Source organism: Phragmites australis, chromosome 6 (assembly GCF_958298935.1).
Source record: "Phragmites australis chromosome 6, lpPhrAust1.1, whole genome shotgun sequence".
NCBI lineage: Eukaryota > Viridiplantae > Streptophyta > Magnoliopsida > Poales > Poaceae > Phragmites > Phragmites australis.
This window is the reverse complement of record NC_084926.1, coordinates 9,335,339-9,407,427: the sequence shown is the minus strand read 5'-3', so window position 1 is coordinate 9,407,427 and position 72,089 is coordinate 9,335,339. Positions and strand designations below refer to the sequence as shown.

The following is a 72,089-nucleotide window of genomic DNA, read 5'->3' as shown; positions in this document are numbered from 1 at the left end:
CAAGGAAAATATCTCCACAATAAGCCTATCACATAGGCATCACTTAGCTCCCAAGACGTTCCCAGCGGGAGCCCTAACTTGTCTCAGCTTTAAGAGGTTTTCTTTTGTTATTAGACATATGGTAACTCTTTCCATCCCGATAACCCACACATCACCAAAGCTCCATATTTTACACGGTTCACAAAAAATTAATTATGGTAAGTATGAAATAACAGTGAATACACAACCTAAGCATACTAGTAACAAGGGATTCGTCTTAGCGTAATTAATATTGTCGAGATAGTAATTATAGGGTTATCAAGGTTATATTCAGAATGATAACAATCATGTTGGCTAATCTGCAATAGAACATAACTAGATCAACAATATGCCGATAAATAATACTCATGTAATTATTTGGTGGAAAAAGGGCTGCTACGGTTATGGTGATAACACTGGGTACAATATGATCAATGAGGGAAAACGGATTAAGACTTGCCTCCGTGAAGTCCTCGAGGGGTTCTGCTCGAAGTCTTGCGCTCCTGACTCCTCTTCCTCGAACGCTCCAGTCTCTTAAAGCGCATCATACAACAAATAAAATAAATACACATAATCACAAAAGTTTAGATAAAAAAATTATGAAACCAAGAGAAACAGATATGTCTTGAATTTAGATGAATATTAGTAATAGAATTATCGAAATCGGAGTTGAAACAGATGAGAAACGAGCTTTTAAAAATTAAATTTGAGAAAAAAAAATACTATTCATAGTTGGAGAGGAGAGGGCAAGGAAGTCGTTAGCGCATTGAATGCGGAAAACGGTGACTTTAGGACAACACGATGAGAGGGAGAAGAGAGCGGGGTGACATGGGTCCTGCGCATCACTGAGGGATAGGAGAGCAGGTAAGCGTGTGGCTAGCGAGCTGACGTGTGTGGCGTTGAGCCAGGGTGGTGCATCATAGCCCAGGTGCGCGGAAGAGTGGAGAGGGGGGTGACGTCGGGCCGACTGGGCCATGTGATTGGACTGCACCGAAGAGAAAGAGGAGACGCGACCCGAGAAGAAATAAAAGAAAAGGAATTGATTGGGATAAATTTGAATAGATTTATTTGAATTTGGATTTGGATGTGAAGCACTGACTTTTGGGATGTATTTGAATTCAAAATATTTGAATTAATTTGGATTTCACTGAATTAAATCTAAGAAATAGATTTGAATTTGAGAGATATTCAAATTCAAATCTTCACTCAAAGAGCTATAAAAACAATTAAATCAAAGTGCATATAATAATCTTTTTGTAGAGTTTAATTTAGAAATTAATTTGGTACTCTTTGGAATACTTAGCCAAAATAATAAATTTAAATATACACATACATGTGTGTATATATATTCAAATATATATTATCTTGTTTTTATGTTGTTTTATATAATTACATTTTTTAATGAGTAAATTTCTATAATCTAAATACTAAAACTTGGAATGTTACAGATACCACATTGTGGTATCAAATAATATTGTAACTTGAGATTGAAAATTGCTACAAGATACTTGAGCTGTACATATTTTTTCATGAAGATGAGACTATGAGCAGTCGGCTAGTGCGACTATTAATCATATCAAATAATGGTAATCAAATCAAAACACAAATTAGCCGTTGGTATAACTCACCACCGATCAAACCCTGGCTCGTGGCCACGTAAAGGTCATATAGTGGACTCCAAGCTCAAATTGTGTCCCATCACAAGCAGCATGCTTCAGATAGCCTTTCTTTAAATCAATGATGATATCCTGGGACCCCATAGGTTCCCAGGATATTCATATTTGGACTTTTTACTGTTTATCGAGGTTGGCTAGAGTTGAGAGCGACGTTGGCCGATAGGGAAAACACAGAGAGATGGTCTGCAGAGTTTTGGGGTGCTGAGAGTGAGCATGGGGTGCAAGGGAGGGATCTCTGTGCTCGACTTGGCTGGTGAGGTGCCATTAGCGGTCGACGACGGGGGCAGAGGCTGGTGGCCATGGTGGCTCGACGACGGCTCGGGAAAGAGGGGGAGGGGTTAGGCAGAGGGGAGAGGGAGGTGAAGGGTGGTCAGGTGAAGCTCACCACGGGGCCTAATTGGCTAGCGGCGGTCTTTGGTGATAGATCGATAGCGGTTGTTGTCAGAGGGAAAAATAGTTAGAGACTGGGGGGGGGGGGGAGAGGAAGAAGACCACCTTTGGTTCGGTTTGGCTTCGGTGGAGTGAGGCAGGAGTTCATGCAAGACCTTTTATAGGCAAGAGGGATAGCCACGACAATAGTCAGCAATCATGACGGATGTCTCGCTGTGGCATACGGCGAGGCTGCCGTCAACTTGCACCGGTGGTTGAGGTGTCATTGAGTGCGCGTGCAAGCATATAGAAAGCGAGAGAGAAGCGGAAGGGGAGGCAAGACGAAGGACATTACGTGGCTCGATCTGCGCAGGCACTGTACACTTGTCGGCAACTCCTGTGCGTGGCGACCTCGCAGAGAGAGGAGGGGAGATAGGGCGGCGGAGGCGGCACGACGATTTGCCACGACAATAGGCGTTATCAGGAACTCGGGCGCGCAGAGACAGGGGAAGGAGAAGAAGGGGGGTAGCGTTGGGTTGGGCCAGTTAGGCCAAAGAGCGGAAAGGGGGAGAAGGCTCAGCACAGGAAGAAAGAAAGAGGTGAATCAAGCTTTGGCCTACAACTGTTCAAAGGAGGAAAACTTGAATTCGATCTTTGAGTTTGTTTTGCGACTTGTTTTCTTTTAATTTATAGAGGTGTTACAATAAATAAGGGACAAGAGTACAATCAAATAAAAATCAACCGAAAACAGTCATATATCAGGAGATGTCTCCAAACCTGTCCGTCCAAACGTACAAAATTGCCTGAATGGTGATGGCAGTCAACGTCTGGGAATCGGTCCAGAGTTTGACCGGGAGTAGTCTCAAGGAATGGATCTCCTCGAGAGCCCACCGTTTGGGGACGAAATGGGGTTTCTTTTCGCTGGCCCTTCTTGACTCTATCAAACAGACGTGGCTGACAACTTTGGCTGGCAGAAGAAAAGGAGGCGTCGGATTCTAGATACGAGGACTGGCCGGTTGACTCGAACAGACGAAGGAAAGGATTCGATCAAGAGCGCACGACAGTTGGCCGACGATCTACTCCGTGTCAGTGTTTCGGGGGTTGAAATCTCGAAATGACGAGGACGCTCACACGAACACGGAACGCGTCGTCCGCCTTGTGCCGCGCTCCTTGCGGAGGTTAGGGATGGTAATGAATCCGATGGGTATGGCCCTGGACGGATTTTACGTGCGGTGGGGGTGGATGCGGGTGTAAATCTGTGTTCATGGATTTGACGGGTCAAGATTTGATATTGTGCGAGTTGAGGACAGGTTTAAATTTTGATTTGTGGGTGTCCACCAGAAACCCAAAACAAAACAGTCAATCCACTCTAAATATCAACCAAACGGCTCATTCTCCACTCAATCCGACTGCGAGCACCACCCATACCATCCAATCGGACTATCACGCTCCCTCCTGGCTCTCTCTCCTTTATTTCATCCTCACTCCCTCCCTAGCTCTCTCTCCTCGCTTGCTCCCCCTCCCATTTTCCCTCAGTCGAGCCGCACGTCAAGTCAAGTAGAACATCGCTGCCCACTAGATCCAACATGCCGCCACGAAAATCTATCATGCCTTTCCCAGATCCCATGCACTTGAGCCCCAAGAAACAGGGGCAAAGTTGCATTAAGCGTCTTCGAGCTCATCTCACCTTGTTCCCCACCGAGCCGAGCACGCTGTCACCATCTTCCCCAAGTCCGATGGCTTCCCCATCACCTCACCAATGCACCATCACCTCCAAGCTCTCTCTGTCCAATTCCTCACCGCCATCGGCCGTGTCACCCCTCCGTCGGTCCGCCCTTCCGTATCACCCCTTTGCTCTTCCGCGCTCGACGCCGCCACATCCTCTGTGCCCGGTTGCACCGGCCCTGGCGCCACCCTCCACCCTTTCGCCCCTCCATCCGGCAGCGCTGCCACTGCCCGGTCGCCCTTCCGCCCCCTCCACTATTCGTCCGTCCCCTCAGCTCCTCCTCTGATAAGACCCGATGGGTCACCACCAGGTTCGGATGCGGGGGTATGATTCAATCCAATTAGCAATTCAGGTGCAGATCGGATTTTAACTTTTAGGTTTTATGGCGGATGAGTTTTGGCTAAACCCGCACCTGATTCGATTCGTTGCCATCCCTACTGCAGGTGCGGTACCGTGTCTATGCTTCGGTCGGACCAAGTTACGTGCAGTGCACACGGCGAGGACGGGGCCAACGGCAACAGTAGCCTTAGCTTGTGCACGCCCGGCCGGCCAAAACCGGCGTAGGGGCAAGCAAAACGCTGTGCGCGCGGCGCTTCCGGGTCGCACACTTGCACGCGCACATCGTCGCGTGTGACCGAACCAAGGGCACCGCGCCGTGGCACCGCGCCCTACACCTCGCGTTGTAACTGATGTGCCGGACGTGCGCAGGCGCCAGGGGGTTGCTGTGCGGCATGTTCGTGCTAGCGCGAGCGCCAGGGCGATGACGCCGCCTGGCGAACTTGTGATCGTACCGGCCGGTGCACTTGGTCGGTACACGGCCAGGTTGCAACCAATCCAATCAAAACAGGCCGAAACGTGAGGCCGGCCCACGAGAGCCCAAAAACCCCTTTCCTCCTTCCATCTTTGACCCGATCCCCTTGTCAATGTCGTGTTTCCTTCCCCATGAGCTGATGCGCCCTCCCTCTCTCGCTCATCTCCTGCTCTTCCCCTCTCGCTCTTTCTTCTCTTCCGCCGTCTCACCCCGTCCCTCTCGTCGCCTCGTTAATTGATTTTTCGCCCCCATCTTTGAACCAACAGCAGCTCCCACCCCACCGATCGATCCCGCCCCTATAAATCCCGCCACCGCAACGCAGCCGCCGCAGCAGATCGCACGCACCCACACAGCTCGCTGCTCCCGTGTTCTGTTCTCCCGTCGGCCGGGGCGGAAGGGGTCGCGAGACAGGACGAGAGGAGGCAATTGGGGATTATTCAGGGGCCCGGGGATGGCGAAGCTGTACGTGCAGGCGTTCCCGTCCACGGATCTGAACAAGAACACGGAGTGGTTCATGTACCCGGGCGTGTGGACCACCTACATCCTCATCCTCTTCTTCTCCTGGCTCCTCGTCCTCTCCGTCTTCGGATGCACCCCCGGCACGGCGTGGACCGTCGTCAACCTCTTCCACTTCGCGGTAACCGCCCTCTTCCCGTCGCTTCCTCGCCTTCCGCCTCTGTGTGCGCGTGCGGGTTCCCCGTTTGCTGCTAAAATCGTGGCGGGTGGGGTGACTTCGTGGATCTGAACTCCTCGAGAGGCTGTGACGGATGCCTCGGTCGGCTCAGCTGTGGCTTGCGTGGAAGGCGTTAGTGCGGCCGTCCCTTGTAGCTGATGTGTGTACGGTATTTGCTGATGTATGCCCCTTTAAGCTAGTTTCGTGGTCCCTAGATTGACTAATGGATGGATGAGGACGTCAACATACATGAGTGTAGTTTAGGTGCATCCACCTGGCGGAATTGCGTCAAACAGTTGTGTGTATAGGTGAACATCGGTGTACCTCTGGCATCAAGTTATGTAGGTTTGGTTAGTTGCTTATGTGAATTTCAGGGCGATCCGGCATGCAAATTTAGTTATGTTTAGAGTGGTGAGCCTGCAGTCAAAAGCGGAAACCAAAATTTTTGTTGCCATTAATTGTGTGAACGGCTTTGGTGGTATCCCAAACCTGCTCATGGTCAATATCTGGTCCAAATTGGTTTTTAAAATGTGGTTGCCTCAGATGATTAATTTCTCATATAAAGTTAATTTAGATTAAATTGCAATTTGATCTCATTGGGACTCTACTTCGTTAGCCTACAGGTGTTTTAAATGCTCCATATCTTCATATAAAGTAAAGCAATGGGCTTGTATTAGGTACTCTTTATTAGTGGGTACAGGGTTTGGTCTCTTGAATTTTGCTGCACTATCTGTTAAACTTTTCTCTATGTGACTTCCTCAAATAACACTTGCTGCCTGGAATGTTTTCCCATTGGATCCTATTTTTCAGATCACATACCACTTTTTCCATTGGAAGAAAGGAACACCTTTTGCTGATGACCAGGGAATGTACAATAGATTGACTTGGTGGGAACAAATGGACAATGGAAAACAGCTTACTCGTAACAGGAAGTTTCTCATCGTCGTTCCTGTAGTGTTGTAAGTACTTTCTGTTATATTCTTCCATTTGATTGTCATTCTTTATGGGTATGTTTAGGAGAAATACTATGTATAGATACACCCAAAATATTTGTTGATGTGGATCACAATATCACTATAGATATTTGAACCTGCTAAATGCCGATTCCTATACGATAAGATTTTCTTTCATGAATAATGAATGGCAAGTTTCATTTCTTTCAAGTGTACTAAATAATGCATAGGCCTTCTGTTTTTTTGTAGTCTAATCTATGTTCATTTTTTTCACTATTTCACATATATTGAATTGCTTGTACACTTCTGTGATGTAGTTGTTCTCATGATGATTAACTTAATAATAGGAGTATTCCATAATCCCTTTTAGCATATTGATGTGAGGCAGTTGAGCTTGTACTTTAGTGCTGAATAAATATGCTCTCTTTTAGTGCATTACATGCTTTTTTGGCCTGTAATTACTGCACTTGTATGCTATTTCTCAATCTATTCTATGATTGGTCGATTGCTACTATTATTTCACGGAAACTGTAATATGTTTGGACCCATACAAAAAAAAAGCATCTTCTGTTGAATTTATAATGATATCTTATATTTCAGATATGTAATTGATTCCAATATTGTGGGAAATGTCACTGTATTGCTTTGTAGATCTACTGCCATTGGGGCCATTTCTTTTGCACATATCCATCTTTTAATTAACAAAATCTGTTACCAAGAGGCATGTAGGGAGTTTTACAGCCCTGATAAGTAGAATGTCTTGCCATCCTTGTGTAGGTACGACAGTAGAAAAAAGGTAGTCAGCCACCCCACATAGTAGTGAATATATGGGCTAGCTGACCGGTTATATGGAAAGTAGGAGGGCACCAGTTCTCTCAGGTGGCCTACTAGACTTGTTTTAAGAGCATTAGTGTAGAAATAAATGGATGGGAAAATTTGCTGAGTGTAAGGTATGACCTGTTTACAGATGTAACTGATATCGTAGTTTTAAAGCCATGAAATGAAAACGTGACCGCCAACTTGATCCTCTCCGGAATGATCTTGTCAAAGAAAAATTGAGATATCTTTGCCCTTTGGAGGGCAAAATATGCTTTATAGAGCTTTCTTTAGTGTCAGGATGAATTCCTGTGACAATATTGAGCTTACCTTTTTGTTCTCGGTAGCTTTGTATGATAACTTCAGCTGAGATCTTGTGAATTCTCTTTTGCATTACTGCGGCTACATGATGTTTTGGACAAGGTCCGGTCAAACTTGTGAAACTTTGACCATCAATAGTATTTAGTTTCAAAACATGAAAACTATATGTGTGGATTTGTCTTTAAAAGTACTTTCATAATATCATAAACTTATTGGATTATATAAATATATTCTAGTTAAAAATAGTGGTCAAAGATACGCATCGAAGACAGTGCTATCAAGTATTTTTTACTGGAGGGAGTATTTCACAAAAAAGGCTAAGTGCAATTTGTCCCCTTAATGGTCTCAGTTGTTTGACACAAGTACGCTATTGAGTCATGATTTACGCACACAGCATGGAAGGCTGGAAGTTTCATTGCCTTTTGCTCAATGCTCACAGATGACAATCATGATTTCCACACCTATTTGATGGCACTATGTACTTTTAGGGAATATTGCCCCTGCTTGCTGTTAAGAGGAAAATGACCATCTTAAATGAATTAGGAGCTAAGATTAAATGATAATGGAAGAGTGTAAGCAGTCAAACGTTGACTTTGTGTAGCAGCCATACTTTCTGTTGAAGGCCCAGTTGGCGATTTCGTTTCTTTTTTTAAATTTACTCCTTCGACTGATCTTCTCTGTTGTATCAGTCTTCCGTTCGATTTGGGAAAAGTTGCCTTTTGATTCTAATAATGGTTCTAAGCTGGTTTCGTAAGTTTTTTTTTTACGCGAGTTGGCTCCGTGAGTTGCTGCTATGTCAATTCTACCTGCCTTTTTCAATTATAGTTTTAACTTCTAGAAGAGCCAGCCAGTACTCTGGGACATCTCACTGGACCTACAGCATCAATGCACCCATCTTTTCTTTCACTGTCAAGAAAGTAACAAACTGCACTGATAAAAATTTATGTGTAGCATTAGCATCAAGTGGTAGTTGGCCATCTTAGAATAAGCATTATGATTAATGAAATGACTTGGGAGATAAAACCTTGATTATTGCCATGTGGGTGGTGGGACACCTTTTCTAGTTGCAACACATAAACATTAGAATTTGTCTGCGATAATGTTTACAATTCAATGCTTACCTGCATTTCCATAGCATAATGGTGTTCATGATAGTGCAATGCTGCAGTAGTTTAGACTGATATTTGTCACTTGTAGACATTACTAACTGTACATGATCTTGAGTGTGTTATATAACTGTAGAGCAATTAATATAGACTGATCGTTCATGGGACTTTGCATTTTCCTGCTGCTAATCTTTTCAGGCACTACATCAGGTTCACATGGCATATAGTAAACATACATGCTAGATTATAGCTAATCCTAAAATGTAAACGTTACTGCTGTTCATGCCTGATTCATTAATATTCTTATGGTAATCGCAAGTGACATGTAATGCAGGATCACCCTTTGTTGTTCATGTTGTCCACTGTGATATTTCAGCTGGGTTCTTTTTTAACCCAGTAACTTTTACTAACTGCACCTTTGTTTTTCTTTTCACATTTCCTTGACAGATATCTGATAGCTTTGCACACCACCGACTACCAACAACCTATGCTCTTCCTCAATACCCTTGCAGTTTGCGTGCTTGTGGTTGCCAAACTACCGAATATGCATAAGGTCCGGATTTTTGGAATAAATGCTGGGAACTAAGCATAAGCATCCTTCAGCAGACATCTACCTATATGCTTTTCATAATGGACTGTGTTTCTCACCTAGTGCTCACTTGCGCTCATCAGAGTACCAGCGAGTAGTGTTTAAAAGTTGTTAGCAGATGGGCCATGTCGCCTTGGTCGTTGTATAGAGAGATGCTCAGAGGCTGGAGATATTGCTGCTGTACATCTGATGTGCACGAATTCTGTAGACTCTTAAATGTTGCTATATGCTTTGAGCTTTGTTACGAGCATCTGTCAGTTGCTACATGTACAGCCGCGTTCTTGCAGAGCAATATTTGTCAGGTACCATGATTCAATATAGCAACACAGTGCTGGCTGTGTCTATCGACAGGTGATAATGAATAGTGTAGGCAAAATTATTACAAACAGTTCTGAACAGGCCGGCAGAGATGTGATTTTTGGATAATGGAAAACCATTTGATCGATGGCCGGACACTGGCACAAACCAAACAGATGAGTTATCGTTGGTTCCAAATCGTGTGGCATGCTTGTAGGCTGGGGTAGCAAGCTTACCAATTACTAGCAGCAAGTCTTACCAGTTACCAGAGCAAGTCAGCTTCCTTCCGGATGAAGTCAAAAACAATCTTAATGTGAACAGGCGTAGTCTAGGCCGTTTCCGTCGCCTGGTGGACGAACTAGAAATGAAAGACATCCACCTGCACGGTCGCATCTACATCTGGAGTAACGAGCATGAACGGCCGACGCTAGAGATTAGAGAAGCTGGATCGGGCGATGGGCACCGTAGACTGGGAACTGCTATTCCCTAACTACCTCTTTCAAGCTCTCTCCCCCGATGTGTAAAATTCCAAGCAGAGGTTCCATTTCGAGACGATCTGGCCAAAGCTGCCTGGATACATCAAAGCGGCAGCACGTGGATGGCGTTGTGCGGACGACATCTTGGAGCCATTCCAGATAGGGTTGGATAAAAAGCTCGAGGCTCACGAGCTAGCTCGAGCTTAGGGAGTTTTGGCTCGTCTCAGCTCGATTCGTTGTTTAAACGAGCCGAGCTTGAGCCACCATACTGGCTCGTTGTTCAAACCGAGCCGAGCCGAGCTAGCTCGCGAGCCCAAACAAGCCTATGCTCTTCTCCCTCCCCTGTCCCTATTCGGTTACTCCCCATGGGAAATGACACTCCCACTCTCGGCCTTGCCTCATCTTCTCCCTCCTGAGCGGGCGGGCGACGGTGGTGCTATTGTTGGGTGTTGGCGCCAGCACGGTCGCCGTTGCCAACTCCGAGGACCCCGCCGCGACCCTCAAGATCTGCCCGCATGGTCGCACCTGCCCCCGCGCCTCTGGGCCCTCGAGCCGGGCACCCCCACGTGCTCCCCTCATCATGGCCAGAAAGCACAGAGCCGAGCTCATCTTCCTCGACTTCGGCGTTGAGCTCCACAATCCACCCGTCGCTGAGCAAATCTTCCGTGCTGCCGCCCAAATCCGTTGAGTTGAGCATCGATCCACCCTGCCCAAGCCACGAGAGCTAAAGGGGAAGGACGCACGGGGCTTCTGCGACCAGATTACGCCGCTCTCCCTCTCGAATCCAGCCACAAACCTGTTGAGAAAGGATCTTCCGTGTCTCCGACGTCTCCGTTGAGTTGAGCATGGATCTTCCGTGTCTCCGGTGTTGAGCTCCACCCTTAGGCGGCCGGTGGAGGCTGCACGTACGTGACCGAGGTGGAGTTGGGAGCGTGGGCGGCCGATTGGGTGACCTCGCCGGAGAGGAGCTTGGCGAGGGGGATGTGGACCTTGCTGATGTTGCGGTCACCCAGGGCGCGCTTGATGCGGAGGAGGACGTGGAGGGAGACAGCAATGAAGGGAGCCTGCGCATCGATCCACCACGCCCAAGTCACGAGAGCTAAAGGGGAAGGACGCACGGGGCTACTCCGACCAGATTACGTCGCTCTCCCTATCGAATCCAGCCACAAACCTGTTGAGAATGGATCTTCCGTGTCTCCGGCGTCTCCGTTGAGTTGAGCATGGATCTTCTGTGTCTCTGGTGTCGAGCTCCACCCTTGGGCAGCCGGTGGAGGTTGCATGTACGCGACCGAGGTGAAGTTGGGAGCGTAGGCGGACAATTGGGTGACGTCGCCGGAGAGGAGCTGGGCAAGGGGGATGTGGACCTTGCCGATGCTGCGGTCACCCAGGGCGCGCTTGATGCGGAGGAGGACGTGGAGGGAGACAGCGATGAAGGGAGCCCGCGCCGTGCAGGCCGTCATCGCTTGGCAAGCTCGTGAGCCCTCAGAAGCTAGCTCGAGCTAGCAAATGAGCCAAGTCGAGCTAGCAGTTTAGCTCGGTTTGCAAATCTAACCAAGCCAAGCCAATATTTCACCGAGCTTTCACGAGCTGAGCCGGGCTTGACTCGCTCATTTCCAACCCTAATTTCAGAGAGTCAATGAGATGTTGCGGAATACCAGCTGTGAGCTTCAGAGTTGGGGGCAGCGGCGAATTGGGAACATCAAGATCCAGCTGCTGGTTGCCGCGGAGGTTGTTTCATGGTTGTGTTAATCTTAATTATGCATAGGCAAATGATAAATTTTATGCGATTGTATCAGCTTAATATAATGATAAAAGTTAATAAAGCTCTATTTTTTTTATAAAAAAAGAGCTCAGGACCATCGGACTCTCTCTGAACCGAAGGCACAACTAAGAAAGGATCTCAAGCGCAAGTGCCTGGCCTGTCTTTGAGCGCACGATCACTCGACTTCGCACGCGTCTGCTCTGGCTTTGGGACAGAGATGCGGACACGAAGTTCTTCCATCTACACTCCAGCTACCGGTGCAAGAAAAATCATATTGTCAGCCTGCACTCCGTTGGTGTGGCGCTCTATGATCGAAAGGACAAGGCCGCCGTCATATTCAACCACTTTGAAGACATCACGTTCAATTGACCTTCACGCAATTGGCATTCAAATCGTTGACTTGCAAACACTGGAGCAACCCTTCTCGGAAGAAGAATGGCACACTATCCGAACAATGCCGCGCAACAAGGCACCAAGACCTGATGAATTCACCGCGGAATTTTATCTGTCCGCGTGGCCAGTAATCAATGCTGACATCCTCCTCGCAGAGAATGCTTTCTTCCAAGCAGATAGACGCGGCCTCCACAAGCTTAACATTGCCCTGATCACTCTGTTGCTCAAGAAAAAGGACGCTAAGGAAGTGCATGACCACTGGCCAATAAGCTTGATTCACAGCTTTGCATAACTCATTGCAAAAATGCTCGCCACCAGATTGGCCCCTGAGTTGGATCGACTGGTGGACATCAACCAAAGCGTCTTCATTGGTGGACAATCGATCCATGACAATTTCGAGTTTGTTCAATATTCGGCTAAAGTTTTCAAACAGCGGAAGATTCTGAAATTTTTGCTAATGTTGGATATTGGATATTGCGAAAGCCTTTGACACGGTGGCTTGGCCGTTCTTGCTGCACATTCTGCAAGGCAGAGGATTCAGCCGTCCATGGTGAGATTGGATATCGGCGCTTCTCTCGACCTCGTCGACCGAAGTCTTACTCAATGGTGAGCCTGGAGACCCCATTCAACATGCGTGTGGCCTCCGCCAGGGTGACCCACTATAAACGATGTTGTCTATCCTCATCATGGATATCCTACGCCAGCTCTTCCTCACTACTGGAATATTATCTTGGCTGCTGCTATTCACGGCAATAGCAGCTAGCCTTCCTTGGATAACAGGAGGCAGGATCCTAGCATTAACTATAGGATTAATAGCATTAATCGTAGGATTATTTTGTAAATCTCCTAGCGGTACACGATAAGGCTCTCCCTGTAATCCTGCCCTCCTGTAATCCAGCCTGTCTTATGTGTATATAAGCATGGCACGGCATAAATGAGAAAGTGTGTGGGTTTTCTCTCAAATCTTCCTTCTTACATGGTACCAGCCTAACACATGATCCTGCCATCCTCCACCTATCTGCCATGGCTGACAACTCACCCATGGATCCCACAGCAGCTCTGGTCACCGCCATCGTTGCAGCCTTACCGCGGTCGCAGCCCCCACCTAACGCTTCCGCTCTCCCCATGATCAATGTGCTCACGCGCATCCCCTTCTCCTTGGAGTTTCACCCTCCAAACTACACCCAGTAGTGTGAACTCTTTGTCACACTAGTGGGCAAGTTTGGTGCTTCTCGTCACATCAACGACACGGCAGCACCCGACCCTATCGGCGTCGCCTAGCAGACGGTCGAGTGCGCCATCTGCTCCCTCCTCTATGCCACCGTCTCCGATGAGATCCTGCAGACCGTCATCAAGCTCGACGCCATGGCCTACGCCATATGGTACGAAATCAAAGGCTTGTTTTGCGACAAGAAGGCGTCACGTGCACTCGCCTTGGAGGCCGACTTCCGTAACCTGGCGCAAGGTGACATGACGATCCTCGCCTAATCTTAGTGCGTCAAGTCCTTTGCTAACACTCTCGACGACATCGACCAATCTGTCTCCCCCGACACTCTTGTCCTCACATTACTCCGTGGGCTTAATGAAAATTTCAGGCACATGGCGTCTATCATCAAGACAAGAATGCCCATGCCATCCTTCCTTGAGGCTCAGTCTCTCCTCACCCTTGAGGAGGCTGTTCTGAAGATCAGCAAGCCTACGCCTATCACTGCCCTCGTCATTGGGACTCCATCCAAGTCGCCCTCCACCACGTCTGGGTCTTCTTCCGACAAAGGCAAGTCCAAGTACAAGCACAACAAGAACAAGGGCGACAACAACTCCAACACGCCAAATCGTTATGGTTTCTAGGTTAATCTTTAGAATGGGACAATTCAGATCTCGCCGGTAGCACTTGGCACTCCCGGTGCCCCTCCTGGGGGCCCCTGGTGGACTAGGCATCCTCAGGCATGCTCCTCACCAGCCGTTCCTAGCCCATGGCGCACCTCCTGGTAGCATGCCTGGCGCGACGTTCAAGCCTACAGGCACCATGCAGTACTCGATGCAGAATGTGCAGCTACCTAGCTTAGGTGCCGCTTCTCTAAGTATGGTGCCAACTCCTTCATGGGACTAGGCGTCCTAGATCCAAGCGCTGAATGCCCTATCCCTACAAGCATCAGATGGCACCTTGTACATGGACTTAGGTGCCTCATCGCAACTTTCATCACACTTCGGTAATCTCTCCTTTGTCTGATCTCCTCCCCCCTTGACACCAGCACATGTCGTTGTCGGCAATGGCTCCACCCTTCCAATCACCGCTACCAGCAACGTCCATTTTGTGTAGGTAACTTTCTAGGGAATTAACGTTGGGAGGATACAAAATCTTATTTGTTGAACAATAATAGTTGTGAAGTACGATTATCATATAACCTGCTGTAGACATTACATACTCTGATAAACATTACATGCGATATGAAGTTTTCATCGCTGCGCGAATGGACCATAACCATAAAGAGATGACGGCAACAAACATTGACATGTACGATGCGTCTAAAGACTAACTTAATAGTGTACCGCTGCTAAACCAAACATGCCTTAGGGATTGAAAATAAACCGGATTACAATAGATACTCTCTATTGAGTGTACCTAGGATATTTGCCATTTCACGGGGCATCGGGGCCCTCTGCTTTAGCGCGATGGGCTCTCTCCCGCTTCCTTTCCTTCTTTCCTTCGTGTGTCTCAGTCGCGGCGCACTCCTTAGCTACCTTCCTCACACGCTCCTCCTCCTGATGCTTGAGCCGTAGTTCCTCCTATTATTGCTCGTACTCCTGGCATTCGTGCGCTTCCCTCCTCCACCGCATGCTCATGTCAACCCACCGCTTCTGATGCGTATTTTGCTCCATGTCCAGTCATTCCATGAAATTACAGATAGGTGGAGGAGACTAGACAAATAAAACAAGAGGTTAGACTAGTAACATAGTGCATAAAATCGTACGAAAAGTGCTGCATTAGTGATATACGTCGTTATACCGGAGGGTACTCGTACGGTCCATGTTGAGACTTACATAGCAAAATAGGTATAAAGGTACTGATAGTTGACACATTGATCTTACAAGTAACATTATCTTACATAGCAAAATAGGCATAAAGGTACTGATAGTTGACACATTGATCTTACAAATAACATTATCTTACATAGCAAAATAATGATGATTACAACCAGAATTAGGATTATGACATCTTTATACATGAAATCACACTTCTTCTTATTTTTGAAGTTAGCCAATTTTAACTCGATTTGGATAACTTGACTGTTATATGGTGCAACAACTTCATGTTTAGACTTGTATCCTTTGTAACATGCTCATTTGAATCCATTAACTTGTGCGCGGCATTCCTCCTAATTGGAGAACACTCCACTTTACCGACCACAATGAACAACATACCATATCATAGCAGTCTTAAATTTCAGAGAATATGCAAAAATGATATACTACAAACCACACTAACACCAAAGACAGATCTTGCAAAAAAAAATATATTAGGTACAATGGCTCTAGAAAATGGCCTTATTAGGACTTTAATACTGATTACCTGTTCAGAGAGAAAGCATTTTTCTCAAGTCAGCATTTATGTGCCAGTCCTACTAGTTCAGAGAGTAGCTTCTCTCAAGACGAGCTGGATGCCCTATCTGAGATTGATATCAAGCTTTGCAGTCATATGTATGATAAATAGTTCTCCAATTTCATCATTTGCAATAAACTAAAACAAGTAAGAAAACAGTGTAATTTTCAATGGCTGAGTTTTGAATGAACTTAAAAAACATGTCAGCTAGTTGATTGAAGTTCCCTTCTGTCATGTCCAAAGCAACTACATAACTTGAGATATACAACAATATAAGCAAGTAATCCCATATTTACTTTCTCATTGCTAAAATGATCATATAGCTCTTTTTGACTGAGAATATTGATGCATTGTTTACATTAACAAGCAGAACTTAGTTTGATAGAGCGTTAAAATAAATATGGGAGAAATTGAAAAGGATACTAAATATTGTAATAGTCTTACACTTAAGTTCACCACTTATGAAGAAACATGGGATCATTGGAATAGGACACATGCATTTGTTCAGTTAAAATTGGACTGGTTTTACAAATTATGGTTCTAACTACTTCTTAAATTGCTGCAAAATCTAACTCAGAGTGCAAATAGTTGTCCATCAAACCAATACACACAATGAATACCATGAACACATCCAGCACCAAACAGGCAAGAAAATACAGTTGACTTCATGAATTTGATGTGCTATTAAAAATGACTTTCATCTTCCTATCTATGGAAAAACATCCATTGAACATGCATAAGTGCACAAAAGCATTCATTCGGGAAATCTGTACAAGCAACGGCCTGTGGTCTACATCAGTATGAGGTCGTGGGAAACTGATGAACAAGAACAGGAGAGGAAAGGAGAGGAGAATAGAGGAGAGGAGGACGATGGTGGGAGATGTCGTCACTAACCTTGGCAGCGGAAAAGGAGAGGACGGCGGGGTTCCGGGACAGGGACGACGGGCTCCGGGGACGGTGGGGCTCCGTGACAGGGAGGTCGAGGCTCCAGGACAGGGACATCAGCGTTGGGGTTGTGGGACGGGGACAGCGGCATCGAGGCTCCAGGACGGGAACATCGGCGTCGGTGAGGGTGCGAGGAAGGGAAAAAAATTCTAAGTGTCAAAGGGCGCGAGATATCGAGCAGTATTATAGGGAGAAGACTTTCACTGCCGGCTGAAGAAATCCACCGGCAGTGAAAGCTGACTTTCACTACCGGCTCAATAGGACAACAGACAGTGAAAGAGGTTTCACTATCGGCCCAAAGTCCACCGGCAGTAAAAGTGGTTTAACTGTCGATCGAATATGTGCACCAATAGTGAAACCCCTTTCACTGCAAATGCGGGGAGCAAAAAAAATTTGATTTGGTTGCACGCGTGCTGAGACTTGAACCCACGACATGCTCCAAGTAAAATCAAACAAACCGCTATGCTACTCGAATGTTTTCGATTAATTTTTTACTATCTGTATTTATTAATATTATGTTAACCTAAGATCCTAATACATATTTATTTAAATTACAAATTGAAGCTTTCATAACATAAGTGAGGTATAATTGCATCGTTGACCGGCAGTGATGTACATATATCACTGCCGGTCAGTGGATTAAACCGACAGTGATGAGGGTGTTGGGTATCACTATCGGCTCAATCCATCAGCCAGTAGTGATGACCCTTATCGTTGCTAATTCATAAGCCATGATGACTGATTCTTCCCGCGCGACTTATGAATCAGCAGTGATGCCCCATCACTGCCAACCCATGAGCAACCGGTAGTGATAGGCCGATATATAAGCCCAGTTCTGTAGTAGTGTTGTACGTGAAAATACTTTATAATCCACCAAAGTAGGGTGTTCCTCTATAAGTAATGAAGATTATGTTTTCTCTTGTGCTTGAGTTCATCTTCTTCTAGTTTCCCTCTCTTGGCTCCCTTGCTTGTTTGCAAGTTCTTCGGTTTTTGTTGTGATTTTTGTTTTTGTTGGCGACCTGGAATTTTTCATCATGTTGGAGTCATTCTTCATATTGCTAGAGTCATAAGAATCGCAAACAAGTTGTTCTTGAATCATCTCTTGCCCCTAGATCTATCAACTTGGAGAATTTCTTCACCTAATGCATAGATCTAAGTAGTTCTGGTTCAAATTGCAAGTTTTTATGGCTATGACTCTTGGAATTGTGTTCTATGGAACCTAGGGTTCAATTCCATCCATGGAAGCCAAGTTTTGTTTGGAGACTTTTATTGTGACTTGTTTCTCTCATTTTGTTGCTTTCGCTTGTTGATTTGAGGAGCGTTGGGTGAAAGATTAGGATAGGACATCCAAGAATTTGGTGAGGCTTCTATTCACCCTCTAGTCCTCTTTCTCGATCCTACATAAGCAAAAAAAAAAAAAGGCCAAATGGATAGATACTCTCGTCGTGCTTGTCTTCTGGTTGACCTAGAATGAAAGGAACTTGAGGTTGTTCAACAATTCATCCTCCACCGCGGCACTGGTGATTGCTAGGATCAAGGATGAGGCAAGAACTTAGATCACATGGGGCTAGGCGCTGAGGGTGTGATTGGTTGTCGCATGGAGTCTTGCTCGTATGGACCATATATGCAAGACACGGGGAAATATACTGAACGGAGTCATATTTGTTGAAAAGAAGATGGTTTAGTTGGTTGTATTTGTCTTGACAGGTTTAACTGAGTTTCTGTTTGATTGACTGAATCGGAGGTCGTATGAGCAGATAAAAAAGTTAAGATTATGATTAGTTACTCGTATGAATGTGATTTTGTGATACTAACAAATGGACAGCCTACACATGCATCCGTCGGGTCAGACTGCAGAGGGAATCTTGAATTGAGCTTCCTTCCCATGTCAGGTTGAAGTCCTACATTTTCATCCGCCAGGCTAGGCTGGAACTAAGAAACCAAGTTGAAATGTGCCTTAGTTTATATGTGATGAGTGATTGACAATGTTGTTATTTTCCTTTATTGATTTGTAGATTTTACGAGCATGTATGTGCGTTTCAATTATGATTATGGCTAACCAAAGTTGCAGAGAAAAATAGAGTTGACGTATTTGTCTTTGAGTCCAAGAAAATTGTACACGCAGGATGATCTGGCGCTTGGGATTTCGTACACCCCGGAAGGTCCGGAGTTCAGACGAGGTTCATGCCAGAACTTTTCAACTCAGAAGCAAATATTGATGTACACATCGGATGATCTGGTGATGGACATCAATACACATCGGATGATCTGGCGATGGACAGTAATACACGCCGAAGCATTTCTTCCAGAGAGGTTGCAAATCGACTCTGGTGGACTTACATGCGCTGGATGATCTGACGATGGGCAAATGTACAAGCCAAAGTATTTTGTCCTAGAGATAAAGGTTGGAGTGCACACCAGATGGTCCGACGATAGAGTGAAGTGAACACCAGAGCTTTTCTCGTAGAGAGGTTGCAAGTCGGCTCTGGTAGACTTAAACTCGTCGGATGGTCCGGCAATGGAGAGCAATGTACGCGGGACTATTTCTTGCAGAAAGGTTACAGAAGGGTGGTCTGGTGAAAATGAACACGTCAGATGGTCCGCCAATGGGATGAATTGTATGTCGGAGCATTTCTTGCAGAGAGGTTGCAATATAGCCAGTCTACTAGATTGAACATGTTAGATGGTTCGGCGCTGAGGAGGTGACAACACCGAAACATCCGGCATTCACGTTTTATGGTTGACGTCTCTTCGAATAAAGATTTTGATTTCTACTAACTGGAGATAGAGTTAGAGATATGTGTTTGCTTGTCTCGTATTGTGCACGTGATGGATGCAACTTGGCGGTCAACTGCATGATGATCAGGGTCAAACGGGGTGCTTGGTATCGAACAATCGAGGAGGCCAGACAGAGTTAAAAGTGATCCTAGCTATACATGTGAAGGTGAAGCAAAGCATGTAAGGAATGATAAAGACGGCGTGTTGACAAAGTCAAACGAATGGAATATCGATACAAGTGACAAGGCGACCTAAGGGATTGGATGCGGGAGAGACTTGTCGATGGTCAAGATAGCAAGACGGAGTACACATGTCGAGATCGGGATGTTTGCTTTGAGGTGAAAGCAAGTGGCAGCAAGTCACGCTTTGAAAAGTGTGCAAGACGGTTTCGCGGTTTGGCCTCAAAACCGTGGAAGGATGGAAGGCACGTGGTATCATCGTGAAGCTTATATTGAGATGAAGCTATGTCTTGAAGGCGTTATGGACGTTCGATGGATGGAGCGAAAAATAGGCTAAAATGCTCCTGTGATAAGTAGGAGACCTTTGGAAGATAGTGATATTTTTGAAATAAGGAAGCTTACGGGGTACATTACCTCCCTAGGCCTATAAATAGAGGGGGTAGAACTATGTGGGAGGCTTGAGGCAGTCATTTGAGCTTTAAGTGCTATGTTTTAGAGAAAATGAGATATGAGAGTTTAACCTTTGTAATAGGTGAAAGCTTTTTGTGAGAAAAATATTTGTAATCTTTTTAAAATAGGGCTGACCTTTGTAATAAATAAAGTATGTATTTCTTCCTATACTTGTATTCATCTTCTTGTAGTTTTCTTCTATTGACTCATTTACTTCATTGTGAGTTTTTTCTTGTTGGTTGAGATTTTTATTTTGGTTGATGAGCTAAAATTTTCTCACTATGAAAAGTTATTCTTCTTGTTACTAGATACATAAAACTCATATACAACTGTATACAAGTGAGTCTTAAATTTACTTGCATCTAGATCATTAACTTGAAGAATTTTTTCTTCCGGTGATTTTTTTAGAGCAAAGTGTTATTCCTTCAAGCTGAAATCTTTCTGTGGCTATGACACGTGGAATGAGTTTCGATAAAACCTAGTGTTTATTTACATCCACGAGAGCCAAGCTATCTTTGAGAATCTTTTGTTACAACATGCGTCTTCCTTAAGTTTTTTACTTTCGTTCTTGGTTTTAAGGTGCATTGGGTGATAAAATAGGATAATGCTATTAAAGAAATTTATGAGACGTCTATTCACCTCTCATCTAGTCGTCATTTTCGATTCTATATAAACAATAAATAGAAGGAACAACTTTTTCCTAAAATTATAGGCGTCCATCGAGCAAATATCCTTCTATACATCAACCAATCAGCCTCTAGAAGAGTTGCGGATGCGATGATACCTACTGTAGCTTTTCTTTCGGTTGTCTAATACCACATAATATACAACCTCATGTTTTTGTACCTAGGCGTGCGTACTTTAATACCGCGTTGTAACGAACTTAGACCACGCCCAAGGGATTCCCCTCGCGGGCGAAATTCCTGTCATGAAGGAATTTTCGTTCCTTTTAGCGCTCCAACGGTTTCCTTTCACGGTTCCTTTCACGACGAGATTTCCAGGGTCATTCCCTTTCGGACGGGATTCTCTCTCATTTTCTTTCACGATTACTCTCGAAAGGAAACTGTTGGAGATAAGAGAAAATAAAAAGAATAAAAATTAAAAAAAAAATAAAAAGAAAATAAAATAAAGAAAATATAGTTAGAGACGGTTTTAGGTAAATAAGTATCTTCTTCACCAAATGATACACAGTTCTTCTGTGTTTTCCTGAAAAAAGGTCAAGCAGACCTACCCACGCCACGCGGTAACAGGGACATCCACTGTCGAGCACCCAAGTCGCACACAGACACGTGCGCAGGTGGTCCGTGGTCGTCCGGTGATTTGGACTGCTGTTTCAGCGGCCTCCGCCAGACCGCCACGGCCGCCATTACTCCACCCTTGTAGCAACAGCTAACGGCCGAAGCACTCTTCCCCAAGCGACGACCATGCAACGAATAGGAAATCCTATGGTCAGTTCACAGACAGGTTCGCGTGCTACACAACGCCGGTGAGTTCAGCCGGTACAGATGGACGAGACAAGTTCGTTGTCGCCTTTGGACTCATAAGAGCCCGGCTGCTGGTTCATGCTTCTCACAAGCTGTCACTAGCAACAGATTCTTTTTCGCCTCATCAGCCATGACAAAGCCCCGGCGGGCCGGCCGACATTGGTGAATGGAATGGCTTTTGCGCTGCCGACGGGGGTCCGCCGGGATTACGGTGTCCGCGAGTGCGGATGACGGTGAAAACTGAAAACGTTGCCGTGGCTACCGATTCCTGGCCCCCGGCTGACACGCGTTTTCACCGAGACGGGGAACCTTGCCGCGACCTTTTCCCTTTCCTGCCACAGTGCATGGCCTGTTCCCCTCTTTTTATCAGCTGGCGATCGAGTTGGTCTGGGTAACTACAGTCTACAGTGCGTGCGTGAAACATGCCTTTTAGCAAAGCATGATGCATGCGCTTCCCTGCTTTTTCTGGTTTCATTTTCCTTCGTTGTGTGCATCCCGTTGGCATTTTACTCAGTAACAACAATTTAATCGGTTAGTGTGGATCTCCCTTCATAGCTACTGCATAGTGAGTATATATTGCTATTCAGCTGCACACTGCTGAGAACCGAATACTCCTGAGGTTCTATGATTGTGTTGTCGCAGGTAGTGTTGTCACGTAGGCGAACATATTTATATGGATAGCATGGCATGCACCGGGAAATAAATTTTATGTAACGGTGTTACAATCATTCTCGTGCAACACCACTAGATAGCCACCATTTATCTTTAACGTGGATTTTAAAGCGGTAGTAAGATTTATCTAACGTTAATTATATATGTTAAGTAATAAGTATGTAGAATAATTTTCTATTTTTATAAGATTTACTATTTTGAAATTCACATTATGAACAAATATGCAGCATCACTCCATATAATTTATTTCCCATGCACTGGTCCATGCATGCACGCCGGCCTTTGCCTGAGAGGAAACACTTAACCGGCGCTGCATCACAGTATCTAGTAGCCAGAGCGCATTCCTGTTTTGTGCAGTCTGCCCTTTTTTCGCTGGCAAGAGAAAAATCCTGCACGCGTCTCTTAGATAGATCCTGCCGCAGCTGCTATTCATATCCGTTTAAGGGCTTATTCGGAGAGGAAGACTTAGATCCAAGTCCTTAGGCTGATACATATTCGAGTAAGTAGCTCTTGTTTCTATCATTATCCCAACCATCTGTTCATTTCCTTATGGATCGAGGGAAAACACTGTTACACCACATTACCGTAAAACTTCACATACAATTCTCATACAACCGTGTGTTCAAGCCGCATTACCTTGGATAGGACTTTAGCCAATTGAAGCTTGAATCAAGTAGGAGAGCGAGAGGGAGGGCAGTAATACTGTATGACTCCATGACCAGAGGCCATGGCACGCAAATGGAGAAAATCACAAAGTGCAACTGTCAGTTGAGGGGTATCCGCCGGTCAGTGCACCCCGTATTGTAGGTGCTTATGTGTATTTCTCCTTCAAATTAGGAATGTGCATGGATGATCCAAGGTATCCATCGGTCCACCCTATCTAGTCAGTTAATTAAGTTAAACTAATATATCTAGTTAGTTAATTAAATTGAACTAGAATGGATAATTGATCAATTCATGTTTATCCCTACTTAAAATATAATATAGCATTACTACAGAATTAGTCATAAGTAGCAGTTCATTATTGCCGGTTGTATAAAAACCGACAATGAAAAAGTATCACTGTCGGTTTTTAACCTCTCAAGCCCAAATTATGGTAGAGCCGCTAAAAAATAGCACCGATAGTTGGTATCTGTGTCGGTTCGTGTTACAAATCGGCACTAATACATCAGTGCCGGTTTGTAACATGAACTTGCACTAATACCGACCCATCAGTGTCAGTTGTAGGACAAACTGACAGACCCAAAATTTTACATCGATCGGATTTAGGCTCCACGCACTCACATCTGGCTCAGGTCACACGCGATATATTTCACCGACTCCTACACTCTACACACTCTCCTCTCTCTCTCTCTCTCTCTCTCTCTCTCTCTCTCTCCACCTTATCTCTTAACCGGCTCTGCACACTCTCCTCTCTCTCCACTCTCTCTCTTTGTTGCAGAAGCCATAGAGCCTAGGAGGAGCATCTGGGTAGGCTCGGCGAGAGCAACAGCAGCAGCCGTGCTCTCATGGCGGCGCCCAAGATCATCTGGGTGTGGCAAGACAAGGACGCCAAGCTCAAGTTCGAGGCTGAGACCGCCGCCACCGCCAAGTCCGCCTTCGACGCCACCTTCAAGGCCCTCACCGTTGCCTTCGTCGCGCCTGGCGACGATGACCAGGAACCGGATCCCGCCCCGCCCTCCCCTACAGAAGTTGCCTCCCCGAACTCCGAAGACGACACCCCGACCCCACTCGGCCCCGAATGACCCCTCCGAGTGCTCCGCCGCTAGGCCTGGCATCGCGGGCGGCTCCACGAGGGCTCTGGTGACCCTCGCCGTCATCACCAAGGACGAAGGCGCGGGTGGTGGTGCGGGGACTGGGTGGGCAGGGTCACGGCTCCTGAAGGACCTCGACACGCGTGGCTACGATGCAGATCCATTGTTTTTTTATTTTTATTTTTGGGGTTTTGTTTTGATTTTTGGGCTGCATTGTCGTGCTTGTGTATGTGGAGAGGAGCTCAACGGTGGCGGTGGCGGCAGTTGCGGTGGGGGAGCAGCGGCAGCAAAAGCGACATCCGAGCCGGCTCGATTCCGAGTCGGCTCAGATGTCACTCTCGTCACCGCCAATTTCCTCTTTTTTATTGTCTCAAAATACCCATAGTGTCGGTTGCCCACCTGGCACTGGTAGTATCCAACTATTAGTGCTCAGTGAAGAGTGTCGGTTGAAAAACTGACAGTAAAGTCGTTTTTTAACCAGCACTATTAGACTTTTTTTTAGTAGTGTAGAAGTTTGCCAAAAGAAAACCCGATATAGGTGGCTATGAAACATTGTAGACTATATATCAACAACATACTAATTTGATCTATACACAGTATAAATAATAATCATCCTTCAAAAGAAAATTAAAAAACAAAGATAGATCTGAATGAGAATAATCTTCCAAAAGAAAATTCAGAAAAATGTCTATGAGAATGATCCAATAATAAATGAAGATAGATCTGAAATTTTCCAAATCCCGAAATCCCTCAAGATTTTAATTGAACTTTTCGGACTTAAAGAATATTTTTATTTTTCGTGGCACTTAGCATAGTTTTTGAGGGGTGCACACACGAGCACCTAAAGGGTGGGATGCACATGATATACCCATTTGTAGGTGTATACCCGGAACATAGGTGTATAGTATTTTAATTTACATTTTAAAAAAACTTGCACTAGATATTAATGATATTCCATTTTATGCTAATTTGTTTTTCACAAGTCAACATTTACGAGTAAACATTCAGATAGACATTCAGATACAGCAGCAATGATATCATGGACATTTTCCTATATGTTTACCTAAAATTGAAACCATGTTGACTATTTGGTTCTTATGCCTGGTCAAAATACATCTTTTATTCTTAAATACCGCAAAAAAAAATTAAAAGTATAATTACTTTTGTTAGCGTAGAAAAATTAATAACTCCTAAATCTCAATTTCACTCAGGCCACAATGCTTCATAAGATCTAGTGAAACAACAGGATAGGTCAATGGCCTATACTAGAACTGTAGGGCATGGTTGCACAGTTGCACACACATCCAAATGTAGGATATAGGAGTATATCTTATCTTCCTTATGACCAGTTCTAGTAGTACATTCATATTGCATTGGGTGGTTTATTTATTGCAGGGTTGCCAAATGCTGGCAAGGTGATGGAGTAGAACTTGGTAGGACCTCATCCCAAGGAGAATGTTTTTGTGGGCCCTCAAGATTAAGGAGGAGTGCTTCTATATGTTGAAGTGTTACGATACGGCCTGGGCGCCTGGCCATCCACTGAAGAAGACATGCAGGCCACACCAGGACACATAAACATGGAAATGGTAAAGTGGGAGAAAGAATAATTTGATGGTAACTTTCTGGTGTGGGCAGTTGAACTTGCAAGTAAATGTCCAACTAGCTACAAATAAAAAAGAACAAGAGTAAAGTGTTCACTTGAGGTCAGGAGGCAAGGAGGATGATGGTGAATTGGTGATGAAGAGAGCGCACCTTTTGGATTAGAAAATATTATGGGTTGTACAGATGGCCTGCACAAGCACATACAGATGGCCTAACATATGATAATAGTACCATGTGGAGAGACAGAGGGTGTAAAAGTGTGGTGTTCGTATGCCATACAAACATATTCTGCCCCTTTCTCCATGCCGGTCCTTCCCTCCTCGTCTGGCTAGTGCTTTCCATGGCTGGAAGATTCTTCTTGCATCGTGATGATGGCGACATATGACATCTCAGAGGTTAGCCTGCTTGAAAGAAGAAAAGAGCACAGAAGGAAATGGAGAGAGATGTCAAGTATGTAGAAATCTCAGATCAGCTTGCATGATTGAAGAACGAAAGATATGCATGTATGTATATTCATTATGCATTAATAATCAACATATGTATAGTACTTGTACACATCGATAAAAATAAGTGCGATGCTATTTATCAGGTGCCTGATTTTTTCTTTTTCTTCACGCAATCAATCTCAACAATCCGATAAAGATCTAATGGTCATGCTTCTTTATTCCTCCTCCAGCCGCCGGTTCTTCCTCCCAACTATTCTTGTTCCTGCTACAGTGCTCCCCGCCCCGCCCACCTCCGGCCGTCTCCAGCGGCTCTCCCGTCACTGGATCCACGCCTACCGCCTGCCGCAACGCTAACCAATCCACTGCTGCGAGAGCCACGCCGCCAACCCCGCTCGTCTACTGCCCGCGGCACCGACGCCATCGCTGTCGCCTCGCTACACCACCGCCCACCACCGGTCCGGCCACCACCCTCAACCTCCCTCTAAATCCGGTACCCCGAAAACCCCCTCCCCTAGTTTCGTCGGTCGTTATGTGTACTCTAGGAGGCATGATAAAATAAACATCACAAGCTGTTCTCCAAGCCCTGAGCTAAACACGATAATAATGAGCTCACCATAAAATACTACGTGGATTAGTGTGTCTTTGCCGCGCTCGTTTTTTTTTTTTGCACGGAGCATGACAAAAGAAGACTGAAAAAATTGAGTTCACTAATTTTGACATCTCAATATTTATCTCTAACACATTCATTTAATTATAAGAAAAATAGTAGTACTTTCATGCATACACATAACTTTAATATGTACACAACAGTAATACGAACCTAATAAAATTTGTTTCATATTTTCTGAGTTTTAGATATTTTTCTTTACATTTTAGATTATTTCAGTTGATTTATCAATATAACTAATATTCATTTCGACATTTTTAGAATTTCCTAAAAATGGAAAATCTATTATACATATATGTATATGTGTATATATATGCATATCTATATATGTATACTTATACTTTTATACACACACACGCAGGACGCATTAATAGTATCTACAGTAATTCGACATTGGTTAGTCTCAGATTTTTGGCCCTTTAATATATGTAATAGATTACGGTTACTGGGTACCCTCTAGCCAGATCAGCACAGCATTGTATGCTCCCTTACAAGATCTAGTCTGCACTATACCAGACCACTGTAGCATAATGTGATCACTGATGACACACAAGTAGCCATTCTGCCCCCCATAATCTTTCACTGGAGCTAGCTAGCTTGCAACAAGTCACCCATGCATGCATGCTCACGTGTAGCAGACAAAAACAAAAGCCAGGAAGAAGAGTCTGGCCAATATATAGAAGAGAAAATCTACGATTTGCTATTGAATAATGACTGATTTTACAATTTATCATCGAATAAATTCTATTTACTTTTATACCATCGAATAAATGTTTCAGTTTCTTATATGGGCTTCCGATACTGCCCTCCGCTATACTGTTCATGAACAGTACCCCGAGAATAAAAAAAGTCAAAAAAATATGTCGATTTTTGTGCACGCTCTATAATTCATCATCAACCCATTTTAATTGTATTCACTAAAAAATACTGTGTAAAATTCAAACTAAAATTCCTCAAAATGAGCTACTTTTGTAATACTGTGCATTACAAAGAACTAATTTTTTCACCGCGGGAGATAATTTTAGAAATTATTACATCACATTAGAGGAATATTAGTAAATTTTCTCAGATTTTTTGTAAATTTTTATGAGGCTTAAAAATTGCAAGAAGTTACAAAAGTAGTACATTTTGAAGAATTTTAGTTTGAATTCTATACAGTATTTTCAGGTGAATACAGTTAAAACGGGTTGATTATGAATTATAGAGCGTGCACAAAAATCGACATATTTTTTGTGACTTTTTTTATTCACAGGTACTGTTCATACTGTTCATGAATAGTGCAGTGGAGGGTAGTATCGGAAGTCGATGGCATATAAGGAACTGAAACATTTATTCGATGGTATAGAAGTAAACAGAATTTATTCGATGACGGATTGTAGAATCAATAGTTATTCGATGGCAAATCGTAGATTTTCTCTAGAATGGATAGTGCCGGGTGCATGCGCCTGGATCTGAGCCGTCCGATCGTAAGGTCTAGCATCATCTTCAACGACCTCCAACCCCATCCGTCCCCCGACATGTCATTGTTACAAGTGTGTTAGCTCTCACCCATCCTTCTCTATCTGTCTCTGATGATACTCCCGATACCGAATCTACATACGGTACCACAACCTATCTATTCCTTTACATGTCCTTGTTACAATTGCGTTAGCCCCTACCTTCCCTTTTCTACTCGTCTCCGCGACACTCCTGACGCTAGATCTCTACTAGCGGTGCCACACTAACCCAATATCCTCGGGGTGCATCCTACCCCCGTCCCACTTGCCTCCCTCTACCGAGCCAACATACCGCCTGACAACCTCCCTCATCTATAAGCTCCGTAGCAGACAAATTCCTGCTAGGAAGCGGCCGTCGCCAACTCCACCGTGTGCCACGTATTGTATTCACAAGGTCGTCTGATCAAATCATAAATTTCAAGTCCGACCGTAAATTTGAGGCATCTAAAATTTAGGATGATTGTACGTGTAACTAACCAACAAGGCAACAGCACCCTAGGTTCGTACGATGTGCTTTGACATGAACACTGCAGTAAAGAAGAAGCTTAAGTGCGTACTCGACATGAACAACATTGACATGATTAACAGCTAGCTCCTTGGATTACACGATCAGAAGTGAGAGATCGATTGGCGAAGAGAAGCTGCAAATCACCAGTTCACCATCCTTAATAATCTGTATATCCTGCTGTGTTAGACCCAACGATCGCCACACACATGAACAACACCAAGAAACCAAAAAAAAAAAAACATCCAGAGAGAGATCAAACGCCATATGTAAACACTAATCACCTCCAGCTCTTATTAGCTCCTTGTCTCTAACCCTATCTCCACATGCTGACAACGGCGCGTGCATGAGCCATGCATGGCGCACCGCCTTACCAAGGACCGCCGCCGCCATTGCTGCTGCCATTCCCAATCATGCTATTGCTCCAGAACCCCGGAGTCTCATGGCCACCGGTGACGCCGCTCGCCCCGCCGCCCTCGCCTCCTTGATCTTTGCTGTGCTCGTATTGATCAGCTCCGGTGTTTTCGCGCCCATCTGCTCTCACCGCCGGCTTCAAGTCCTCGAAGGGGAAGAGCAGCCTGCCAGCCGAGCTCTCCTGCACGCCCTGCAACCCAGCGCTGTAACCCCCGGCACCGCCAACTCCACCCGTGCCGTGCATGTCCAGCGAGAACCCGAGTACACTCTGAGACTGCGGCGGCGGGGGCATGCGGAACTCGCCCAGCGCGAATCCCCCGGCAGCGTACTCGGCGGGCATCCCTAGCTGCACGTGCTGCAGTGGAACGTAGCAGCCGGTGCTCCTCAGCAGCTCCATCGCCGAGAACGCGCCCACGCCCCTGCCACCGGCGCCGTTGCCCGCCATGGCCCCTCCTGGGTTGCACACGCTGCCGCTTTCCAGGCTCGGGAACGCCGCGAACTCCGGCGGTTGCAGGCCGCGGCCGTGGTGGTGCGGGAACGCCAGGTTGAGGTCGTGCGCGGCCTCGTGCATCAGCTTCGGGTTCTTGGCCGCGAGCTCCACGGGGACCGTGCCGGACACCGCCGCGGAGGTGGAAGCGGCGGCCGCGGCCGCGGACGACACGGACGAGGACGAGCGCTTGTTCTTCCTGGAGCCGCCGCCCACCGGGACGTTGCGGAGCGAGCCGCCCTCGGTCCAGTAGCGGCGGCACGTCTTGCAGAAGTAGCGCGGCTGCTGCAGGCTGTAATTGTTGTAGTAGCAGAACTTGGTGTTTGTGGAGTTGCACCGCGGGCAGTTGAGCGCCTTCTCCTTCTGCGGCCGCGGCCGCCGCTCCGTACCCGCCCCCGCTCCAGCGCCAGGCGCTGCCGTAGCTGGTGCCGGAGCGCCAGCTCGCTGAGCGCCGGGAACCGAGGGCGCAGCCGGTGGTGGATTCGGATTCTGGTTAGGATTTGTGTTTCCAGCCATCAGCATCTCCTCCATGGACTTCCCTAGCCCTAGCCCCTGGTTTTGGACACATATTGCACATCATTAGACGTGACTACAAGCTTGAACAATGTTAAGGTAGCTAAAAACTAAGATGCAAGAACACGTAGTGTGGGAGCATGAAGAGATGGATAGAAAGGCAAATGGGTGTGAGGATCATTATGGTGCAACAAAGAACCAAGCAAATGGATACAATCATACAAAGTGAGATTAAAGAGAAGGGAAAAGGCAAACAAAAGGTGAGGAAAAAAGGAAGGAAAAGATGAGAGAGAAACACGCCACCACACAAAACTCAACTTTGTTTGTGCTGTTGTAGGGTTGTGTTTGTGGCGTAGCACTGCTGCTACTTACTCCATCGCCCAAGACATGGCTGCTCTTTTGATGCAAGGTGTGGGAGAGAGAGAAGGGTAAAGCTATATGAGAAAAAGAGGGATGACAAGATAAAAAGGATGAGAGCTTGGAAAGGGGATAAGAAAGAAAGGGAGGAACAAAGGAAAATAAAGGCGGTGCGTGTGCTCCTTTCAAGGATTAAAGGGGGGGGGGGGGGGGGACATGGGAGAATTAAAGGCCCTCACTCAGCTCGAAGCCAATGGAGAAGAGAGGGCACGCAGACAGAGAGGAGATGACGATACATGCTTAGATCTACACAAAGAATAAAAGGTTGGCTATGGCGGCATTCAAGAACAACAAAGCCGGCAGCAAGATCATCATCATCATATCTATCCACATATAAGAAAGCGAGCTCCGAGACCAAGGCAGGCCAAAGAAGAAGAGGACCGACCAGGAACAAGACATCAAGATCCAGAGGGACAGAAGCCAACGCCCGGTGAGAGAGATCTCGTATGCATAGTGACCGATGCATGTTGCCGGAGCTGATTCAATCGAGATGGTTTTGCAGATTAGCTTACCTGATGCCAGTGCGCCGCTGCGTCCATGCATGCAAGGATCCCAATTGCTCTCTTCACCAACAATTCTTGCCTGTTGTGCTACGAACAGGAGGAGGGAAACAAGAGCTGCTCGAGGGGAGGAGGAGCTCCTAGATGTCTCGAGCAGGAGGCAAGGGGAGAGGGAATGTCCTGTGGATGGCTAGTGGAATTGCTCCCCCCTCTCTCTAGTCTCCTCCAGATGTCATGAGATAGTGGGATTCTTTTCGCAATATTTTTTATGACTATGAGAAGGGAGGAGGAAGAGGAAGGAAAATTGGTGTATCGCTGCCTCTTTCCAGTTCTGAAATGTGTTAAAATTTGTCCATGTAGGCTTGGGAATGTGTTTTGTTGTTGCGAGTTTTGGGCCGAAAACCAGTCGGTGAGAGCAGTCAACCGAGAGGGGCAGGCGCGCAGCCCTGAGAATGATGGTCCGTGGGGCCACACACGTGAGTAGGCCGCTGTGCCACGTGCGACCAACTAACCAGGGTGTTTTTAGTGCTTGACAGTATAGGCTACGTAGATACTGAGAGCCATACTGAATTCAAGAACTTATGATCAATGCTCTAGTAACATGTTGGTTGAATAAAATATAGCTAGTCCATTCCTATCAAATTTACATTTCATCATACATCTACTCATCAGTCATGAAAATTCGATCACAATTAATTACTATGTAAATCACATCCCCACTTCCAAACCCTTATTTACGCCCTGACCAATTTCCGTCACTTATCCCCTCCATCATCCATTCATGCAGCCCCGACCATGCTCCACATTCTTTAGCGAGTCTAATTCGCTCGTGTTATCCTCGTGCCTCATTTTTGGCGGCTACCCTTGTCAGATCCGCCATCGCCTCCTGTTCTTGTCACCCTAGCCGAGATGTCACCACGCTGACCTCCATCCTCCGCCAGTATCACACTAGCACCATTGCCGCCTACCAAGATGCCTCCCACCTCCCTGTGAGCCAAGGGACACCAGTGAACTCCTAATCTTACCATTGGGAGCCCTAGTATTGCCAGACGCTCAATGGAGGAAAGCATGATGTGGCTAGCAAGTGCTTTGAGCTAGCTGGTGCATGAACTAGTCATGATATCTACTCAAATAATATAAGCTAGCTCGAGATATCAACAAATCGATATCCAGCATTTCCATGGTAACTTGAGAGCAGGGTGAATTCTGACTGGATGCAAATGTTCCATCATGCAAAGTAAAAGATTCAATGCACACCTAGTTACAGAGCATTCAGTCATGTCTCATTTTGGTCCCAGCAGCTTCTAAGGTTGATCCATAGTTGTCAGTCAACCTCAAAATCTTGCTCAAACACGAAGGCATGTCCTGATTTGTCCGGCTATGCGAGTGACACAATAAGGAGCTATGGTGGCTTGCATGTTACAACACAGACGCCACGTACAATGCATGCTTACCATCAATTAGTTGGGAGAGATGCATATGTCTAAGGTGGTCGAGTGGGGATGGAGAGAAGTGAACTAGAGGACATGTCAGGTGAAGATATTGCGATGCCAGTGACATAGTACGATATATGCAGGTAGCGGCGGAGCCAAATTATAGAGTGTGGGTGCACATGCACCTCCCCTGATTAAAAAATGCTGCTAATAATAACTAGCATGAACAGTAATTTATTGTTTCATACGATGAAGAGTAAGGGGCCATGCACCTCTTAGTTTGGCTGCTGGCTTCGTCCCTGGATGCAGGGCATAGTCTGGCATGTGGACTTGGCCTAAGGGTACGTGCAACAGAAGTTAAAAGGGAAAGGTTTGGAGGGCTGTGAGGTCCATAGGCTGTCTTCAAATATCAGACAATTTGGGACGTGTGAATTCTGCAAGCAACGGCACAAGTCTGCAAAACTTTAATTCACCATACTCAACTACTGTCAAGTATTCGTACTCCTATAAAATACATGAGTTAATAAAATTAAACTATCTTCACCCTCCAGTGAGTTGACCAAACGGTCACCATAAGATTCTCCTCATTCCCTCTTGAGAAAATATTTAATCTCATATTAATTATCTTCCACTAGCGCATCAACCTGTGCAATTGCACAGGCTAGAAATTTAGCATACAACTGAATTTTAGATATTTGTGTTAATAATAATTGTATGCTAAGATACATCAGCTATTTATATTTAAATATTATAATATAAAATAAAAAATGTAATTTTTATTCATAATATTGAAATCATATTTATTATTTGTGAATAGATCTAATTTATAATTTTCATTTTATGTGTTATGCAAATTGATTTTTATTTGTTTCTTGATTTTTTGAAATTATTATTATTTTTAATATCGTCACCGTATCTCATATTATTTTTTTGAAATACATTATAAATTCTTTGATATTACTTTTATATGATAATCCGTAATATGTTTGCGTTCTGTTGTTTTAATTTTGTAATATTTGATTACACACATATTTAATTGGTATATTTTAATTGATTTGAAAAAGTGTGTTTATTGCTAACGTAACTAAGTTGGAGTTTGTTAACGTAATCTTGTTGGACAAAGGGTATCTAACAAAAAGAAGAAGGAAAGATCAGGAAAGAAGTAGTCTTAGAGTTGGACTCTGATTTATTTTTTAATCTTTTGTTTCTTCTGGTTGTTGATCTATGGTTACAGTTAGTCAATTAATCAATTCGATGGTTGGATATTTTACTTTTTTATGAGAATTTCTAAGATTTTTCTAGGATTAATGTAGAGGCACCAAAAGGAGCCTCCAATTAATAAATATAAGATATCTAGATGTCTAATATTTATCTTCTATATATTCTAAAAATACATTTAATATCTTATTTTTTATTTTATATATATAGATATCTAATATTTATCTTCTATACGTTGTTATATTTTAGATTGATTTCACATGTATAAAACACGAGCGCAATTACTAGTACAAACCAAATCTGTAAATACGTCTTTACATGCCTTAGTCATGTTCACACCTCAAACATCAGCACCTGTCGTGCCGTTTCCCGATTTCCGCAACGCGCTGACCCATAATTCAGCAGCGTCAAAACGCCCCGCGCGGACTCGCTGTCTGTCTACAGGCACAGAGCGCGCTGGTCAGGATTCGTAGTGGAACGGAGGGCCCGCCCGCGGCGACCCAACCCAACCATCGGCGGACGCCACACGCGGCGCAACGCTGGTGGCCGCGCCCGCCCGCGGAGAAATCGCACCCAACTCGCTCGCCCACGAACCGAGGGCCGGCCAACCGGGCAGCGGGGGCATGCATGCCATTGCCGAGCCGCGCGAGCGGGTCCCCCCGCCCCGACAGGCGCAAAAGCGACCGCGCACGCCTGCAGGTCGCCCGGGCCCCGCCCCGCCCGCTAGTGCGCTCGCGCGGATGGGGTGGGAACTGCTCCGATCCTCCTCCTGCACCGCGAGGCCAGCTGCTGCTGCCGCCGAACGAGCTGTGGCTAGGGAGACGAGAGAGAATGTGCGGGTGGGGCGCATGATGGGTACGTACTCCATTATTGTCGGGCCGGCTGCCAACGGCGATCGATCGTCGATCCATTCAAATTCCTTTGCCGTGTCCCCATTCACCTACAACCGCTGCATGCCACGAGCTGGAGGCCACCTTTGCAGGCTTGCGGCGTCCGTTAATCTGACCGATTTCTTTAGCAAAGCAAGGCCTTGTGTTCTAGCAGTAGTACGCAGCTACTGTCGCAGCTTATCTGGAAAAGTTGAGAGAAAAAAAAAGGAGATATGACATGAGGAAGCAACTGGGTAAAGACACAAAAAGAAACCGGGCTTCGTTAGATCATCTGAGTTCTGCCCCCTTTTAAGTTTTATCTCCTTTTCGCTGTCTTTTTCTGCGAGCTCACGGTTATGACAGGTCTTTTTGGAGTTCAATCCGGTCGTCTGCTTTGTCAGTGGCACAGGTCGCAGAAAGCGCCGATCAAAACAAATGCAAAGTAGAAATTAGTTGCACTCCCGGACAAGTACGTCGCCGATTAATCTAACCCCTGCTTTTATGAATAGCCAGAAGGTGAGAAGAAACACCTTTTGGAGAACGATCGCATGCTCCTCCTCGAAACCACCTGCATAGTGCATGCATGCGCCAAGTCGCAAAGGTGGTGATTGGTCTGAAGGGAATAAAGCTGGCGCCGATTACGTGTTGCTTTGAGGAGAGGATATGGTTTAACCTGCTCCTTCATGATGACTTGAGCCGTTTAATTACGTAGGGCGGTTCTCTTTGCAGCCTAAGATACATCTATCGGTCGATTGATCAATTAACTACTCGTTACTTTTGCTGCGTTGAAATTCCATTCCTCTGCTGGCGGGCCCGTATACCGCTGTTCCAACTAAAATGCGAATAACTTTGGTCGATTTGTTAAGAATTTCTTGTTTGCTAAAGTCGCACTTTTGGATTGCACGGCGATCTTCACCTGCTCGCAAGTCACTGCACCTACACTCGGCATCAGCCATCATTGCGCTGGGTGGTGAAAACGCATTAGGTTCATACGTATACTACCTGATTTACGCTCTCCTTTCGTGGATCCTATGAAAGCAAAGGGCAGGCCAACATGCTCGCACCGTACGTGGCAATGAGCCAACAGCAACAGACAATGCTGGTGGAGCATGGCAGCATGCATGCGCACCAACACCGATACGTGAGGTCTTGCTTGCTGTGGCAACGACCGACCGCTGGCACCACTACTAATTTATGATCGCAGGAGGTTGGTGCGACACTGCCTGCAAGAAGGCAGGATATGATGGAGCACACATGAGGAGAGAAGCAGGCAGAGGCAGGCATTCACTGACTTCCACTATGCCGGGGCAGAGAGAGACGGAGCGATCTTTACGAATTCAATGAAGCTTGCTGAAACGGCGAAAAGCTTCTGTTAAGACTACGTCGTCCTAGGCTCCTAGCTAACCATAGGACGGCTTTCTAGTTTGTAGCGTCGGCATCTGGCTATCGTCGCACCGCGACCGAACGAACGATCGATAGTGGGCTGCTATGCTACTAGCCTACTAGGAGAGCGCGCCTGTAGGCGTGTCGCTGTGTCAGCGGTGCTCCGATCGATCCGGTCCTCCTCCGCTCGGGGGCGTGCATGCGTGCAGGGTAGATTTCAGTGGGCCGGGACCAAGTTAAAAATAAAGGTTTATTGGACATATACATTAAAATATTTATATATTAATTATAAAGATAATATTATGAGGAGAGTTCACAAATATTTACGATAAATTGGAGCAACCTAGTATACGTTCATTGTGATAAGCTGGAACAACCTATAATGCGTTTGATCGGATGTATTTCAGGTTGTTCCAATTTATCGTAAATGCTGTCGGAAATAAAATTATTATAAATACTGATGGGAACAAAGTTATGAGAAATCATAGTACATGTACGTATGATTGAGTTAATACATTTTAACTAGGTAGAAATACTCACTTATCAACTGTATTTGTATGCTTTTATACAACTTGCTACGTGCAGCTCTAGTTACTCACCGGTACATGCAGCAGATAGCTTGCAGTCATAGTATGGTTTTAGAGCTGCTATCTACTCGTAAGTGCTAGTACCACAGCACAAACGCTGCGCTGGCAGCTAGCTGCTTACTGCTAAACGGCTGGTTTTAATTGCTAGTTATCGACTGGCTGCGTGCTTCTGTGATTGGTGGCACGCACGGTTGGGTTTTGTGATGGTGATTATTGGGCACACACGGGGGACCGCCCCCCAATCGTGCAATGGAGCCAGACCGAGTGAAGACCTTTTCATATTTCACATGTGTGATCTCAGCAAAGGTCGGATCCATTTGAGATGGAGTAGAAACTATATAGGAGAAAAATCAGCAACTAAAACTCATATGACAATGCCTAACACCTATCCTTGATTGAAGTTGCATGCATGCGAAATATCTTATAGTCGTGTTCCCGCGGAAAACAGGGAACTGGACTATCTAGACGAAAGAAAACATGAAATAGGCAAATAACTAAATAGGCTAGGCCACTTAATTTTTTATGAACCGAAGAAATCAGGTCACTTGCGTCCTACCGTACAGATTACTAAACATAGCTACTACTTTAGACCATATTCTATTATTATCGTATAAATTACCAAGTATATACAGGTATATAGGAAGGGCCCCTGCGTGCCACCACGTTGAGTTTTCGGGCAGGCGCGTGCATGTGATGCACCAGGGAGGCGCAGGTCGCATGGTTTTGTGGCGCCGCAGGCTTAGACGGGATAGTGCGGTAGCTTTGGAATAGGGCACTAGTGGCTACACGGTGAGGGCCGTCAGGTTGGTCCAACTCACCAGGCATCAGCTTTGTAGTTTGTACATCATCAAAAGTTAGGGCACGTAATCTACTTGACATGATTGTTTTTATACCTGATCTTGACCGTTGCTTTTAACACACGTATTAGGTCTATCTTTCCAGATAATATTCTTATCTATTTTCTAAATCTCGCAGGTTATTGATTAGGGTTGATGTTTTTAAGGCTGGGAACCGCGGGTCGGCATGAGGGAGTGCGGTGCTAGAAGCAAGGGTGACAAGGAGTGGAATGGTTAAGAGGTGACACCAGGAGCAGCCGAAGAAAAAGGTAGGAGGTTGACAATAGGGTGACGGCACGGGAAAAGTTCACCAAAGGTAAGAAAGGAGGGGTCACATCATCCTAGGCATCGACAAGTTGCCATTGCACTTCTTGGTGCATACAACCTCAGGTTGTACATGTAGTAAGTGAAGGTGAATTGTAAGATCGCACTTGAATTCTCATTAGGAGTCGGTGGGCATATAAAGAGTACAAGAGTTGGTTACATGCCAAAACAAATCCCTAACAATAAGGAAAGCTAGCTCCTGAAGATAGAAACAAATCTTCCTACCATCATGATCTCCTTAGGCTACCGCCGTGATCTTCTTAGGCTGTTGGCATGCTCGGCGCTTGGGCGTCCAAGCCATGCACGTACCATGCATGGTGCTGCTCGGCTAACACCCCTGCAGTTGGAACGGGAGCATGACGGACGTTCAAGCTAGAACAGAAATCCCTGAAAACAGTGGTAGGCAAGCCATTGGTGAACACATCAGCATGATGCGATGTCGTCGGAACATGAAGCACGCAAACCTCACCGAGGGCCACCTGTTCCCAAATGAAGTGGAGATCAATCTCGACATGTTTCATCCGCTGATGCTGGACGGGGTTAGTCAAGATATAGACAATGCTAATGTTGTCACAAAAGACAACGGTAGCATGTTGGAGCGGACGATTTAGTTCAGCAAGGAGTTGACGAAGCCAGAAGGATTCAGTGACAAAATTTGCAACAGCACGATACTTAACTTCAGCACTAGAGCGAGAAACTGTCTGTTGGTGCTTGGAGGACCATGAGATGAGGTTGTCACCGAGGAAGATGCCATAGCCTGAAGTCGACTTGCGGGAGTCGGGGCAACCGGCCCAATCCGCATTGGTGTAGGCAGTCAAAGATGTTGGTGAAGTCTGATGGAGCTGCAAGTAATGGTCGATGGTCCGCCTGAGATAGCGAAGAATCCTTTTCAGGAAATTGGCGTGCAGCTCACGTGGATCATGCATATGGAGACAAGCCTGTTGGACCACGTAGGTGATGTTAGGACGTGTGAATGTCAAGTACTAGAGAGCATCGGTGATGCTCCTGTAGTCGGTGGCATTGTCCATGGGTGCACCACCAGAGGGAAGCTTGGCGCTGGTGTCAACGGGCGTGCTGCAAGGGTTGCAATTGGTCATGCCACGAATGCCAAAATATCATTCGTGTACTAGCGCTGCGATAGGAAGAAGCTAACAATAGTACGTTGCACGGAAACACTGAGGAAGAAGTGCAGCTCGCTGAGGTTCTTGACTGAAAATTAATAGCGAAGCAAATCAAACACTTTGCGTCGCAAGGTTGGTGATGAGGCCATGAGGATGATGCCATTGACGTACAATAGGATGTAGACGGTGTCCCTGCCGTGGCGGTAGATGAACAATGAAGGATTTGCCTTGGACGCTGAGAATCCCAAGGACACAAGGTACATCATGAAGTGACTAAACCAGAACCTTGGGGCCTACTTGATGCCGTACAAGGACCCATTAAGGCAGCAAATGTGCATGCTTCGTGTCGGGTCAATGAAGTCGAGGGTTGTTGACAGTAGACCATTTCAGCGAGCGTGCCATTGAGGAAGTCATTGTTGATGTCGAGCTGATAGGTAGGCCAATCATTGGCCAAGGCGACGGTGAGGACGGTGCGTACAGTGGCTGATTTGACGATCGGAATGAACGTCTTGCCAATGTCAACACCAGGCCGCTGGGAGAAGCCCCGAAGAACCCAGTGTGCCTTGTATCAGTCCAAGGAGCTATCAGGCTTCAACTTGTGCCGATAAATCCATTTCCCTATAACAACATTAGCACCAGCAGGACGAAGAACAAGATCCCATATGTGGTTAGCACATAAAGCATCAAATTCTTGCTTCATAGCTAGACCTCAAGCACGATGGGCCACCAAGTCACCAAGGTGAGGTATCATCACTAACCTCTCTTCCAGTCACTTCTGCGCCGTCTTCACTTTGAAGTTTTAGTCACAAAGACGGCCTCCGTGTCCCCGCACAATCTTATTGCCTCCTCTCCACACCAAATCGGAGGGTCAACAAGTTATCGGCAAGTTACCAAGACTCTAATGTGTCGGCATACCTCTCGGTAGATAGTTGGATCACTCCTTGATCCACTCTCTAGGTTGTAGCACCTAGCAATACTTCTATCTAGACCTATAAGCACTAATCATTCTCTAATAGTGTGCTTCATCGCCTTCGATGAATATTTTTAGCAATTTGATGACTTGGATGTCTTCCTCAAGTGTATATGAGCTTCTTTGAACTGCAACACCTTCAAATGATCGAGTATTTATAGCCTCAAACCCGCCAACTAGCTGTTGCTCTAACGGCTCACAAAAACTGTGAACACCGGATGATCCGGTGACAACAATAGTACAAGTACCGGACCATCCAGTGAGTACAATATCAGAAACTAGCCGTTGGAACCCCATTTTAATACATTCTGAACATCGGATTTTGTGGTGTATTCTGCACTTCCATCATCAGACTATCCGGTGTGTTCTCTTGCGTCAAGCCGAGCCACTTCTTCTCTGTGCAATTAGTCTGGTGTGTAAATCTTCTGATCATCGAACCTTCCACTCTCTAAAAAATACTCTAGTGTGCACTGTCATCTAATCATCAAACCTTCCGATGTGTTGATCTCTAGTCTTCGACAGTTATGTCTTCTCTGGAATAAATGCTCTAGTGTGTAAAGCATGCAGATAACCAGACTATCCGGTGAAGTCACGTACTTCCTCCTCTAAGTGAGAAGACTCTGGTGTGTGCAATCTCCTGAGTACCGGACCTTTCAGTGAGTACAATTTGCTTTCAACTCAATTTTTCATCTTTTTGGAAAATGCTCTGGTGTGTATACCATTTTGAGCATCGGACCATCCGGTGAATATAACACACAAGGGAGAAATACTTTGGTGTGTGCAAGGTCCTAATCACCGGACCATCCGGTAAGAATAATTTCTCTAGGACTTCTCCAATTTAATCAAACTTTATCCTGGCTTCAGTGTCTTCTTCATGTATTTCATCCATGAGACATACTAACATATATTCTTGGCAAACATGTTAGTCTCAGTGTTGTCATTAATCACCAAAATCACAATCATGACCTAATAGGACTATTTTCGCTACAGGCGTGCGGCACGGTAGGTGGATGTGGCGCCGCAGGCTGGTTAGGCGACGCGGCAAGTGAGAGGGTATGCAAAGCAGGTTGAACTGGTGTGGAAGGTGAGAGTGGCTCGAGCGGCACAAACGCTGCTGGGATGGCATGTGTGGCAGGTGGAGCCGTCAGTGCGAGTGCATGACATGCAATGGATAGAGGAGCAGCAAGAGAAGTATGAGCTGCGACTGATAAAAAATCAAAGTCGGAGGGAAACAGGCGGTCATGGCTGTTCTGGGAACTGAAAAGCAGACTCATCAAAGATGACATGACGTGAGATGATGACATGGTTTGTGAAAAGATCAAGGCAATGGTATCCCTTGTGGTTTGTGGGGTAACCAATAAAGACACAAGGAGTGGAGCGTGGTGCGAGCTTATGACGGGTTGTGACGGACAGGTTCGGATAGCACCTACAACCGAAAACTCGAAGATGAAGGTAATCAGAAGGTGACCCAAAAGAGCATGATGAGGAATAACGAAGTTGATAGACTTGGTGGGGTGGAGATTAAGTAGATAAGTAGCGGTGTGGAGGGCCTCGACCCAGTAGGGAGGAGGCATGCTTGCCTAAAAAAGGAGGGACCAAAGAATGTTATTATTAGAACAGATGGTGTGTTATGCTTTACCATTCTGTTGAGATGTATGTGGACATGACATATGGAGTGCAATGCCATGTGAGAGAATATGAAGACGCATGGTTTTATTGTCAAATTATCCGCCATTATCGCATTGGACACCATGAATACCAGAAGAGAATTGGGTGCGAACATAGGCAAAGAAATTGTGAAGAATGTCAACACATTGGATTTCAAGCAGAGTGTGAACGTCCATAAGTAGTGAGTGAAATCATCTAACACAGCGAGATAATATTTGTAACCAGAAAAACTAGGGACTGGCGAGGTCCAACTATCACAATATATTAACATAAAAGTTGTAGTAGTACGAGATGACGAAGGATAAAACGGAAGACGCACATGTCGGCCAAGTTGGCATGCATGGCATAAGGATTCTTCCAAAAATTTATTACAAGAGATATGAGAAGAATTGGCAAGGTATGATAGAGCTTGGATACCGAGGTGACTGAGGCGTCGATGCCACAAGGTGGAGGAGGGACACATGACAACAAGTGCATATGGAGCAGACGGCAGCCAATGAAGAGGATATAGGTCACCGTGGCTATTGCACCGGACGATCACATTCCTGGTTGTGAAGATCCTTCACGGAAAGGCCAAACGGGTCAAATTCGACAGAACAGTGATTGTCAATAGTGAAACGACTAACAGAAATCAAGTTCTTAATGAGAGAAAGAGTGACAATAATATTGCTTAGTAAAAAAGAACATGAAGGAAAATCAAGCGAAGTCGTGCCAATGTGGGTAATAGGAATATGGGACCCATTTCCAACAATGGCATATGAGGAAGCAGCAGAAGGAATGCGGGAGAAGGTCGAGAGGTTACCGAGATCCAAGGTCATGTGCACGGATGCCCTAGAATCCATTAACCAACCCAAAGAGGGAGGATTCAACTGCATGGTGTTGAACGCATGCATGAGTTGTTGTTGATCCCAGGAGGCAGGTGGCGTGAAGTCATACTGCACGGAGGGCGCCGCCATGCCAGGCCACTGTGTGCCCGACGCTAGGGAACAGAGCTGGAGGTTGGATAGTGGCAGTGAATGCACCTGTCCGTGGACCCAAGACACCCTGAATGGGCCACATCTAAATGGACACAGCCCATGGATTCTGTAGCGAAGGTCAGGGGGTGAGCCCTGGGCATTAGGATGAGCGTCGCCCCTATTGGTGCCCTGACCGATATCGCTACCACCGTGGTTGCCGTCATCGCCGTTGTTGTGGCCATTGTTGTGGCAGTGGTTGTTGTTGTGATGGGAGGAGCTAGAGTTGGTGGTGGTGGTGCAGTTTTGGCCAGGGCCTGTAGTATTAGGGGAAAACCCGTCGGAGGAGCCCTTAGAGGAGTTGGCACCGGAGGTGGTGACAAAGACTGAAGGAGTCGAGCTACCACCGGAGGAATCAGGCGGCATGGTCTCTAGGAAGGATGGGATGAGGCATTGCATGGAGATGAGTGTGCGCATGTGCGCAAGCCACGGCCTTAATCTGCGCAAGATATTGAGGACGAGGCTCTTGTCGAAACAAATATTCCTACCGTCGTGATCTCCTCAGACTACCGCTGTGATCTTCTTAGGATGTTGGTGTGCTCAGCGTTTGGGCGCCCAGGCCATGCACATACCATTCATGGTATTGCTCGGCTAACAGTAAGTTATCAATCGTATATTATCTTATCATTTGAATGTTAAAAGAAATTTCACTCTCAATGTCACAAAAGTACTATATTAATTGGAAAAAGGAAAAAAGATATGCATCATTGATTGTATGATAATCTAACGTTCTAGATTTGTTGGAAAAAATGCCTCAGCCCATGGATACCCCGATGATGTACGACGGCATACTATGATGACTACAATTCCCAAATTAGTATAGCGCAAGTAAAAGAAACAACGGGTCAGAATAGTCTCATATGTACATGATTGTAACATAATCTTAAGGCTAGGATGGTAATTTTTCCTACCGTGTCTTACTATAAAATGAGGCCCCCGGGGTCAGGTAGGGGGACAAGACTTTTTCACTCATTCCACACACTCTCTTCCTCTCACTCTATACCTCCTCTAGACTCAGTGTTCTTCCCTAAGCTTGAGTCATTCCAATAGATTGGCTCTCATCTCACCTTGTTCATGGAAGACTTTTTCTTCCGCTAATAGATGGTACCGTCCATGGGGATCTCCGACCAAATCGCTATGTCAAAAAAGATAGGGAGAAGACTGAGGGGATGCCGCGTGAAACCTCCTATGGCAACTATGTTGCGAGTGCACTGTGCTGCACATACGGTGGCAAGGGGGGCCGCTGCTCGTCCTCTCCATCCCTGTCGGTGGGCCTGAGGGGGTGGCCAGTCCTGTAACGAGTGGCCAGCTTGAGCAGATGACCCCAAGGAGCAATCTCGCGTCTGCAGGCTCGTCGATGTCTGGACCGTCGTAGCACGGGTGGGCTCGCCATGGCTACCATTCACACCGTCCGATGCGCCTAAATCCACTAGCGTTCATATCGCCGCCTCCGTTTTATTCAACATCTACATCGAAGCCCCTGTCGCGCTGCACGCCTGAATGTACAGGCTCTGGTTCCGCACCTAGAGCTCTGCTGCATGGTCCGTATGGCGCTCGCGAGGTTCGCGTCAAGCCCAGGACAACCCCAAACCATGGGGGTTCACGGAGCTACAGATTAGTGTACTGCCCCTACATAACTAAATAGATAATCAACATGAAGATGCTCATCGGTAAAAGTTGGGTGCATTAAATTCATACATTTGTGCCTGTGTTTAGATATGCACGATGTTGTTAGCCTGCACAGCTAGTGCTAAAAAAGGGGGACAAGACGTGTCAACCCATGCACACTCTGAGCGGTGTGGGAGCGCCACGCCAGCTGCCAGCTACCGCTAGGCCTGATTCTAGTGTTGGTAGACATATTGCACACCTTCTAGGGCCATGTGAGCACTTTCAAAAGGTGTTTTGGGGGGGAGTAACAATACTTTTACCTTGTCCTGCTTCTCATGCTGACACAAATCACTTTTAATAAATTTACAAAGTCATGGTCTTGGCCCCTGCTAGGGATGTTATTGTGTGCTAACATCGCATACAAGCATGCAGCCATGTGCTTGTCGTACACATACATAGTCTCTTTAGTCTATGACCTGCATCAGAGTGCACATGCATGGTATAGCTCTTGACCTTTGTGATGCCCACATGTCCTTTCTTCTGGTAAGCTTATCTTTTTGTTAGAGGCAGGTGCATGAGGTTATGAAAATCCAGTGTGCCCATGTTTTCTAGGCATGTCTTGCTGGTGCACAGTGGATAACACTATACATGTCGTAGGTTCACGTGGATAGTGAGCTCCATAGTAAAGTCTTCTCGCTATACCTCGATAGCTGAATCATAGTATGCACTGGTAGAGTGACTTTTACTAGCATGCATGAACTAGTCATTTAATTCATACTTAACCATGGGCAAAGCTAGGCATCGTGATAAAAAAATAATAGTAAAAGAAAAAAGATGTGCATGCATGTTTCCTGCTGAACATCATGTTAGCACCTAACACACATCTCGCGAAGCTCTAGCTTTGCACGCGGCCTTCGACTGACGGAGTTTGGAGCTCGCATCAGACCAGGCTCCGGCTCTAGCCTCATGCGCTCCATAGGCTCCGGGCTCCAGCTTCGGCCTCACATGCTCCATCGGCTCCGGTCGGCTTCAGCTTTACGAGCTCTGGCTCCATCAACTTCACACCAGATCACGTGTTGGCCCTATTCCGAAGCCGCAACTTAACAAGCCTGGCTTTGCAGGGCTCTGGTCCAAGGCAAGCTTCCCAGGTCATGTGGTATGGGGTCGGTCCCGTGTGTCAACTCCACAGGTCGTGTACGCGGGTTGCTTCAGCATCACGCGCAACTGCCTTGGCTCACGGGCCGATGGGTCACATCAACCTTCACGAACCTCCGGAGTCAGCCTTCACGGGTTGCTTCGACCCTTAGCAGGCCAACCCTTTGGCCTCGTGGAAATTTGACCCAGAGACAGCTTTGCGAGCGCCAGCACCTGGCGTCTACCGCAGGCTCCAAACGGTCTCACTAACATGGGTTGACCCATGCGCACCCTCTTCAACCCGATTTACCCCACAGGCCAATCAGCTCTGGGCCGCAGAGGTCAACCGCACAGAGGGGAGCTCACGATTTCACATGCATGCAATTCCATACACGCTTTCATGATGCCAGGGAGTGACCCCTACGTGCACATGAATATTAATCATGCATGCTTACATCGGTAGTATCCGCACAATATCAAATACAATTATTAAATAGTTAAATTCAAAATTGAAAATATAGAAAATTAGTGGTTTGATTTCTATGCAAACTAGGAAGCAAATACCTAAACAAAGAGTCTATGTAAAATACAATTAATCCATAGTTAAATTCATAATAAAAAGTAATTTGAATGTTAAAAGAAGACTTCATGTTCGCTCTCAAAGTTACGAAATTATCCCGTTAAGCTAACAAAAGAAAAGAATCAACATCACTGATTTTTATGATCATCTAACAGTCTATATTAAACCAAAACCAAAGAGTACATATCAAATACAATTACTAAATAGTTACATTCAGAATTAAAAAATATGAAAAATTAGTGGTTTGATTTTCATGCAAAATAGAAAGCAAAATACCTAAACAAAGAGTCCATGTGAAATACAATAAATCAATGGTTAAAATTTAGAATAAAAAATAATAAAATAAATAGTTCAATTTCCATCAAAGAGTCCATATCAAATACAAATTAATAAATATCTAAATTCAGAATTAAAAAAATATAGAAAATTAGTGGTTTGATTTGCATACCAATTGGGAAGCAAAATGTCTAAATAAAGAGTCCATGTAAAATACAATTGATAATAACTAAAATCAGAATTAAAATAGAAAAAAAAGAAGGTATTGGAATTCGTTGATGAATTTAAAAATCACACAGTAGATTGTTGCCGCATAGCACAAGATTATAATATCAGGTAGACGATAAGTTAAGCCATAACTCGCAAGATCAGATGGTCAAGCAGCGACTTACGGTGGTGACAAGAGACACTGGGGACAATAGAGCCTGGCTTTGGCCACATACATTGTGATTGCGACCACATGATAGTGAAGAGCTATGTTTGATTTAATTTGTCGGTGAAGTCAAAAAATGTGGCAATAAATTGTTGTTACATACATAGCATGAGGTAGTAGTGTCAGTTAAACAGTGGGGCAAGGTATAACCACATGGCTACATATGGTAGAGCCGTGACCTATGACGGCAATAAATGACATCTACGAAGCCGTGGATGAACAAGGCATGATGCAACTTGCGGTTGCGATAAGCAGGTGAAGAACATAGTTTGTGTCTTTGTATAATCAAAACATGTCTATACAACTATTTTTGATTAAAACGCTCAAAAAATTCAGAAATCAGACAATAGACTTATTGATTGATGGTATAAATACGAATAAGCTAGCGGCACATTGCACGTGGGCCACCTATAACCCAAATCAAAGCTGAAGAGATTTTTTTAATCAAAAGTTATCATAATAAAATATTATTATGATGTTAATCACGCTATTAACGTGCGCCAGCTTGCTAGTTTCAAAGAAAAGGTGCTGCAGGCGCTAGATTAATACAAAACGCAGTAGTGATGTTTAGATCAGATCAAGAGCACCAAAACGCACAAGAAATCCACTGTGGAGGGAAGCACTGTGAGTTTTTATCTCCTCCAAAATGAAGGAACGAAAACTGCACCACACGCTTTGAAGCTTCCCTCTCCTGTTACCGTCGTGGCAAAGATAGTGAGCTCGATCGATGTATCCTCTCATCACCTGTTTGTGACTTATGATTCAGAGGATCGATGTATCACTCCGAATTATCACCATCGGCTGCAAGTACGTACCTAGGCTTTGCTTTGAGGACGTCAAGCCGCCCACCTTTATCTCACGTCAAATAAAAAGAGCCGTGGCTCTTTCCACAATAAGGCATGCGGTAGTTTTACCACATCCGATCTTTAGGTAGGAGTGAGCAAGCGAGTGCCACTTCTGACTTGAATTGCGGTTTGTTGCGTAGTACCCAAGTCAGCCTATTCAGAGGCATACATTTTCTCATGGGACGACGTGTGGTTAGTTGTGTGCTTTGCTAGGTCGGGAGAAGAGATTGTGTGCTTTGTGGAATTGGAATGGACCACAGGACCAGGTAAGCTTCGTGACCACCGCCCTTTCCAGAAAGGTGAAATTGTTCAAACACATAGATTTCACTTGAATATGTCCTTTCAGTCCGTTTTTGTCATTGGTCGGTGGTCGTGTACTCTTTCTGTATTTCAGGCTTGTTTGGCAATATTATGTCGTACTGAGTTCCTGATTTGATAAAATAGCAAGCATGATACTATAGCATGCTGATCTCTTTTTTTTGGCAGATGGCCTGAAGCACTCTTAAGAACAGATCGATTTCTTCACACAGTTGTTGTCCCATAAAAAAGTTACAACTGAGGACTTGTGCGCGGGTGGAAAGACTAGTAGACGCACTACGTACGTGTCGCTCCGGCGATCGACAGCGTACGCGCCTCGGTTTCAGTCTCACCCATCGTTCACGGGCGGTGACAAAATTTTCACCGCGGTAGACGGACGGATCCGGCGAGGAAATCCGAGGGGCCCCAGGTGTTGTCTAATCCCGCGGCACCTCGACGTGGGCTGCACGCTTCCCTCACCTCACCCGTAGTGGATTCTCGCATCACCCGAATCCCAGCGCCTTCCCTTTCCTTTCTCCTCAGGCAGGCCAACTGCCACTATCGCCCCATTTTTTAAGCTGCGCCACCCCTCTGCTGCATGTTACTCCATCAATGTACATATCTATAGATATACATTTACAAGTACTCGAATTTCTAGTGTTATTGTTGTCAGCTTGTTCTTCGTTTTCTTCCTTGCTCTCTGGAATTGTCTCTAGCTGTTTGGGACTTTGTAAGGTTCTGATGGGGAGAGGAAAGACTCTGCAGGTGGGAGAATGAGAGGAACAGCGAGAGGACAAGAGTGGTTTGTTCTGTCCGAGCTGGGAAAATAGTGGGTGGTCAAACGTGATTGTCGAGCGCGAGGTCAAGCATGCCAAGACAGGGTCTATCGTTTTCCACCAAATTTTCTGAACATGTTCCTGATAAAAAAAATAAAAAGTGCAAATAAACGAGAACTTATCTCTTCCTCCTGCTACAGTAGAGAGCAGCGGAAAAGGTGATCCCGATCTGAGAATCGATTCTGGCCCCAGCCGGCCTCCGACAGCCTCCCAGAGTACAAAATACTAGCTAGGTGTAGGAGTGTGTAAATCTACATTGTACCGAATTTACCATGCCAAAAATATCAAACCGTACGTACCAGTTAACTCGGTTTGATTGGTATTTGGTATTTGGTATTGTTTTAAAAAAAAAAGTGATTTCAGATGTTCGATTATATTGGGAAAAACCAGCCACACACCGAAAATATCGAAACAATGGATGCAGCCCCTCTGCTCATAGCCTATCTCATCAGCAGTCTACGGTCCAGTACACCAACAGTCTAGCCCAACAGGCTAACACTCCACTAGGGTCTAGGAAGGTGAAGCATCATACAACACCTATTCGAGTACTCGACTATTCGCGTCTCGCTCTGATAGATCGCAACAACGTCGCCTACCAAACCCTAGCTTGTGTCGTGCGCTTTGTTCTGCACTGTGCTCTTTGCTGCAATGCGCTGTGCTGCCAAGGGCCGAATGCTAGGCGCCCGTGCATCGTGCTGCCCAACGGCCAATTTGAGCTATCGACTAGCTTGCACAAGGTGGCGTCTACTACTCCCTTACTCTTACTTTCCTCCATCTATACTAATACAACAAAGTTCATATATAGGATCATGTAAATTGCTTATTCATTCACTCAAGGGAGATTCGCGTAAACTTTGGTAAATATGGCATTTACCGATACCACACCGAAATACATTGGTATTAACCGAAACCACACTGTACACAAAAATACTATCGTACTTACCGAACAAATAACTCCATATTAACCGAGCTATCGTATTTCCCGAACCGAAGCAACCCAAAAAACTGAACGAGTCCTAGTTAGGTGTCTAACAGCAGGTTAGTGTTTTCTCAGAGGCGTTGTCTTGCGTCTCGTGAGGCTGTTAACATCGATGGCATCTTTCCGGCGTCTGACGAGGTTTTGTCCCTCTTTGCAGCTCAAGTGATGACGACGACTCCGCCGTGGTCGCCGATGTTGCGAATCGGAGGTTTCTTGCATCTGTGGATGCTTCTGATCCCCTTTTGCTTGTGTTTTGTGTCGATGGCTTCTAGGCCGTCATTGGCTAACATGGCTATGGCTAGTGGAGCCTGTGGTGGTTCCTACTCCTTTGGCGGTGGCCGAAAGAGGTTAGTTTTGCTTTGTCTTTTGGCGAAGGAGATGGAGCTTTTGTCTATCCCTATGTTTGGGTTGCGATTTCAGGCTGGACTCCATCCCTGATAGTGAAATGATTTTCTATGCGGCTTTGGCTGGAGCTTATACAGCGAGCCGTCGCATATATACTTCTAGGCCACTCCTCCTGCTTGGAGGTGGTGGTGCTATTTCTTTTTCCTTGCGGCGTCCGACAAGGTGGCAGCCATGCGTCCTTGTTGTGCTGGGATGTAGAATGATGCGGCAGTTTGGAACTGACTCCGGTGCAGGCGGAACTGACTCCGGTGCCGGCGATCGTCTACAACGGTGGCGATCGGAGAAGCAGAGCTCGTTGTTGGAGATGACCCCAAGGGACTTGAATGTATTTTTTATTTTTTCTGTGGTCTTTGTTATAAAATGGGGAATGTAATGTGCTACTTTATTAATATAAATCCATCCCTTCGTAGCGTTCTTGCAGAATACACACAGGTTGCACGCACCTAACTGAGCAGCCAACCAAGCTCTGACACGCGCGCCAACCCCACACGACCGAAACGTGCTCCCACCACCTACCCCACGAGCCCATTGGATAACCGAGTGTGTTTCCACCTCGTGAGCAACGATTACAACCAGTCGCAACTATATACATAGAGAAGTTACAACATGTAGTATAGAGTGATTACAACTATTAGTTGCAACTACAGACATAGAGCGGTTATAACTATATGCATAGTGAGATTGCAACTTACGTGTCCATGCAGACTGATTGTAACTAATTATGACAATGTTGCAATCAGCAATATTGTAATTGCACTGTTCAGCTTGTTGTAACTAGATAATCTATCATGTTATAACTATAGTGTCTACCTTATTAATTAGTCGACACTCAATACTGCAGTTCACCATGTTATAACTGCAATGTTCACCATATTATAACTAGAGTATCTACCATATTATAATCGGAGTGTTCACCATGTTGTAACTAAAGTGTCTATCTTATTGTAATTAGTCAACACTCAACACTGCAGTTCACTACATTTTAACTGTAATATTTACTATGTTGTAACTAGAGTATCTATCATGTTGTAATAACATGGACGTAACTCCTTTATGATTCTAAAACTCCATTAAAATATAGCGTTTATCGATCTCATTTTGTTAAGCATATTTTTTCCAACAATATACTTCAAACAAATTAAAAATCAAAGGTGTGATTATAGAGATATTGTTTTTTAACATTAAAATCAACAACATCCTTTCGTGGCATAAATTATATATACTAGGCGGATTGGCGCACTTACGCCGCGCCCTTTTTTTTCACAGAACATGACAAAAGAAACCAATTTATGATATCTCAATATTTAATTATAAATTTATCAATATTTAACACATTCACTTAATTATAGAGAAAACAGTAGTACTTTCATGTATGTATATAATTGCAGCATGTAGACAATAGTAATACGAAACTAACAAAATTTGTTTCATACTTTTTGAGTTTTATATATTTTTCTTTGTATTTTAGATTATTTGAGTCGATTTATTAATATAACTAATATTCCTTTTGATATTTTTTGAAATTTTCCGAAAATAAAATTATATTATATGTGTAAATATATGTATATGTATACACATATATACATACATATATGTATATGTATACATATATGTATATGTATTTGTATATCTATACATATACATATGTGATATCCACTGCTACAGTAGCTACAGTGCCCAACACATGAGAACGCTCCAAATTTTGGAGGGATAATATATGTTATTTTCCGAAAATAAAATTATATTATATGTGTAAATATATGTATATGTATACACATATATATGTATCTGTATTTGTATATCTATACATATACATATGTGATATCCACTGCTACAGTAGCTACAGTGCCCGACAAATGAGAGCCCTCTAAATCTTGGAGGGATAATATATGTTATAGATAAACTAGAAGCAGATCGAATCTGGACTCTCTGTTCGATTAGAACTGCATATCTGAAAGTCAAAAGGGAACTAAAGGTTGACGAAGAACAGGCGGATGATTGTCGATGACTGAAAATGTTGAAGGAGTCACTTCGACGGGAACATGTCAATCTCTCCATCGCGGGCGAACATTGACGGCACTATCAGCACTGTTCTGCCCATGCCAGGTAGCTCGTCAAATATGAACAGAAAAGATGTGACCAGAAGGTCCGGCACCAATACCGAGAAAACATCTGCAGCTTCAGGAAAGATGACCAAATTTAAAACTGCTGTCTATCCTATTCTACGGCTACCGAATCAAGACGAACATATCTGCTTTGAAATGCGTGCTAAAAGGTAAATTAAAAGAGCTTAGTTACAGTTCCAAAAGACGGCGTTTGAAAGCATGCATGCGCCCTTTCCAATCCTTTCTGCAGAACATGTCTGAACTTCGAAAGCGCAACGCGACACCAAATCTTACGACTGAATGTTGTACGGGCGCAAGTAGTACCAAATCTACAACTTTCAGGACAACTTTCGAAGCAGAAAAGGCTCTTTTCCTGCGGTTGCTACGGAAGTTATTTGGTACTTTGGGCAAAAGTTCATGCCATACCTTTCGAATATTTAACTAGGGATATATACACACATAAGAGTATATGTATACTGACAGGGTACATCATGTGTATATTTAATATCTTTAGATATTATGAAATCGAATCTACAGTATCTGATACGCTCAGAATACAATAGATATATACTAAGAAGGCTTTGATTGCTTATCCAACTCAATAAAATTAGTATTCATGATAGATCTATTTACTTATAAGATAAGGAAAAATGATTTTCTAATTCACACACGCACACCTGCTACAGGAGTAGCAACTTTTATTCAGCCCCTCCCACCTTTCCATTTTTAGAAAAAATTTCCTCCCGCAACTTTTCTTTTTTGGAAATTTTTTTGGACAACTTGTCTGGATAAGTTGCCCAGATAAGTTTTCTGGACAAGTTTACCAGACAAGTTAACGAGAAAAGTTTTAAGGAAAAGTTAACGACAAAAGTTTGCTCAAAAAAATTTTAAGGAAAAATTTTCAAAAAAATACAAAACAGGCAAGTAGGCTTCTCAGTGGGGCGGTGTGAGCAAGGGAACTTGCGCGCGTGTGTGAATAAGAATTTCCGCCATTGATTATGGGTATATAGGAGGTGGCACATCACCTCTATATAAGACGGAGACCCAAACCCCCTGGGGGACTCTCTCTTTCTCCTGGCTACTAAAGGCAGACATCAAGACCTTAGCGCAGGAGGAACTCGACAACTTTAGCCCTAGGTTAGACTAGATTCAATCTACTTCTTGTAATATGTTAGACACATTATCTGTACTCAAGTGGATACATACACACAATCATACACACAGAACACAGGGTATTACTCCAACCGTTGGCCCGAACATGTATACATCTTGTGTGTCTCGCTTCATGTTCGATCTTTAATCTATGAAGGTAACCCCGTTATTTTCGGACCCATTGTTAGGAACAAATCCTTGACAATTGACGCGTTAGGTAGGGGTCTTCTATTTTTTAAGACCGACTATGTCTCAAGTGCACATTGGCTCTGGATTCTTTGACATTGGCTTCTACGATTACTTCGGGTCAATAACGATCACCCTCGAATCGCCCCTAGCTGGATCGGAGATCACAATCGAAACTATGATATTCCGCTAGGACCATCTAGGTGAACAGATCCGCACCGATATTATTGAGTCCAGGCTACTTGACGCATACCGTGAGGTGGGACATCTCAAGTGGGACCCTAAGGAGCCTAATGTTCTCTAGTGCATAGGCACCGACAATGATGAGGGAGGTGACGATGACTCTACCACCAGCTAGAGCAGCCGAACAGATCGATTCATGTTTATTGCCAGAGGATCCGATATCCCACCTGCTCACCCAATGACGGTGGATCCAAACACCATGGTGAACAATGGCACGGAAATTCCCGAGGATCCAGCAACGGTAGCCGCTGTTCATGGTACTATTCGAGTAGCTAAGTATCAACAAGCATTACGTAGATATCATAGTTAAAAGATTCAGCCTAAGAAACTCACTGCTGGGATCTTATTCTACGAAAGGTACAGAAATAGGCTAGGAGCCATAAGTTAGCACCTAAGTGGAAAGGACTCTGTATAGTGGTCGAGATTACCCGACTTAGATCAATGTAGCTATCTACTCTAAACGGTGAGATACTTGAGCACAAATGAAATATTGATTAACTCCGAAAGTTTCATTCATAGAAAAGGTAAATTACAGGTAAGTCAATTACATTTGCTTCGATTAACAATCGATTACATATGTTTTCTTTTCTATCTAACCTATGTGGCTAGAGAAAACTTGACAGAAAGTATTCGCCTAGCTCTTACAAATAGTGTAGGTCCTACTCCCCCTTGAACAAGTCGACAAACCTTCTATACTCATCCCTCAGGCGGCAATTAATTGCGCCGGGGACCAAACGCCAACTAGCGTAAGAGCTAGGGAGAGTAGCCGATGCGAAGACCCTGCTGGAGCTATTGACCGGTGTTGACAATGCCAAGTGGCCCTCCGCAGGGTGCGAAGGCGACTTGGTGGTTGTCTATGGAGAAGACGACTGCACTTTCTCTACCACCGAAGGTTCAGGGGCTCCATCGCCGAAGATCTTGCTGACGACCTAGTCGATAATCTCATCAAGATCACCACCATCTTCATCTCCCTCCTGTGTGGCTCATGAGCTGACTCTTGTGTCACTCATTCCGCGGTGTCGGCGTCAAGGAAACACAGGAGGTGGTTGGTGAAAGGTCGGTGACCTCCAAAGGACATTCCATTTTTTCTCCTTTTAGGACTTTCGATCGATTCCTCATCGTCAGAAGAAACAATGATGATTTCTGGAGAAACCATGGCGAGGAGCCTTCGGGTGAGAAATCCTATCTCTTCACTTTCTGCACCAGGCTTAGGAGACAACGGTGGAGTGGGGGTCATGTCCTCAAGCTCTACAAGTTCTACTAGGCATGTAGGGAGAAAGGAAGGAGACGGGGTAAAAAACCAACGACTTCAGTTTTCTCTCTATTTATAGTTATGGAAACGGGTCGAACTGTATTCGCGAAGCTGTCAAGATCCGATATCGCTAGGCGTGAGAGCGAGACCGCCTCGATCGCGCGTCACGTCTGGCGGAAGTTAAGGCGCCGTTGAGACGTTGTGACTTGTCCAATGTCTACAAAGAGAGGTGTGCGTTCATTATTGCACATCAAATCAAAGGCTACGGTGAAAATGAGTACGAGCAGAAGTGGGTTTTAATGCTTACCTACCTAGTTGTTTGAATACACTCGATGACCATAACATAATCTCAACCACCCGCTTGGGGGCTAGAGTCATCGAATACGTGGTCGAGAAATGGAAGTCGGTGCTTATGCTCTATCTCCACTCGATATCGGGGGCTACATCATACTTTTTCGTTGTTTCTTGCTTCACTTTCTGTTTTTTGGTTATCATACCAACCTGAGAGTCAGAAGCTACATCGTATAATGTCAGTGCTTATGCTCCACTTTCAACTCGAATTCAGTCATGGAGCGGAGGGACAAGGGCCACATCAAGTATATTTTGGTGCATATGCTCTACTCTTTGCCTTGATTATCACATCAAACAGAGAGTCAGGGGCTACATCACATACTTTTGATGCTACGACTTTACTCTTTACTCGATCTAGTCATCGAGTAGATAGCCGAGGGCTACAACACCATACACTTTCAATAACACATGTATATTCTTTTCTACACTTAGATCGAGTAATTGTTTCCTCGACCATAGAGTCAGGGGCTACATAATAACACCATACTTTTTTGTAAATTTTGTATATATCAAAAGTTTATTTGGCTTTGCACCGACTGCTTTAGATAAGAGTCAGTAGAAGCATATATTGGGTTGAAAACGGACAACTATACCTAATAAAGCATAACGGTATAAGAGATTGTCAGACATCTCATTCCTAACGGCTAAAAAAGGTTCTGAAGTTTTAGTTGATCTCATGTGTGTCCTCTGTCAAGTTCATGTTCGTACGTTGGTTAAGCATGCAAGTCAATGAAAGTTTGCAAAAGGCCATCAGTATTTTGTATTCCTAGTTTTAAACTAAGTCTTTTCCTTATTCTTACCTTATTCTAATAGTTCGTCTAGTTGAGTTTTTAGATATCAATGGATATTCGATCAATAAGTCTTGAAGGTAGTATACACGCCTACGAATCAAGATTGTATCTACTCATACTAACTCTATTTCATCAATAAAGAAATAGTGACAATAGCATGTTAGATAGGCAAAATATCAATAATGTTTTATTGCAACCATCAGTCAAAAGCATACCAAAAAGCCCACTAGTCGACTAAGGAGAAAGCTTCAGTGATATCCATTTACAAGAATGCCACTTGAAATTCCCCTCGAGGGATTTTATGGTCCTGAAAACTTCGTCATAATAGGAAACTTCAAGCACGTCATAATCGTGTTGGTGGTAAGCTAAGTTCACTCGGTGGAGGCTAAGAATCCGATCAGGATTGGTAAATCGGGGTATTGATGCTATGACTTTGAAGGTCATGCCCAGTAAAATTGATCTTTTTTTCGCCCAAGGAACAGCCTCCCATTCTAGTAGCTCCCAAATTTCATCACTGAATACGTGGAGGGAAATCGGCGTCAATGCATTGTGCTCGACTAGATCATCAATTTGCTCGCCAATCTTTAGGAGAAACGTGCGAGGCTCGACTAGGAGCAGTCAAGAACCACTCAGACCAGGTTGCCAGATCTCGAACTCGAATATCGATTGTTCCAATGTCACCACAACTCCCGATGGATCTCCCGAGGCCACTCCATCCAGAAAATCTGAAATACATCACCAAAACTTACCACTAGAGATCTAAAACTACCATGATGGTCCATTGATAAGATGGAAGCACGCCATCCTCAAAACAATAATGATGAATAATTTTCCATCCTCCTGCTGAAATCCTCCTACTTGACGGTACTTGAGTAGGCACTTGCAGAAATCCTCCTGCTGAGTAAAGTTAGAGGGGCTACTATCGAATATCTAATTATAGGGTATATACACATAAGTAGTATATCATATACTGACAGGGTATGTTGTGTGCATATTTAATATCTCTGGATATTATAGAATCGAATCCGCGATACCTGATATGTTCAGAACCCAAAATGTGTACACTAGAAAGACCTCGATTGCTTATCTAACTCGAGAATACTAGTATCCATAATAGATCTATATACTTAGATGACAAGAAAAAGTACTATCTATCGATTACAGTGGATATGAGACGATACATCACCCTTATATAAGCTGGAGATCCGAACCTATATACATCACGTGTGTCTCACTTTATGTTCTATCTTTGATCTATAAAGTTAACAAGTTATTTCCGAGCATATTATCATGACCAAATCCTCGACAATACCAACACTTACTTGCTTTATGATCCTCCTTTGCAAATCCTGATCTTTTGGGAGAACTCATTTTCTCGTCATATGTTCTACTTGTAAAGTTCAGAGAACCGAGTTGATGATCAGAGCTAACTAAGCTTCAGGATCAGGGGGATACGTTACGCGGCATGCCTGCATCACCTTTTGGTCGGAACGAATAGATGTAATAGACATCTAGTGTAGTGGTAAATACCCTTGTGGTCTCAGCTTACAAGGTTAATTATTCTGCGTTCAGACGAACGATTCAGACCCGGTAGAAATCCCCAAAACTTTACATATCTGCTACGTCGAATCGTTTGAAGATCCACAATTGTAGTATTTCTTCTCGGCGGGCACAGAATTTGCCAGTTTACCAGCATCCGTCAGGCATAATCGTCGTACTTTCTCACATGTTCTTTACTAAGTGATCGAAGACCAATGCACCGATGTAATATCGACGAATTGATGTCCATGAAGAATTTCCCGCCATGAAACTTCCTTCGGATTCCTCTATCAAAAGGAAATCCACTCCCATATTTTAACCTCACCGTTGGCCGGGTGGCAAGAAATTTTCTCTGAAGTTGAGAGCAGGTCCGAAGGGCGCCAGTGCGCGCTCCATATCGACCCCAAATTCCGGTACGAGTCTTGAAGTGTCACCTTCATCATCCTCAGTCGTCACCGTCTCCCACTCATGTTATTTTATACTCTTGAGGAACAGCAACGAATGACACGGCGTGGCGGGCGTGCTGTCGAGCCAGCTAGGTCAAATCGAATAAAATCACCCGCATATCTGCCTCACCTAACACGCATACCCAGTGGCATCCGTCATTACAGCACTCATAGTCTCTTCTAATCTCACGCTATCACATAACATGTTATCGGGTCGAATTAAAATTGTGATCAGTGATAGTTATTAAATTGGTACTAAATATTTGGTATTGATAGTAACTGATTATTAGTACTAATTTTTAACTAGAATCGACATTAATAATAGGTTTCAAAAATTGATGTTCCAAAGCCAAAAAATAGATTTTTTAACCAACCAGTGATCGATGCCCGAGCTACTCCACACGCACACGTTGTTATCACGTTTTTTCATACATGCTACGACATCCTCCCTCGTGTATACGTTCCTTACCATCTCACCTATCTCTCATTATTAATAGCACTACGAGATATTTTCCTTTTGACCCCTCATGTTGAAAGTTTGTCATGATTATTTCGTTATCTAATTACTTCAAACGAAAAAGTTACCAACTACAAAGTTATAGATCTCATCAAAAACTATAATTTTTATATAAAGTTTATCCCCATCCGCCACCATATGAAAAAGTTGTGAATTTCAGAAATTCAGTTATCATCAACTATCAGTGGCACAAACCAGCACTGATAGTCCCTTCATTATTAGTGCCGGTTATGGCACGAACCAACACTAAAAAGTTATTATTAATGTCAGTTTGTGGCTAGAACTTGCACTGATGTATCAATGCCGATTCCAGCCATGAACCGGCACTGATAGTACTTTTAGCGCCAGTTCTTAGCGCCTCAGCTATTGTTCATGCGCGAGAGTTTAACAACAGGTATTAATACGTCTTTAGTAGAAGTTTTTACACAATTGTCACTGATGGGATGCTACTTATGACATGTTCTGTAGTAGCGTCAGCTCGATCAGACAGCGTATGAACAAGCATCGATTCTGCAGAACCAAAAATGATGATTAGAGGGGTGAATAGACCGAATTCTTAGATGATATTTTTCTAATATTTCACCCAACACACCTTAAAACAATATACATAAGCAAAAACAGATAAACATATTACACCAAAAGATCATCTAAGAGAGCAGGGCTCTCATGGATAGAATTGAATACTAAGTTCTATTGAAAATTAATCCATACATCATCGCACACAAAAGCTTACAATTTTTAAAAAAATACTTAAATCTAAGGAGATAGTTACCATGTAAAGAAACTCATCAAGTTAATGATTTAGAGATACGAGAGTTTAAGATCAATTTTGAATATGAATTTTGTGCCTCTAGTAACAAGAAGAACCACTTCAACATGATAAAAAAACTCAGTTATCAAAACAAAACGAAAATCGTAATGAAAACAGAAAAACTTGCAACAAAATATGGAAGCCAATAGAGAAAAACTAAAATCTTAGCACACAACTCTTAAATAGATAGCTCAAAGTGCTTAACTAGCCCTCCCATATATTTATAGCTTAGGTTCCTTGATCCAAAATTTCTTAGATTGTTCCTAAAATGTCACTCTGTTTCAATATACTCCCACATACCACTGAGAGTATTTTCGTACATCTTTTTTCTCGTTCATCAAACGGTTGTGACACCTTCAAGACTTAGCTTCGTCTCGACGTAAGCTTTACGATGATATCATGTGCACTTCACACTTTTCCACAGTTTTAAGGCCAAACTGCGAAACTGTCTCGTACGCTTTTCAAAGTGTGACTCACCGCCACTTGTTTACACCTTAAGCAAAACACTCGATGTCGACGCGTATACTTCGTCTTGCGATCTCGACCACCGGCAAGTCTCTCCTGCTCACGATCTGTCGGACCATCTTATCACTTGCACCAGTATCCCTTTCACTTGATTTTATTAACACGCCATCTTCATCCACCATCTGATGCCTTGCTTGCCCTTTACGTGTCCGGCCTCCTTGATCGTCCAACACTAAGCATTTCACTTAGCCCCGATCATCCCACTGTCAACCGTTAAGTTGCATTTATTACCTATACTTGACCAGACAAGCACACACGTTTATGTAATTCCATCTTTAATTAGTAGTAATTATAATCATACATTCTAATATATATGCATACCCATAAAAACTAAATTCAACTCAATATAAATATTAACAATAACAGACTCATCATAAATAAATAAGACATTTTTCTTATTCCAAGTTCTCTTATAGAACAGCTAGCATGCAGTTACACCAACTTGAGATTTGACACACGACATACCGAGAGACAACATCTAGGTAGCTCGCATTCTTTACTGCACATGTGCTCTTACACCTAGCAAATAACCTTGTTATGAAGTTATTGGAAAGTAGTACTTGTCCAAAAGAACACGAAGAACTATCTCGTTAGCTTATTATTCAATTTTTTTTTTCCTAAAGTTGTTGATGGTGGACAAAATGCTAACTTCTCGTGTTTACAAAGGCGCAGCCAAAGAGGAAAAAACAAAAGAAGTGTCACTGTCGCCGGTTGTATACATCAACACCAAATCATAGTGGAGGGTGGGCCCTTCCAGGAGGCACCTGCTACCTAGGGAACACCCATTTTAAGCTTAATCACGCTATAATTTTTAAATAATTATTTAATTAATTATTATAATAGTGATAAGTTATATTTTATTAGCTATCTGATCCAGATATCATACATCTAATATTTAACTAACTTTATCACACATACATCTAAAAATTTATTAGCTATATTTTTAAGAGACAATTGTAAATTTGCCATTGTTTTGAACTGTTATTGTAAATTTACCATTAAAAAATTACAAAAATACCATCAAAACTGTCGTTCGAGTGGTATTTTTGCAAAAAATAAAAAACCAGTGACAAATTTGCAAAAACCCCTATTTTTAATAATAAGACATATTTAGCTTACACGTGATAAATATAGTTGTAATCCAAAAGAGGCCTAGTCTTGCGTTCCTTCCAGCCTCGAACGGTCACACTGGCTACTGATTAAACAGATTAAAACCACATTTAAAAGTCTACACACGCCAACCATGCAGAAGGCAGCTAGTAGAAACTAAGAAACGTACGCTCAAAGCATGTATACCTGGCCAGATCGATAGATCATTAGCCCATGCAATGCATGTATACTTGGTCAGATCTATAGATCATTTGTGAGGATGGAATGAAATTTATTTTATTTTGGATGATTGAGTAGCACTAGTATGCTGCTGTACTGTATTAATTGTCTTGTAGTACTTGTCTTTCTCCCTCAGGGTGCAAAGTGAAGCATGACTCGAAGAGGTCAAGACTGATGTTGACATGGTTTTTGTTGGTCGAAAACTCTCAAGATGCACACAGCTCGATCGAAACCTCCTCCAGCTCCAAATGCGGCCGGGGCGGGGCCCCATTCATGCATGCTTTATTCCACCCTGTGACTGTCCAACAGTCCTGTCTCAAGCCAAGATCCCCCAATGGATGTTGTGAGCCTTCTTGCAGTGCATCTGCTCCCTCAATCCAATCTGACGAGCTAGAACGAAAGGAGAACATATCCAGTTACAACACATTTAGGTGTCACCGCGTGTTACCAACACAAACGGTTGCACCTCTAAAATTTTATGAAAAAATCCGACAAAAAATCACAACCTCGGTATGATGTTCATCTATCTCTCCTTAAAATTTCGAATCAAAACTCGACATGCACACCGAGTAAAAAAAAAGACAAACCAGGCTGTTAATAGTGGCAACACGTTCACGCCCGAAGCCGCGGTAACACGAGAGATGCACTCAGCACGAAAAAAAAAAAGTGAGACTAGAAAGATATTCCTTCGGACGATTTTTTTACAAGGGAGAAGTTCAACCCGAGTTGGTTAGCCCCACCATCAGATGATCCTATAGGTCACAGAATTGTGGGTCCTATTTTTTATTGTGGCTCTTATGCATATGGCATCAACAATGCAAGTCCCAGTTTGAAACGCGGAAAATTAACATGATTCCCACGAACATACACACGAACACATACGTGGGTACGGACAAAGTTGTTAGCATCTTCATGTACTAAGATATATGTTTTGAAGTTAGTTGAGTGGAGGACCATATATACAATGTCTCCCGCGCGGTTGACTTATAGCAGATTATTGAGATGTGGACTAGACGGGAAGACGGACTTTATAGTCGCTGGGGGTACTCAAGAAGTCATGCATGCATGTGGTGGTCGTCCCCTCTGATGACTAGTTGCTAACAGAAAGTCAAGGACCCAATTCATGGATGTTAAGGACGATAACAAACAGTCACCAAACATGGCATATGTGAGGGCCCTATGCTCCAATGGAGAGACCCACCATCTACGTACATCACCCTGTCAGAATGATTGTGAGTTTGTTGCCCAAGCATGATTAAGACCATCTCTCTTAATTACCCCCAGCTTGATGTAGTTTCCAAAGTCCAAGTAAATTAAGCTCAATTGCCCGAGAAATTCTTCATCGATTGAAGTAAGTATTAAGCTCAACTGTACAGTACGGAGTACATCATTTGTAGGATGTCCTAAAGATAACTGTCCGTACGTGGGCACGGTTACGAGGTCGGGGAAGACGACTGCCCGCTACGAGCACGGCGTGTGACCTGGACCTCGGGTGCGACCGTGCGAGTTCCCCGCGCCCGCCGAGCGCGTCGGTGGAGGGCGTGATCGGGGCAGACGTACGCGCCAGGGTACCGCAGCCGGGTGAAGATTGCCGGTCACGCCAGGATTTCAGGAACTCAACACCAGCCTTGTTTTTTTAGACCAGCCCCCCTTTTAGACCTTGTTCGGTTGGTCCGGAACGGCGGGGGGTCATGGCCCTACCCCGCGGACCAGTTCGACGCGGATGTTTTTCTAGCCTAATAATTTTTTATCTCTGTTTAAGCCTAGTCGGAATTGTAATGCAGCCCACCTGTCGTTTCCCCCTCCTCTGGTCCAAGAAAAAACCATCGAGTCTGTAGACATGGAAAAATTCCATGGCGCGAGTTGGAGGCGGCGCTGCGGAGGCTACTATGGCGATGCGACTCAGAGGCGACAGCGACGGGGCAGTCTCCCCTCCGGTGGCCACCTTCTCGCTAGTTATCATGTCACCCTCCTCTTCCTTCCCTTCCGCTCTTGCGTGATAGGGTTCCCTCGCATCCTAGGTTCATAGACAACGAGGAGCCGCCGCTGGTGAAGGGCATGGCGGTGCAAGCGGTGGCCAACGACGACCACTGGAGGGACATTGGGATGAAAATGACGGCAACTCCACGACCTCCAAATGCCACACGCTGATCAAGAGCACGTCCCCCGCGAGGCACAACACCCCGGCGATCTGGTCAGACCCACTGGTGCCATATAATGGTGGCGGCGAGATGGCAGTCCGGCGAGATGGACATCTCGGAGCTGGCGGACTGCCATCTCGCCAAGCTGGACCTAGGCGTGCGGTTTGACGCCATGCTCATCAACTGGAGATCCAAGGAGGAAGAAGATCCTTAGGTATTAGAGGGAAGAGGTAAAGATTCAGGTTTGGATTAACCTAGAGAGTGTCAAAGCTGAAGCACAATCAAAAAAGGTCGAGGTTAATCTAAATTTTGGTGCCAATTTACTGCATAATTCTTTCCTTCTGACAAATTTTGGAGAGTGCCAAAACTGCAGTCAAATTTGTACCTTTTAACCATGCTTCAATGATGAAAATTGCTAAAACTAGTCTGAAGAGCTATCCTGCTTCAATTCAAGGTTAGAAATATATGTGGCCATTTTGAGAGCCCTGTGATCTTTGCTCAATGAGTTCACTGATATAAATCAAGTATTCAGTGAAATCCTGCATCTACATATCTGAACCTTGCCTTCTTGACCATGATGACATATTGAGTCTAAAACATGTTAAACAAACTAAGCAAAATTACTAAAATTAAAATCCTACATCCACATATCTACTTCGATACTACATCCAGTTCAAACTTTACATTGTGAACTTATAATGGTCACTGTATCGGTACATATTGGGATCATTTTTCAGAAACCATGTGTTTGAATTTAGGCTTACTAATAAATAACTCATAATTTCTAAGCATCGAGAAACTTAGGTTACCATTCTCAAAGCCATGTGAATAACTTCGATTCGAGAGCGCCAAACGATATGATATCCTCTTACCCATAATATATGATAAGCCATTTGGTTGAGGTGATATTATGATGATTTACGGTATTAATATACTACTATCAATGCATATTCACTGCATGCCAGTACAGATATCAAGTTCAAAGTTTGAAACTTTTTCCTCCATACTGCATTGCCCTAGATAGACTGCACATAACATACATCACAAGATTAGTTGCAAATCTGAACAATTTTCCGAGTCACGGTTCATCACACTTTTTTTTGCAATGTGCTCATCAGGTGAAGATTCAGAAAATGCGGTCGAGCCTAGAGGAGAAGTTGATGAGGCGGATGAGCATTGTGCACTGGCGCGCCACGACATAGCATAGCACCTACAGCAGCTATGGCACGCTGCAGAGAACATCCGACGGCTCAAGGCACGAGCCACCACATCATCTATCCGGAAGTGACACATCCACCTATGGCTGCTTCCCCTGTAGTAGCAACATCGTCAGCGGCAACCTCCTGAACTATCTCCAAAGTACTAGTGCTAGATATATTCAGGGGAAGATCAAGGTGGTTCATTTGGTGTGAAACTGGAATGATTTGCCAAGAACAGAATAGGTTTTTAATGTTTGTAGGGGGTGTTTGTGTTGGAGAAATCGGTGGAGATGTGTCAGAAAGTTTGGATTTTTAATGTGTTATACCAGGTTGCAGAATGTTGACCCACAGTTCAGATATCAAAAGTGATCTTATCCTCTGGCAATGTTGCATCGAGTTCTTTCAGTATTCTCTGACGTCACATCAACAACTTCCTATCTAACAACAATAATTAGAACTGTGCAAACATCTTAACCTGCAGGAATTTGTGAAGAAATCATGTTTTTCTAGAGAACTGAAAATAAAGAAAAAAAATCCATGATATTCGCTTCTTCACGTGTAGATTAAGCACCAAAATTTCTTAGGTTTTTTTTGTGATAGACATCTGCTCAAGATCAATGCAGCGGATGCTAAGGGTACCTTAATGAGTTCACAAGTAACAACGAATAAAATCCATATTACAGCTAAAGAGAACACAATTACTCATCTCATCTGACAGCAAGCAAGAACTAAGAAATGATACGCTAATATCCCAATTAAAACCGAATATATTCTTCAAGAGATGGATGGAGTAAGAAAAAATTCATTCCCCATAGAGTTTAGATAATATAGGAGTGATCCACTCGATCCTTCTAAAAACCGAACAAACATTTACAGAGGTGTGCAGGACACGAGGTTGAACCCCCGCCGGTTCACTCCACCCATGATTACCAGGGCGTAAAATTTCGGGGGGAAAGCACAACTCGGCAACTCTGTATCTGAACGTGTCGTGCGGATTGGAAGGAGTAGGTCGCGTGGATTAGTAATCGCGTGTCCCTACATCTATAAAAGGCGGCTGTGGGCGAGCGTTGGAACTCATCCTTGCGCATGGGGACCTGACGCAGCTTGGGAGGTAATACCGAGGCGCGTCGATTGCTGGTCGGAAACTATTTCCAAACCACCTCTCTGGCCCTAGGCCGCCGAGAATTTCTGGAAGGGCTCCCTCTAACCAGGGTAAAGCCCACAATCCTAATCGAAACGATTTATGGACTGCCTATCAGTTGTGTAAACGGCAAATCAATTCGATTTCTATGCCAATAGAAGTAAAATTCTAGTATTCGTTCGTGAATCAACTTCAATTTTCAAGTCAATGATCAATGGGTAGCAACAATGGCCGGAAGAAACAGAGGAAACTGCAATCATCGAACAACCACTAGATCGTGTACGATTGATTAATCCCAGTGGCAACAATAAACAAGTGGAGCGAGGATTTATGTGTAGAAAGCATATATAGCTCAATTACAGCTCAGTTGCCCGTGAAAATTGTTCATTGTACAAAAGGCCAGAGGCCCTATGGAAGGTCAAACTGTACACCACCTGGTTGGAGAAACATAAAAAGCGTACATCTGCACAAGCTTCAAATGTGGGCTTGGACTTTGGAACGAGCAGGGCAATCTTGACCTATGTCCTGGGCGGCCGAACAACGTACTTGGGCCGGCATACATAACATAGAAAACCGTATCGCAAGCGAGATGGTGCAACCCAGGACCACTTGCCTGGGAATTTCACCTGCATGTGTGTTGCCTGCTGCTGTTTGCAAAATTGCCTGGTCAGGCACATCTTAAAATCATGGCAATGTTTGGTTGGCGCCCGGGGACTGCCTGAGTCGATGAACATCCAGGCAGTGTTTGGCACTGAACAATGAGTGCAGGTGTAGTATGTTTCGTTGATAATTTATAGTAACAATTTTTTTTTGAAGTATTACTCAAGTCTTACAAGGCAAACAATACTAGATAAGTGTTAAGAGACATTCTGAATCGATTATACATAACACAGTGAATGATATCAATGTTCACTTCACATCAAATTTGCTAGATCATCTCGCTTAGCCACCCATTGCCTATTCTTTGTGGCTTGATCTATAGCCGTTCTAGCTGACCTAGGCAAATTGCTATACCAACTAGCTTCCAAAACACGGCTTTCCTCATCCGAAGTTGATTGATGCAATATATATCTGAAGGACCAAAACAACGACCAGAGGGGAGTGAATATGAGCCTTTTTTAAAAATTCTTCAAAAAAAAGAACAAAGCGTATATCCAATTTACACCCGACGCACATCAAGAACGAATCATAACTAAGCGCAACAAAATGCATAGCGGAAATAATTCAAAAGAACGCTCAGTGAACACTAAAAGTTCTCCGATCAGATGAACAGTACTCCAACCAGCACTGATGAACAATATTCTAACCAATACTGATGATCAGTACTCCGACCAATACTGATGAACAGTACTCCGATCAGTGCTGATGAACAGTAACTTCTACCAATACACCGACCTACAGGAAGGTCTGAAAAAGATCTGGTTGCTAAAAACACTATTTATAATAGGAATTGGAAGTTTCGAACTGATCGCAGAACTGAAAAATAGCAGCACAAAACTTAAAATCTAAACTAGAAATCCACCCAAACATGGTCCAAACCCAACGAAATTTTAGTCAAAGATTCTCACGTATATGGTGAATCTTTATCCAAAAGATCTCCTCAAAGAGATAAAGATTACACCCTCGATTTCGTGGATTTGACCAAAATCACACCGATAGAGAAATTTTAGAGAAAATCAACTGAAAGGTGCTCGTGCGAGGAAATCATTTTGAAATCACTCGGGATGTTCTCACACATGTCCTAGCAACCTTTTGCCCCAACAAAACCACTCGAAAACGCTGCCAGACGCAAAAAGTGAAAAATCAACCAAATCTTCAACAACAAGAGATTAGCGGGAGGGAGATCAACAACATCACGAATTTACTAAACAACTGATAAATAGAAATAAGAACATAGCAAGATTCATATATACATAGCTTGGAAGCCTCCCTTCATCCTTCCACTCTTGAGGAGATTAAGTTTTGAGCTATGAACCCTAACTTCTCTCTCTTAAAACTCTAACCAACCTTAAGAAATATCCAAATGAAAATAGGTCTTAGAGAGGTGTTGATGCCCATCTTTGCACCAGCCCTCTCCCATATATATAGGCAATTAAACAATTCCCAAAATGCCCCTAAAGACTAATACATAGAGATTATCCCCAAAGGGCAAAATGGTCCAACTATTTTGTTGTCCATCGAATGGACTCAGTGCCTTCACCACTATGCTTCATCTCCAAGCAAGCTTCGTGATGGTGCCACACATCCTCCAACTTCGCCCCCAGTTTTGAGGAAAAACTGGCAAAACCGCATTGCATACTTCTCCAAGCATGACTCCTCCATGTCGACACGTGTCTAACCTCTGCCATGACCTTTGACGCATTTAAGTCTTTGCGCTTCCACCATCAGGCCACCTCTTGACTTGCCATTGCCTTTTCGCCTTGACTTGGTTGACGTCATCTTCATCATCACATTTTCTTCCCACTATGTTTTCTTACGCCCTTCATGTGGGCGATGTGGATCGCCCATGGCTCCACCCAGCAGAGCATGGTCCGTCGGCATCAAGCCTCCACTTGTTCTTCACCATCTTGCCGTTGACCACCATGTCGCATTCATACACCTACACATCATGAGCCAAGAAACATGTCTCTTCGCCATCCTCTGTTTTCACCCCCGGTTAGCTATGAACAAAATCAAACATAATTGAAACATATTGTGAAACCGAAGGCTTCAAATAACAATTCCATCAATCACTCATCATTAACAACACAATTCTCTCTTGCATTCTCAGTATCAGTTCCATTGTGCAATTCATCTAGCCTTGTTTGTCTCACCAAATCTCTGTACACCAAGAGCATATTTTCTTGGTGGCCTTCTATAGCGACGACGACTACGTTATCGCTAGGGATGCAAGTGGATACCCAATGGATATTTTTGGGTTACTACTTACTTTATTTTTTGTTAATTTAATTAGGTGGAGGTGAATCTTCAATTCATTTAAATGAGATCTAGATCAACCCAATAATCCAAAACGTACATCCCTAGTCGTCGCAACTAGATAATGGTCATGATAACAGCTAAGACACCTAACATTTAAGCTCTTTGCTCGATAATGTAATCATGTGTAGGTGCTAGATCCATCTGAGCATCATATGAAAAAAATGTCAAGAAAAGAGAAAAAATGGGACAACTACCTCTATTAGATCATTACAAAGGAAGAGAAGTTAATACTACTAGCATCTGGTACAAATTGGATCTATGCATCTTGCTGCTAATACTCTTTGCTTCTATTCACAACATTGAATCGGACAAACAAAAAAGAAACAGAAAGAACGAAATAAGTATGAAATTAAGAAACATTTTATCCTCTCACCTATTCTACACCTAGTCGTTAAAACCAGCACAAGTCGATTGAGAGGAAAGAGAAACGATAAGACAAGATGGACACCAGATCCACGAACTAGAGTTGAAGTTAGGGTGCGGAGGCTCAACTCGCTATACCCATGAGTTGGCACTCTCAACTCAAATCTCAATAGACATGCTATACGAACAAATCCAACTGAAGTCACGACTAAGGTCATATGCCAATTCAACCTAAAATACTAGCTTAATAGGCAAGAGACTATTCACTTTTTAAGTCGTGCTCCTCCATCATCAATTTTTGATATAGGACTAAATCCAATAATCTCCCCCGTCACACATCAAGTTCCAACAATCTCCTCCATCACATGCAACATGTGTGACCCTGGATAAGTTCTAGGCTCACCCACAACCATGTAACCCTGGAGATGTTTCGGATTTGCCAACCTTGAGCTCTGATACAACTTGTTAGGATGCTCAGCAACTTGGCTCAGCTCGTTATACCTATGAGCTGACGCCCCTAGTCCAGATCTCAATGGGCCTGCTATACACATAGGTCCAATCGGAGCCACATCCAAGGTCTTAGTCCATGCTCCACCTTGTGTCATGTCTGTCTTGCACCGCTCGTACATTGCACGACATCTTATAGATGTGTAACCCTCACACCTCCACATAATCTTCCATCCACCGTCTCTAATTCAATCCAACCATAGCTCTTGTACTACATCCTTCATCCTCATGGAAACAATTGTGGTTTTTTGGCCCTCCCAGCAAAAGCCCTATCAGATACAAGAAAGGAGGGTAAAGGGGAACGTAGGTTTGTGTGGCGATTACCGCCAGGCAGGTCATACGAGAAGCCATGCGTCCTATTTGCTACGTCTGGCCCCCAGCAACGCATGCAGGCAGCTAGCAGCAGGCAAAAACTCGAGGGTCCAATATTTTGGTTAGGGCTTAAACCAAGTTGGTTAGGGCCCCTAAGTGTGTCATTATAGGCAAGGTTCACGCCAGACAATTTTGGTTAGGGCTTGAACCAAACAAGCCATGCTCAGCACCTACCCACCAACTTGCTCAGTTGAGAAATCAACTTACTCGCAACAAAATTTCTAGCAGGTGTATTGTTGCAAGATCATTGTTGGTGATATACTCTAGAGGCAATTATAAAGATGATTATATCACATTTATGTTTATGTAATTTTGAATAATATGTTATTTGATTCCTTAGATAATTATCATTTATATTGATTAGCAAATATGTTATTGACTTGTTTGTGAAGTTATTTATTTTATTACGACGTTATTCTAAATGATCCTTAATCTTATATCATTATGTGAGATAATAATGATTCATAGATTAGCAAATGTATTGATGATGATCATGTTTTATAGATTATAGATATTGATATATCAAATCAATAACGTGGATACATGTTAGATAATATGGTGTTAGATAGACTCACCTTGAGATACTAATGTGATTGTTATATGATGTGTCCTTAGTTGTAATCTTAAATGATATACCTACATGACCCTTAGACCTGAGATCGTTATTGATTCCTAAAATATGTAATGACACATTTAGGGGCTATCAAACGCTACTCTGTGATTGGGTAGTAATAAAAGTAGCTTTCAGTTTTCTCATGAAATATGTCATATGGTGTGAGCGATTAAGATGAAATTTGCTTATCGTATATAACAAGAGAGATGTCTCTTGGTCTCTCAATGTGGTTGGATTAGAAAGTGCATGGTCATACCAATGTGATTAAAGAGTTAATCACAAGTTGACTAATCTGTTACAAGATTGACTGAATGGTCAAGCTATCATAAGGATGATTGTGTCTCATCTTAGCTTGACTGGTATCGTGAGTCAAACGGATTGGTGCATGTCTATATCAAGGTTCAGTCAATATGATCTTTATGTATATTCGGGAATCAATAAGTCCTCCTAGGAACCGCTGTTGATTTCGATTCGGAAAAGGGTTTCCGAGTCGTAGTCGTTTATATATGAATTTAATAGGTCACACACTTAATGGATTAAAATAGGATATATGGATTGGATTCGTAAGAGGGTCTAAATGGATTGTGATCCGTGAGAGACTAGAGTCCTAATGAGATTCCAATGTGAGAGACCATAGTAGGATCTATATAACGGAAGGCGTGGGAAGTGAAGCGTATGTTTGAGCCACACTAAAACCCTAGCTATGCCCTCTACACCAGACCTCTTAAAACCCTAGTTGTACATGCAAGGCTATCACACTGATGTTTGATGTTCTACTTAGGACGTGTGGATGCCGTAGAGGCGCTGCTGCTATTGCGGCGCTAATCGGATCAACAATGGCAAGGTACGACGACGAAGCTCGGAGCTTGTCGGATAGCTTATTGGAAGCTTATCGAAACTTATCGGGGAGCTTATCAATGTTCCTTCGTCTATATCAGCGCGCACAATATTGGATCGATCAGTTCTAACTCTTCTTCTATACGTACAGTGGTAACGATCCATAATTCACTACTAACAGGGTTTTTTGATTGAATACGGTAGAAAAAAATTTCTACCATAGACTACCCGTTCTCCGACAATCATTTCCATACTCCTAGCGACTTTGGACTCGGGCGAGCATTTTCGATCACAAGATGGCTGAATACCGTGTTGGTTTCTTGCAGTATGCAGCGCTGCTCTCACATACCGCAGGACCACATCGTTGCCAGCTTTTGCTGTGAACTGATAACTTCGCTTTCACTGGACTTTCTGCACGGAGCATCAGGGTGTTTAGACATCGATCAAATAATGTATTTCTTTCATCTTTATCTAAAAAATATATTTCTTTCATCAAGAAGAAACGAACTTGTGATCATGGAGTCAGTTGCCCAAGACGAGCTTGCTGGGGCAGCTAGGCCTAGTTGCAAAATCCTGGGCCCAGAAACTTTCCAAATTTTGCATGATAGTGAGTGTTTTACATAATACTAGTAACCACTAACCAAACACGTATACAGTCAAAATGTGCCCATCGTACCACCACCGATGAGGAAAGTTGCTAACTGTGTGAGCTAATACTAGCCAGCATCTGTGCACGCCCTGGCTGCTCGTACCCCCTCCAGTCCACCACGCGGGCTCCGATGTCGCTTAACTCGTTCTCCAGTGTGGCCTCATCAGTGTGAAGATTTGATATTTCCTACTCCAAAAACATGGTGACCGAATACCCCAACTTAACCAAAGCATCTAGAGTAAGCATAGAGAAAACAAACTTCAAGATCCAGATATTAGTTGTTCTTCAAGAAAATACAAAATCACTTCAAAAATATGGATAATATCGGAA

At 44.2% G+C, this 72,089-nt stretch overlaps 2 protein-coding genes and 1 non-coding gene across 4 annotated transcripts; 2 read left to right on the top strand and 1 right to left on the bottom strand.

The window, feature by feature from the left end:
- The first annotated feature begins 4,719 nt into the window (after window positions 1–4,719).
- LOC133921558 (uncharacterized) lies at window positions 4,720–9,324 on the top strand. Its single transcript, XM_062366487.1, has 3 exons — window positions 4,720–5,237; window positions 6,084–6,232; window positions 8,917–9,324. Exons 1-3 carry the CDS (start codon window positions 5,052–5,054, stop codon window positions 9,053–9,055), a joined length of 474 nt encoding a protein of 157 aa, XP_062222471.1. The 5' UTR covers window positions 4,720–5,051; the 3' UTR covers window positions 9,056–9,324.
- A 19,384-nt stretch (window positions 9,325–28,708) lies between these two features.
- On the bottom strand, window positions 28,709–31,461 carry LOC133921557 (dof zinc finger protein 2-like). 2 transcript variants are annotated; one of them, XM_062366486.1, is made up of 2 exons: window positions 30,298–31,461; window positions 28,709–30,018 (listed from the first exon to the last, which is right to left on the bottom strand). In XM_062366486.1, exon 2 carries the CDS (start codon window positions 29,995–29,997, stop codon window positions 28,936–28,938), a length of 1,062 nt encoding a protein of 353 aa, XP_062222470.1. In that variant the 5' UTR covers window positions 29,998–30,018; window positions 30,298–31,461; the 3' UTR covers window positions 28,709–28,935. The 2 variants fall into 2 exon arrangements, with proteins under 2 accessions (XP_062222470.1, XP_062222469.1); XM_062366485.1 differs by having other exon boundaries at window positions 30,909–31,369.
- Window positions 31,462–65,374: 33,913 nt separating this feature from the next.
- Window positions 65,375–65,518, top strand: LOC133923301 (U4 spliceosomal RNA). The gene has a single exon (XR_009910563.1). It is a non-coding gene; the product is annotated as a U4 spliceosomal RNA (small nuclear RNA).
- The last annotated feature ends 6,571 nt before the right edge of the window (window positions 65,519–72,089 follow it).

Coding starts and splice junctions, on each gene's coding strand:
- LOC133921558 (XM_062366487.1), top strand. CDS start 5,052: ATGGCGAAGCTGTACGTGCAGGCGTTCCCGTCCACGGATCTGAACAAG. Junction 5,238..6,083: donor TCAACCTCTTCCACTTCGCG/GTAACCGCCCTC, acceptor CCTATTTTTCAG/ATCACATACCACTTTTTCCA. Junction 6,233..8,916: donor ATCGTCGTTCCTGTAGTGTT/GTAAGTACTTTC, acceptor TTTCCTTGACAG/ATATCTGATAGCTTTGCACA.
- LOC133921557 (XM_062366485.1), bottom strand. CDS start 30,935: ATGGACGCAGCGGCGCACTGGCATCAG. Junction 30,019..30,908: donor CAGCGGCGCACTGGCATCAG/GTAAGCTAATCT, acceptor GTCCAAAACCAG/GGGCTAGGGCTAGGGAAGTC.